Source organism: Nicotiana tabacum, chromosome 3 (genome assembly GCF_000715075.1).
Source record: "Nicotiana tabacum cultivar K326 chromosome 3, ASM71507v2, whole genome shotgun sequence".
Classification (NCBI taxonomy): Eukaryota; Viridiplantae; Streptophyta; class Magnoliopsida; order Solanales; family Solanaceae; genus Nicotiana; species Nicotiana tabacum.
In genome coordinates, this window is record NC_134082.1 from 162,626,489 (window position 1) to 162,698,577 (window position 72,089).

The 72,089-nt window shown below is 37.0% G+C and overlaps 1 protein-coding gene and 1 pseudogene across 1 annotated transcript; both read right to left on the minus strand.

Annotated features, from left to right (window-relative positions):
* Positions 1 to 15,621: 15,621 nt before the first annotated feature.
* LOC107831256 (protein DETOXIFICATION 2-like) lies at positions 15,622 to 19,970 on the minus strand (annotated as a pseudogene).
* A 21,391-nt stretch (positions 19,971 to 41,361) lies between these two features.
* On the minus strand, positions 41,362 to 45,485 carry LOC107831254 (2-hydroxyacyl-CoA lyase-like). Its single transcript, XM_016659008.2, has 2 exons — positions 43,750 to 45,485; positions 41,362 to 42,054 (listed from the first exon to the last, which is right to left on the minus strand). Exons 1-2 carry the CDS (start codon positions 45,157 to 45,159, stop codon positions 41,740 to 41,742), a joined length of 1,725 nt encoding a protein of 574 aa, XP_016514494.2. The 5' UTR covers positions 45,160 to 45,485; the 3' UTR covers positions 41,362 to 41,739.
* Between the last annotated feature and the right edge of the window lie 26,604 nt (positions 45,486 to 72,089).

The following is a 72,089-nucleotide window of genomic DNA, read 5'->3' on the forward strand; positions in this document are numbered from 1 at the left end:
AAAGACGGCCTTCCGGACAAGATATGGGCACTTTGAGTTCTTGGTGATGTCGTTCGGGCTAACAAATGCCCCAGCAGCTTTTATGGATCTCATGAATACTATATTCAGGCCCTATCTTGATGTGTTCGTGATTGTATTCATTGATGACATTCTAGTGTATTCTCGTTCGGAGGCGGAACATGCGGTCCACTTGCGGATAGTATTACAGACGCTTCAGGATCGTAAGTTATATGCTAAGCTCTCCAAATGTGAATTCTGGCTGAACTCAGTAGCATTCCTTGGCCATGTGATATCTGATGAGGGTATTAGTGTCGACACTCAGAAGATCGATGCAGTAAAGAATTGGCCGAGACCTACAACACCATCAGAAGTCCGCAGCTTCCTAGGGCTAGCAGGATATTATAGGCGGTTTGTAGAAGGATTTTCATCTATATCATCACCATTGACTAAGTTAACACAAAAAGCTACCAAATTCCAGTGGTCTGACACTTGTGAACGTAGTTTTCAGGAGTAGAAGAATCGATTGACATCTGCACCAGTGCTCACTCTTCCTAAAGGAACAGAAGGTTATGTGGTACATTGTGATGCCTCAGGTATAGGTTTGGGGTGCGTATTGATGCAGCGTGGGAATGTGATTGCTTATGCATCAAGACAATTGAAGAAGCATGAAAAGAATTATCCAACCCATGATTTGGAATTGGCTGCAGTAATATATGCTTTGAAGATATGGCGGCACTACTTATACGGCGTCCATGTTGACATCTACACAGATCACAAGAGTTTACAATACATCTTCAAGCAGAAAGAGTTGAATTTGCGGCAGCGTAGGTGGCTTGAATTATTGAAAGACTACGACGTCGAGATATTGTATCATCCCGGTAAAGCCAATGTTGTGGCAGATGCTCTCAGCCGTAAATCAATGGGAAGCTTAGTACATATTGAGGCAGGTAGATGGGGGTTGATTAAAGAGCTTCATCAGCTAGCCAATATGAGAATCAGATTGTTAGACTCTGATGATGGAGGTGTTACTGTACAGAATACATCAGAATCATCTTTGGTAGCCGAGGTAAAAGCACGACAATATGAAGATCCTATCTTAGTACGATTAAGAGAAAGCATTCAACAGTGTAAAAGTATGGCTTTTGGGATCAGAAAAAATGGGGCACTGAGATACCAGAGCCGATTGTGTGTGCCTAATGTGGCAGGGTTGCGAGAGAAGATTATGAATGAGATTCATCAATCCCGATATTCCATCCATCCCGGCTCGACAAAGATGTATCATGATGTCAAGGAGCAGTATTGGTGGGATAATATGAAGAAGTCTATTGCAGAATTTGTATCCCAGTGTCCCAATTGTCAACAAGTAAAGATAGAACATCAGAAACCCGGTGGATTGCTTCAAAATATAGAGATTCCGACCTGGAAGTGGGAGGTGATTAATATGGACTTCATTATTGGATTACCTCGCTCTTATCATAAGTTTGACTCCATCTGGGTGATAATTGATCGACTTACAAAATGTGCCCATTTTTTGCCAGTAAAGACAACTTACACGGCTGAAGATTATGCGAAGTTGTATATCAAGGAGATTGTTAGGCTTCATGGTGTGCCCATATCTATTATATCAGACCGAGGAGCTCAATTTATGGCTAACTTTTGGAGGTCTTTCCAGAAGGGTTTAGGCACATAGGTAAATCTCAGCACTGCATTTCATCCGCAGACTGACGGACAGGCTGAACGTACCATTCAGACACTGGAAGATATTCTACGAGCATGTGTTCTAGATTTTAAGGGGAATTGGGATGATCATCTTCCACTCATAGAATTCGCCTATAACAATAGCTACCATTCCAGTATTAAAATGGCCCCATATGAGGCACTATACGGGAGGAGATGTAGATCACCAGTTGGATGGTTCGAAGTCGGTGAAACAGAATTATATGGGCCAGATTTGATTCACCAAGCTATTGAGAAGGTGAAAGTGATACAGGAGCGATTGAGGACGGCACAAAGCAGGCAAAAATCTTATTCTGATGTCCGACGTCGTGATCTAGAGTTTGAGGTTGGTGATTGGGTTTTCCTGAGGATCTCACCAATGAAGGGTATTATGCGTTTTGGGAAGAAAGGTAAGCTGAGTCCAAGGTATATCGGGCTGTATAAAATTCTTCGACGGATTGGACAGGTTGCTTATGAGTTAGAATTGCCATCCGAATTGGAATTTGTTCACCCGGTATTCCATGTATCTATGTTGAGAAAATGTATTGGAGACCCTTCTCGAGTAATCCCTATCAAAGATGTACAAGTTACAGAGGACCTATCATATGAAGAAGTGCCAGTGGCGATATTAGATCGGCAAGTCCGCAAGCTGAGAACAAAAGATGTAGCTTTCGTCAAAGTATCGTGGAGGAACAAAAATATGGAAGAAATGACATGGGAAGCAGAAGAGGAGATGAAGTTTAAATACCCTTACTTATTCTAGAATAAAGATAACAAGGATGCTGGTAGAAGACAGAATACATTGGAAGGTGAAACGGCTCTATGAGGTAAGCAATAATTTGAGAATACTCCTCCTTAATACAAAATGGTGATATGTAGATAATGTAAATACGCATAATGCTTTGTGTAGCCTTGTGAAGCCATATGTTGGGATTAATTACTTGCAAGTTTTGCTAGTGACCATTTTATAGGGGAAAATTGATCGGAAATTTCCATTGGAATCCACGATGATTTAAACTCCCCATAAACCCTTATATTCGAGGACGAATGTTCCTAAGGGGGGGAGGGTGTTACAACCCATATCCACATGTGTTAGTTCATGCCATATATTAGTTAACATAAATCCAAGAATGAATTATCTTTGAGATGATAAGAAGTCAATCCTATTGGTCTTAAGTGATACAAGAGTGTATAAGGGTGATTAACCAGTATTAGAAGTTAAACGAATCAAGGATGTTGTAACTCGAATTTTCAGGTAATCTAGCGGTGCTTAATACACTCAAGAGGTCATTTATGAAGGTATTTTAATCATATAATATCCGTATCATAAGTCTTGAAGTCAAATGAGTTATGAAACAAAAGTCGACAAAAGTTGTCGCAACTTAGGTTCATAATTTTACTTAAACATTAGGTCAAATGTTTCTAATCTTTTCTCATAATTTACAAGGAATTACGGGGTGATCTACCAACAAAATTAAAGATCTATGAGTCTAGTTTCCAACGCATTAAACCGTACATCGATACGATCTCGGAGTAGAGAGATATTTGCATTTTCGCGAGACTGCGCCAAGCACCTCTATGGGGCCCACTAAGTCGGTTTAAGATATTTGGACCTATATAGGATGCCTCCAACCCGTTTTAAGTCATTTCTTTTCACTATTTTCAGACCTTAGAACCCTAGGAACATCCTCTCAAGGTTCTCTCAAGATTCAAGACCCAAAAAAGGGCAAACAACACAAATCAAGTGTCGGGAATTCTGTGGCGCTAGTAAGTCTCTTGTTCTTCTTGTTGTTGCTCATTTTTGTGTCGTTTCAGCTCGTGTGGGAGGTTGTTTTAAAGGGTTTATGTTCTGTAAATACTCTCTCATGTTCTTAATATCAATCCTAGGTGATTTCAAGCCTTCTAAAGTGATTCTAGTGCCGAAAAACACTAATTGATCGCTAGTTTCGCTTTTTTGTTGTTGTGGCAGCATTGGAGGGATATCTCATGGAAATTTAAGGTAAAATTGGAGTTGTTATTTCTGTATAAAGGTAAGGAACCTCTTACTCTATATTTATTTAAGATTATCCAAGTTGCGGCTAAGCCATTGAAGCTAGAACTTGTGAGATATATATCGAAAGGCTTGGTAGTAATGTTATTGTTTTGTGGACTGTTTTGCGTTGTTGTTGGGCTGCGTATTTTACTACTATATTGTGGAGTTTTGGAGGAGGAAGGGTGTGGAGAAACACCATATATATGTAGGGTTATGGGCTGATAGTTATTCGTAACATTTCCAGGTTGTTTGACACGACTACGGTGGTCGTCGTATGTATGGAGTGATTAGGCTATGTGTGGACTATTTTGGGAGGCTCAATATGTTTATTATTGATGTTGTTTGGGCTGTTTGGTGACTGTTTTGAATGGTGTGAGGTCATATATATAGGGGAGGTGCTGTCCGTTTCATCGTAAAATAGGTTGTGGTCGATACATAATAGTTATGACGCTTAAATGATAACGATAGTATCGTTTCTCTTATTGTAGACTAAGGAGTTTTGACAATTGCATAGCTTGAGATTGGGGCAGTATATACAAGGTATGTGAGGCTATCCCTTTCCTTCTTTTGCACGACTCCGATTGTACATAATGTAATGAACGAGCTTCCAAAGATACTCTACTCTTAGAAGCTAACAGTACTTACATTGTTTTCCCTCTTATGAAACGATTGATGTTAATGTTGCTTCTCTTATTCTTATGTTATCAATGTTATTGGTACTTCCTGATTCTTATAAGGTTCATAGTGAAGAGTTAGTCCTAATAACGTGTACAGAGGATACCGACCTTACGTCACTCCGAAAGGTTTAGAATGTGATTCCATGAGTCGAGCATGCATTATATATATATGTATCTATTTTACTCTACCGAGCCACGCTATAGTAGGCCGGGTACGACACCTATTGTGCAACCACTGATCAGTTGGGTTTTACCGAGCTCCACGTGGCCGGGTACGATTCTACCGAGCCTATTATGGCCGGGTACGATATGATGATAATGATGCCCACAGAGGCGAATGCTTTAAAGGTTTATGTATTTATACATATGTATCATGCATTTCATGTAAGTAGCCCTCAGAGGTACTAAAATGTTACAGGTTGTATATTCTCTATCCTTGCTTACATTACTGATCGTATTTATGGTTCCTTGCCTTACATACTCAGTACTTTATTCGTACTGACGTCCTTTTATTTGTGGACGCTGCATGTAGTGCTGCAGGTCCTGATAGACAGGCAGGTGCAGCTCCCCCACCACAGTAGACTGTCCAGTTCAGCGGTGATTGGCGAGATCCCTTCTCCGGACTTGCCTTGGTCTTGGTATGCAATTTTTGTTATAGACATTATGGGTATGTCGGGGCCCTGTTCCGGCTATGTTGCAACACTTATGTTCTTTTAGAGGCTCATAGACAGGTGTCGGCTCATGTATAGTTTGGTATGCCTTGTCGGCTAGTTTTTGTTGTATAGTCTTTCATAGTAGCGTGGTAGCTCATACCTTATACGTAGTTTCTTGATTGTCTGGTCATCCCCTGCTATGTATGTTCATGTCGTCATATTTTATTGTTGGTTGTCCATGATCTAGGTCTACCATTTATATTGATCTCGTCAGCCTTAAAAGATAATAATGAAGGTTAGATGAAATGTACGTTGGTGCTCGGCAAGTGTGGTCGGGTGCTAGTCATGGCCCTTCAGTTTGGGTCGTGACAAAAATTACTTTATAAGCTCTTCTTTTATCTACTTAGGAAATACTAAATTCCTACTTACACCATCACTATTTGAAACACTTGCCATTGCCTTCTCATCATCATTGTCGCTAATGAGAAGAACAATTAAAGGCACACTTTGCCAGGTACTGTGTCTTAGTTATTCTTGGTGGAAATTCTATTGCATGTCTAATAACGTCATCAACCTCTTCTAATAATCCTCCGGCAATCTAAAATTCCAAAATATAAACTAAAAGTTCAATTCATATCCACAAAAGTTCAAGTCATATCCTAAAGGTTCAACTCATATCCTAAAAAATTCAAGTCATATCGTAAAATTTCAATTTATATCGTACAAGTTCAATTCACAAGAACAAAACCTAAAAACTAAAAGTTCATCAATTCTTATCCTACGAGTTTAAACATAAACTAAAAGTTCAATTTATAGCCTAAAGGTTCAATACATATGCTAAAGGTTCAATTCATATCCACAAAAGTTCAAGTCATATCCTAAAATTGCAATTCATATCCTAAAAGTTCAACTCATATCCTAAAATTTCAATTTATATCCTACAAGTTCAATTCACAAGAACAAAACCTAAAAACTAAAAGTTCATCAATTCTTATCCTACGAGTTTAAACATAAACTAAAAGTTCAAGTCATATCCTAAAGGTTCAATACATATGCTAAAGGTTCAATTTATTTCCTAAAAGTTCAACTCATATCCTAAAAGTTTCAATTCATATCCTAAAAATTCAACTCATATCCTAAAATTTCAATTTATATCCTACAAGTTCAATTCACAAGAACAAAACCTAAAAACTAAAAGTTATATTCATATCCTACGAGTTTAAACATAATAAAAGTTCAAGTCATATCCTAAAGGTTCAATACATATGCTAAAGGTTCAATTTATTTCCTAAAAGTTCAACTCATATCCTAAAAATTTCAATTCATATCCTAAAAATTCAACTCATATCCTAAAATTTCAATTTATATCCTACAAGTTCAATTCACAAGGACAAAACCTAAAAACTAAAAGTTATATTCATATCCTACGAGTTTAAACATAAACTAAAAGTTCAAGTCATATCCTAAAGATTCAATACATATGCTAAAGGTTCAATTTATTTCCTAAAAGTTCAACTCATATCCTAAAAGTTTCAATTCATATCCTAAAATTTCAATTTATATCCTACAAGTTCAATTCACAAGGACAAAACCTAAAAACTAAAAGATATATTCATATCCTACGAGTTTAAACACAAACTAAAAGTTCAAGTCATATCCTAAAGGTTCAATACATATGCTAAAGGTTCAATTTATTTCCTAAAAGTTCAACTCATATCCTAAAAGTTTCAATTCATATCCTAAAAATTCAACTCATATCCTAAAATTTCAATTTATATCCTACAAGTTCAATTCACAAGAACAAAACCTAAAAACTAAAAGTTATATTCATATCTTACGAGTTTAAACATAAACTAAAAGTTCAAGTCATATCCTAAAGGTTCAATACATATGCTAAAGGTTCAATTTATTTCCTAAAAGTTCAACTCATATCCTAAAAGTTTCAATTCATATCCTAAATATTCAACTCATATCCTAAACTTTTCAATTTATATCCTACAAGTTCAATTCACAAGGACAAAACCTAAAAACTAAAAGATATATTCATATCCTACGAGTTTAAACATAAACTAAAAGTTCAAGTCATATCCTAAAGGTTCAATACATATGCTAAAGGTTCAATTTATTTCCTAAAAGTTCAACTCATATCCTAAAAGTTTCAATTCATATCCTAAAAATTCAACTCTTCCTAAAATTTCAATTTATATCCTACAAGTTCAATTCACAAGAACAAAACCTAAAAACTAAAAGTTATATTCATATCCTACGAGTTTAAACATAAACTAAAAGTTCAAGTCATATCCTAAAGGTTCAATACATATGCTAAAGGTTCAATTTATTTCCTAAAAGTTCAACTCATATCCTAAAAGTTTCAATTCATATCCTAAAAATTCAACTCATATCCTAAAATTTCAATTTATGTCCTACAAGTTCAATTCACAAGAACAAAACCTAAAAACTAAAAGTTATATTCATATCCTACGAGTTTAAACATATCCTAAAAGTTCAAGTCATATCCTAAAGGTTCAATACATATGCTAAAGGTTCAATTTATTTCCTAAAAGTTCAACTCATATCCTAAAAGTTTCAATTCATATCCTAAAAATTCAACTCATATACTAAAATTTCAATTTATATCCTACAAGTTCAATTCACAAGAACAAACCCTAAAAAATAAAAGTTATATTCATATCCTACGAGTTTAAACATAAACTAAAAGTTCAAGTCATATCCTAAAGGTTCAATACATATGCTAAAGGTTCAATTTATTTCCTAAAAGTTCAACTCATATCCTAAAAGTTTCAATTCATATCCTAAAAATTCAACTCATATCCTAAAATTTCAATTTATATCCTACAAGTTCAATTCACAAGAACAAAACCTAAAAATTAAAAGTTATATTCATATCTTACGAGTTTAAACATAAACTAAAAGTTCAAGTCATATCCTAAAGGTTCAATACATATGCTAAAGGTTCAATTTATTTCCTAAAAGTTCAACTTATATCGTAAAAGTTTCAATTCATATCCTAAAAATTCAACTCATATACTAAAATTTCAATTTATATCCTACAAGTTCAATTCACAAGAACAAACCCTAAAAAATAAAAGTTATATTCATATCCTACGAGTTTAAACATAAACTAAAAGTTCAAGTCATATCCTAAAGGTTCAATACATATGCTAAAGGTTCAATTTATTTCCTAAAAGTTCAACTCATATCCTAAAAGTTTCAATTCATATCCTAAAAATTCAACTCATATCCTAAAATTTCAATTTATATCCTACAAGTTCAATTCACAAGAACAAAACCTAAAAACTAAAAGTTATATTCATATCCTACGAGTTTAAACATAAACTAAAAGTTATGATTATATCCTAAAATTCAACCCATACCCTAAACCCTAGATTTCTATAAAATGTTAAATAAAGTTAAATACAATGTTAAATAAAATGTTAACATTTCTATAAACCCTAGATTTCTATAAAATGTTAAATAATGATAAATACAACCTAAACCCTAGGTTTCTATAAAATACAATGTTAAATAATCAATTGAAACACTAGTCATTTGAATCTAATTCATAGCTAATAAACAAAACATTATAAGCTTACACAAAAGATATAAATTGTAATTCTAACCTAGAATTTTTAGGAGGTGGAGAAGGAGAGAGACGCAGCAGAGGTGACGGCGACGGGGCGGCGGTAGCTGGGCGGTGGTCGTTGGTGGCGTGGGTGGGGCCTCTGGTGCTTGAAGTTGGAGGGGGGGGTTTGAGTGTGAGAGAAAAAAGAGAGATTTTGGGAAATTTTTAGAGAGAATGCGAGGGGCACCCAGTTTTGACAGTCTGGAATTAAAAATAGCGACCACAGTTGGTCGCAATTTTGGTAGGTAAATCAGTTTTGAATTTTTAAAAATAGCGACCAAAGTTGGTCGCTATTTCTAAAAAAAATTATATTACTCTTAATTCAATTTAAAATTATATATATATGTAGTATAAATTTAGGATTTTAATTCAATTTATATATATATATATATATATATATATGTATGTATATATATATATATATATATATATATGTATATGTATATATATATATATATGTATATGTATATATATAATACAATTTAAAATTATGTACATATGTAGTATAAATTTAGGATTTTAATTCTATTTAAGCTATATATATATATATATTCGATATAATATATATATGTATATATATATATATAATACAATTTAAAATTATGTACATATGTAGTATAAATTTAGGATTTTAATTCTATTTAAGCTATATATATATATATATTCGATATAATACTACCTAATACACTTATAGATACAGTATGACCTAATACACTTATACTCAGTGCATAGTATAGCGTAAGTATATATATTATATATATAAGCTATATTCGATATAATACTACCTAATACACTTATACTTAGTGCATAGTATAACGTAAGTATATATATATATTATATATATATATATAAGCTATATTCGATACAGTATTACCTAATACACTTATACTTAGTGCATAGTATAGCGTAAGTATATATATAAGCTATATTCGATACAGTATGACCTAATACACTTATACTCAGTGCATAGTATAGCGTAAGTATATATATATATATAAGCTATATTCGATATAATACTACCTAATACACTTATACTTAGTGCATAGTATAGCGTAAGTATATATATATATATATATATATATATATATATATATATATATATATATATATATATATATATATATTCGATACAGTATTACCTAATACACTTATACTTAGTGCATAGTATAGCGTAAGTATATATATTATATATATATATATAAGCTATATTCGATACAGTATTACCTAATACACTTATACTTAGTGCATAGTATAGCGTAAGTATATATATATATATATATAAGCTATATTCGATACAGTATTATCTAATACACTTATACTTAGTGCATAGTATAGCGTAAGTATGTATATATATATATATATATATATATATATATATATATATATATAAGCTATATTCGATACAATATTATCTAATACACTTATACTTAGTGCATAGTATAGCGTAAGTATATATGATATATATATATATATAAGCTATATTCGATACAGTATGACCTAATACACTTATACTCAGTGCATAGTATAGCGTAAGTATATATATTATATATATATAAGCTATATTCGATATAATATATATATATAAGCTATATTCGATACAGTATTATCTAATACACTTATACTTAGTGCATAGTATAGCGTAAGTATATATGATATATATATATATAAGCTATATTCGATACAGTATGACCTAATACACTTATACTCAGTGCATAGTATAGCGTAAGTATATATATTATATATATATAAGCTATATTCGATATAATACTACCTAATACACTTATACTTAGTGCATAGTATAGCGTAAGTATATATAGTATATATATAAGCGTAAGTATATTATATATATATATATATATATATATATATATATATATATAAGCTATATTCGATATAATATTACCTAATAGACTTATACTCAGTGCATAATATAGCGTAAGTATATATATATATAATATATATAAGTTATATTCGATATAATATTAGCTAATAGACTTATACTCAGTGCATAATATAGCGTAAGTATATATATATATTTACCTAACCTGTAAGTATATATTATATATATATAAGCTATATATATTTACCTAACCTGTCCAGGACGTACCTGCAGTCAATTAGCATAGTACTAGCACATACAGGTACTTTCAAGACTTCTTCAGGAAGTTTTTGTAAATCCCAAGACTACTTTTAAATAAAAGACAACACATTAATTTTGAAAAGAAAAGGCTACAGATTGAATACACACACACACACACACACACACACACACACACATATATATATATATATATATATATATATATATATATATATATATATATATATATATATATATATATATAGAGAGAGAGAGGCACGATTCGTAGTACTATTCATCCCTTGTATTACAAAAGTATTAACGACTTACATTTATATTATTTAGATAGTAAATACAAAAGTGATTTTTAATTTTGACCATTGTTGACCTGAATAGAGACCAACTTTGGTCGCCATTTATTCAAGAATTTAGTTTAGCGACCAAAGTTGGTCGCTATATTTAAATCAGATTTAATTATATTTCATATAATATTTAAATTAATAATATAATTATTAAAATTGTATAACTGGGTCCCATTTAAGCGACCAAAGTTGGACGGTATCTTCCTACCCTTTAAGTTGCGACCAACGTTGGTCGCAATTTTTATATTATATATATTTATATTTTATAATTTTTTTAAAATAATAATATAATTATTAAAATTTTGTAGGTGGGTCCCACTTTAGCGACCAACATTGGTCACTAATCTCAGTAAATGTTTGACCAAGAAAGTCTGACCAGTCCAGTCAACATTTTGACTAATATAGCGACCAAGTAACGACCAACCTTGATCGCTATTTTGTTTCTTTTATTTATTTTATTATTTTCGCTAGTTTAGCGACCAACTTTGGTCGCTTTTTCTCACAGACCAACTTTGGTCACTAAATTTTGGTCGGTTTTTTCCGAATTTCTAGTAGTGTGAATGGTTTACTTATTGAACATTTCTCTTGTCTGAATATTGATTGTCGAATTATGAACATTGGAACAAGCTTTTTGATGAATTAGGTAGGGTGTCGAACTAGAATGAAAAGAAATCTAGAAGAAAATAAGCAGGCAAGGAAAGAGATTGTGGCGCTTTAAAATTGCCATTTTAGACAATATAAATAATGGCTTAATGAATAATTCTGGCGGCTATTAACTGCCGCAATTTGCAAGAATGAACCGACATTCTATCACTTTTACAATTATGGCGGTTCATAGAAAACCGCCGCTTTGGCGAATGTAATTGTGGCGTAGTCGGAAACCGCTGTTAATATGCATAGTGGCAGTTCTAAACCGCCGCAATATATAGGTTTTTTTGTAGTATAGACATTGCTCCTGAATAAGCTTTTAAAGTTTGATGGTATGAAATTTTCATCATTATTTTGCCGCAACTATCTGATTTCGATATTTCAAACTTGAGATCACAAGAAAATACAAATAATTTTTCAGACAGTAAGAAAAATGATGAATTAGAAACTTTGAAAGGATGGCAAATACTAAGATTAGCAAAGCTAAAACCTGAAATTGGTTGGATATAGAACAAGAGTCAAATTAAATTCTTTCATAAACTCTAATTAATCAAATAATTAAGCTTGCCCAAACCTACAAACCAGACCAAAAAAGTGTCCAACAAGAGAGTCAAGAATGAAAAGGAGGAAAATAAAGAGCATAGTCTCTGTGGAGTTCGGAAGGAAGACGATCTGGGGGCAAGGGCCTTTGGAGTTGGTTTGGGCAAGAGTTGAGGGGGAAGGGGGAGAAAGGATTGGCGGGGAGGGGGAGAGGTTCCATAAATAATTTTAAAGTTTTGTTTCTTTTATTTTCCATGTGTCACAATTTGATTCGTTTTCCTTGCCATGTAGGAAGCGTTTGATAACACACACTTATATTGTTACAAAGACAAAGCAATTTGTGTTTAATAGAAATAAAGCTTTGTTCAGGAATCTAAATGAAAAAAATGGACAAGTTTAAGGGGTCACTTATGTATTCAACCTTGTTAGTCCATTTCATATAGAATGACATCTTCTTATATAAGGAAAGAATTTTAATTGAACTTCTAATTTTATCCTCAATAAGCAGCTTTTATAGCCATACAGACACTCTAATATGTTTAATACAATAAGTTTCAAAAGAAGTATAGTTATACTCCCTCTGTTCCAAAATATTTCACGCAAGACAATTTTAAATTTTTTGCTCCATAACTAAAAGAAAATACTTTTTATTTGGTTGAAAAAGAAAATATTCTTTCTACAATATGAAAAAAAGTACATATTTTGTTGAAATGAAAGAAAATACTTTTTCTACATCATGAAAAAAAATATTTATTTTGTTAAAATAAAATAAAATACTTTTTCTGCATCATTTTGTTGAAATGAAAAAAAAATATTTTTACATCATGAAAAGAAAGTACTATTTTTTAAAAGAAAGAAAATACTTTTTTTTTAAATTATGAAAAGAAAATATTCATTTTGTTAAAATAAAATAAAATATTTTTTCTGCATTATTTTGTTGAAATGAAAGAAAATATTTTTCTATATCATAAAAAGAAAGTACTTTAAAAAAAAATTACATCATGAAAAGAAAATATTCGTTTTGTTAAAATGAAAAAGAAAGTTATCTATCTACAACATGAAAAGAAAGTACTCTTAATAATATTTCTATTTAAGGTGGGGGGTTTGGTGGGGATGGGGGGGGTGTGGGGTGTGGAAAACTATACAAATTTGCTTCTACTTCTTAAACTATTTTTGGTATTCAAATATGCATCTAGAAAGAAAACAACAACAACTACTACAACAACCTAGTATAATCCCACTTAGTGGGGTCTGGGGAGGTAGTGTGTACGCAGACCTTACCCCTACCTGGGATAGAGATGTTGTTTCCAAATAGACCTTCCACATCCTTCCCTCCAAGAACTTCTCACCTTGCTCTTGGGGAGACTCAAACTCACAACCTCTTGATTGGAAGTGGAGGTTGCTTACCATCAGAGCAACCCATCTTGTCTATGTTTAGAAGGAAAAAAATATACTCACACAACTATAGTGAGAAGAAAAAGAACGCAAAACAATAGTAAACAATACTTTCAATGTTTAGAAGGAAAAAAAAATACTCTCACACAACTATAGTGAGAAGAAACTTACAAAAGAAGAGGAGTTGGAATATCTTTATAGCATTTTCAATTTAAAAATATTATGTATTTTGAGTGAGCAAAAGTTGGAAGATAATCCACTAGGCTAACCCATATTTTTTCCCACATTTTACCCATAAATACATATATTTCTATGGGTTGAAGCCCAAATTTTACCCAACTTCAGTAACACTCATCCAACCCACTAAAATATGGGTGGATTGGGCGGGTTGACAAAATATTAGGGGTGGCAAATGGGCGAGTTGGGCTGAACTTGGGCGGCTCAAAATGGGTTAGGTCAATAAATGAGTCATTGCTCAACCCAGGCAAAATGTACTTGGGCTAAGATGGACTGGGCCAAGATGAGCTAAACAATGGGTCATAATCCAACCCGCCCAACTTGACTCATGTTTTAAAATCATGCTCATCTTGCATAAAAAAGTCTTTTACCTTAAAATGTGTAAGTTAAAAAATATTTTGTGGGAGGAGGGAGGGGGTTGGGGTGGGTGGTGTGGTGCAGAAAAACGAAAAAAATAAAAAACAGAAAATGAAATACAAAAAAAAAATTAAGGGGATTTGTGTGTAGGGGGTAGGGGTAGGGTGGGGTGGTGTAAAAAAACAAAAAAAATAGAAAATTGAAAATACAAAAAAAAAAATAAGTAAAAAAATTTGAGGGGGTTAGCGCGGCGGGGAGGGGGGGGGGAGGGTAAGGATACAAAAAAAAAAGTAAGTAAAAAAAATTTGAGAGGGTTAGGAGCAGGGTGGGTGGGTAGTGCAAAAATAAATAAATAAACAAAAAATAGAAAATAGAAAAAAAAAAAAAGAATTTTTTTTGAGGGGGTTTGCGCGCGGTAGGGGGTAAGTGATACAGAAAAACAAAAAAAAATAGAAAATTTAAAAAAAAAAAAAAAAAAGTAAAATTGGGCAACTAAATAAATTTCTAGGTAAGTTGGGTTGAGATCGATTTGTTTTAAGTGAGTTTCATGGGTTGTATTTGGGTTGCTTAATGGGTCAGAATGAGTTATAAAAAATAATTGATTAACTTGGATTCAGCCCAAATAGGCCCATGAGCTAAAATGTTTGTTGCTCAATCCATAAATTTCTGGACGGGTTGGACGGATTGAATGAGTTTGAACTCAAATTGCACCCCTACAAAATATGAGCTCATTTTACCGGCACTATAAGTAGTCAAACTTGAAAACAGATCCAAAGGCTCTTATTTTATCCTTTTGCCGGTGCACCCTCGTACATTAATTACTTTCTGAAATTGGAAAAATATATTAAGTATGGGATTGGTAATGGTAGCTAATCAGATTTGATTTTGTAGCCGATAGCAATACATAGAACCTAAACCTGTTGTCAACCAAGTGAACATCAATTTTCAGCCTATGTGGCCCTCTATTTTTTAATTTCTTCTTTGAATTAGCCTCCTCTATTCATTCTCTTCTGATGATCTCCTTTCTGATATCCTCTTCTTAGCCTTTGTTGCATGCAAAATTTCATCACAATAGTTGAAACAAGAAAAAAAAAAAAAAAAACAGTCCGGTACACTAAGTTTCCACTATGTGCAAGGTCCCAGGAAGGGCCGGACCATAAAGGTCTATTGTATACAGTCTTATCCTGCATTTCTGCAAGAGACTATTTCCGCGGCTCGATTCGTGACTTCTTGATCAAATGGCAACAACTTTACCCGTCGCCAAGGCTCCCCTTTAATAAGTAGTTAAAAAATAAGGATGAAAATGAAATTTAGGAGAAACAAGGAAAAGGGCACCTGCTTTTGCCAATCAATGAAACCTAATATGAAGGAAAGAGTAGTTGCTTGTATTGCAGAACCAACCAAAAAAGGCCCTTTGCTCTCAAATGTATAAGAAAACATAATATGGCATAAACTGGGATTCCAACCAAATAGAATGCTCCAAGATTCACATATGCCCCAATAATCTGCCATCCACTTCCCCTTGCTATTCCTGTTTATTTCCAACATAGCCAAAAAAATCACACCATTAACAGTAATATTTCATTGTTAGAATACTTTTTTCCAACTTCAAATAAATATTGTCCAAACGCCTATTTAACGATCATCGAAAGATATATTGGCCTGTTAGAAGACTTGCCAGAGATGACTGCTTGTAAGCTATCTGTGATGATAGACAGACACAGAAAAGGAGTAATTGCAGCAACATAATCCACCACTTGCAGATCATTGCTATAGGCTTTACCCAGAACTCCGCGGCACAAGAATACTACTGTGCCCACCACTACTGTCTCTGCAACTGCAAGAAACATTGCAACTCTAACTGCCACTAGAGCCTTCGGAGGATTCCCGGATCCCAATTCATTCGACACCCTCGTGCTATAGCCAGAAATTTTTGTTACAAAGATATGGCATTGATGCACATATGTGATGTTTTAAAGTTTTACCAAAGGCATGAATATTGAACTGACCTCGCGCCAGCTCCCAATCCAAATGGTATAGAAAAATGCAATGCTGAGATCGTTAAGCTGATTGCAGAAAATATGAGGGATGAGTACTATTATAAACTAGGAATCTATCATAATAGAGGTTATAATGAAATGGTGCACACGTACCATATTGATAGTACTGAAGTTTCAAGTTTTGGATTTGGTAAAAGGCCAGATAGCAAAATAAGCACCTCAAGTGACCACCATTTGAGGCTATGATAATTGCCATTGCCACAACAACAGTTAAAAGTAATCAACAAATGTGATAAAGACTACTTAAGATTCTTCCATAGCAAAAGCAGTACTATTACTTACCAAACCATTAAAGCAGATGGAGTTGCATAGCAGAAGAATTTCCCAATAGCAAGGAAAGCATCTTTATTCAGAGCGAGTTCGAGTCCTCTCACAAGAGCTCGATCGTTTGATGTAAGACACAAGCAATGCTACAAAAGTCCAGATAGAAAAACTAAAGGCTATAGCTGCACCTGATTTTCCTACTCCCAACTTAAATATGAAAAGATAGCACAGAGATATGTGGAGACATAAAACCACAAAGGCACTGAGGAGCATTGGGAGAATCAAACTCTGAATCTGCAAATATCTGAATATGGGCCTAAGAATTGCACCACCAAAGAGTGCAGGGATAAGCCACATAGAGCACTTTGAAGCTTCAACTGAAATTACAGGGTCTTGTCCCATTAAAATAAGCAGCTTGTCCATGAAAAGCCACATGATACTGATTGGTAGGCACACAAGAAGTAAAGATATTACTGCACTGTAAGTATAAGTACCGACTTTTTGCCATTCTTGTGCTCCGTAAGCTTGCCCACACAGAGTCTCCAAGCCTCCAACCAACCCTGACTAACATATTTGCAGATTCAACCCCTCAAACAGCATAAGAATTTACTACAACATTTCATGAGTCATGACCAATAAATTACTATTAATTTACATTGAGGATAAAATGGTAGAAGATCGTTTGAGAAGGTTCGGTCATATTCCATGTCAACCGCCAAAAGAATCCATCAATAGGTGTGAAACTACAGTGAGTAGGGTTGTTCATCAATTGGTACGGTACGTTATTTAGTTATTTAGTTTGGTATTTTCGGTATTCAATTTCTTAAAATGGTATACCAATAATATACCTAATCAAATATGGTATGGTTCGTGTTTTCTCCTTTCAATTTCATTTTATTCGGTATAGTAACTTTGCTTTGTTCGGCTTGAATATTAACTAATGCATAGAGCCGTAGACTGTAATATTTTCATAATTAAAATACTCACAAATACAAAAACGTTCTACGTTCACCTGACTATTGACAAAATCTTCGTCCAACACTAGCAAGTGTCAACACATAGAGAGCAAAAAGATACATAACGATTAAATTTTGATCATTAGAAATGTCTTATTATTTGCTTAGATTTAATTGTTGAACTTAGAGAATACAACAAGGAAGGTCAACCTCAACATGAATGTCAACGAAGAGCATTGTGTAATTGAGTATGTTATAATCAATAATATGTATATTGTGTAACTTAATATATATTTCGGTACGGTATTTCGGTATTGTTTTTTGAAGGCAGAGTAGTCTAAATGACATTTATACTTGTGCCAATTTGTCATGCCGGTCCTCAAACTTATCATTTTGCCAATTGAACACTTACACTCGTTCAAATCGTGTATAATAAACGCTTATGCCAAAAAGCTACCGGCGCGTGTAATACAATCTCTTACACGTCGGACGCCTGTGCCACATAGAAAAATAAACTATTGAAAAATAGGACTGGCCACCCAAGCCTAATATTTTCTGTCATTTTACATTTTATCGATTATTCCACCTCAAAACAACCTCTCTCTTTATCTGACCACCGTGAACCATTCCTTAACCACCAGCAAAGATAGTCCTTTCAAAATCCCACCCATCAAAGATCGTCCTTTCATTCCCAACAAAGATCGTCCTTTCATTGACATTTAATGCCCCTGATAAGGTGAAATATCCATCCATGGAGCTAGCTTACGCTGCTGGTCGCACTGGAGGGACCATGACTGGAGTTCTAAGTGCAGCAAACAAAAAGGCAGTGGAATTTTTTATTAGTGAGAGGGTTTTAATTAAACAGAACAGTGTCGTCAGAATCAAAATAGATTTGTTCGTCAACCTAAAGAGTCAGTCGGAATCGGTGACGCTACTACCACAGGTAGGACACTAGAGCAGCGTCATAGGAGGAACGAAACTTGCCGGAACCCTAATCAATTGGGTTTTGATTAAACAAAAAAAAAGAAATAAGAAATGTAAAAGATTCTTTTGTTAAAGAAATAGAGAAAATTAGTATATTTCTACCTGATTTTGTGATTTTGAAGGCCATCCATTATTTTACAGTAGTGTGGAGGGGAAAAGATGGAGGGGGAAGAGGGATTGGGGGCGAGGAGAAAGGTAAGAGAAACTGAGAAAGAAAAGAAAATTGGGAGGGGGAGGGTGGTAATTTCGATTAACGTATTAACTTTATTTTTTTATTTTAATTTATTTTAATCAAAATCACTAGTATCACTCTCTTTACATGCATGTGTTGCACATAATTTGTCCACCTCAGCTATGTCAATGCCACATAAGCTCGATTAGTGGTTAGAGGAATTTAGAAAATTAGTTTTGAACGAGTGTAAGTATTTAATTTGCAAAATGATAAGTTTGAGAACCGGCATGATAAAGTGTCACAAGTATAAGTGTCTTTTAGGCTATTTCGCCTTTTTAAAAATATCAAATACAATACCTAATACCAATTTATTTAAAAACTTAAACCAATTATCAATATTTTCAAATTCAGTATGTTAATTCGGTATTTACCATATTATACGCAGCCCTAACCGCGAGTGAAGATGCTAAAGGAATAAGCTAGATCTTAAATCACATGGATGAAAGTTGTCTTAGGAGATCTACAATTTCTTGGGGATACATGCAAATTTAGCAAAAAATATAGCACAATGAAAGAAAAAGATATATATATAGGTGATACCAATTAGTTAGGAATATCTCTTACTCATATAAGTACATTTACTTTAAGTCTTATGTTTTCGGGAGTCTCTAATCCTGTATGATATTCAGTAAAACCCTAAGTTACTCGGGATTGAGACTTAGTTGTTATTGTTCTTGTATCATGACCAATTAGGAAGTTAAGGAGATTACTGATTTGATGACCATGTGTTAGGTTGAAATCGAAAATTAGTAAATGACATTGATTAGGTACGTTCATGAAACTGGACAAATAGTCCAGAAATCAGTTTGATAAATCAAGAAACAGAACAGCAAACTGTAACTGGTGAGCCAAGAGATTTGACAATCACAATGAAAGAGGACTTACAAGAAGAGAGAAACCGGTAACATTGGTTATAGAAGTAGCAATAGCAACGCTTGACAGGGAAATGATCTGGTCAAGTTGTCCCACCATCATCACCGATACAACTTGCAACAGATACTGCAATACAGAAACTGCCACCATTGGTGCTGCTATACGAGTCAACTTCTTCAGTTCTTCATAATAAGTATCCCATTCCCTTGTTATTATCCATCTGTAGTTGTTCTCTCCATTTTCCAGTAACTGTTCTTCCATGGATTCAGCCTTGTTTAAATTTATAAAAATTAGCTGCAGATATATGCTGCAGCTGTGATTTCAATTGGACTGTAAATACCAACTTATAAGTTCATCGTATTAGGTGCTTCCATGTCTTCTATCCATAGACCATTTCATTTGCTTAAAATTTGATTGTACACATAACTATATAGTAATAGTTTAATGTATTAGTTAAACAATCAATTAGTGCTCCAGAAGCATGGAATTATTTAATCCAAGTCTGCTATTTGATGACTCAACCGTGCTTAAAAAACCTTTTTGTGTTAACAGAAACTTTTCAAGTCGTTAGTAGTTTAAGAAGATCCTTAAATCACGTCCCTAGATTTTCAATGTTTAATGGTACACTAAGTGTTTGGCACAACATAGGAAAGAAATAACAGGATCGCACTTTATGAAAAGATTTACTCACAGCCAAACCAATAATACGTTTTATGTTTCTTTAAATGAACGGCTATCACTTACCCATCTTTAATTAATATGCATGCATTTCCTAAACCCAGCAAAAATATATTTGGAGAACACTGCAACGTGGGTGTGTGATCATCATGATTTACCCTGACTCGGTCTTCTTGTTTTTGTTTTTCTTTTTTCTCTTTTTAAAATGGAGGGATTTGCAACCTCCTATCGGTAGTCCTACTTTGGGGTTAAAGTGTCCAAACCCCTTTAGCAGCTAACCGAAATTAAATTACTTAAAATATCCTTCTAAATAAACTAATTTTCCTACTCATAAAGGGAAAAAAAAAACTAACGTTGATTCACTTATTCTCAACAAGAGAAACCGACACGACTGTGCACATCTGATTTTGACATTGAATCGACGTATCCCTTCGGCAGCACTTATACTGAGGACTTATCCTAACATCAGGGAGGGACGGTCTCACTAATTTTGTTGTCTAAAGTCAAACTTTATGAGGGACCTAATTTTTTTTAAAAATTATTATTTATTTGAAGTCTTTTTTTTAATAGCTTCTCTTAGATACAAAGTTTTTAATAATTTTCTTATAATCAATAACTCTTAATAAGTATTTCTCAGTTAATAATATAGCTATTCCATTTAATTTTTCTTGTGACATTGTTGATCTTAGGTATGATTTTATCTATTTTAATTTTGAAAACTTCTTTGCGCTGAAACAACTGTAACATGAATTATTAACATTATTCCATAAGCAATTTAGGCATTTGAAAAAGAATTATATCTTTTATTTGATTAAGTATATCAATTAAACTGTTATCTTCTAATTGTACTATTTCTCTTAATATTTTTAATTCAGAAAAAAAAAATCTAAAATATCTATATCGAATTGATTATTATGCTTTAAGGAATATTCAAGATTAAGGCAATATTTTTTAAATTTTCAACATCTAGTAATCTTAGTTTTTACTGCCAAATAAAAAACCAAAAATATTTTCATATTCTTCGAATTGTTCAAATCTATTTTGAAGTGAAAAAATATCCTTGTTTATTATATATAAAAGTAATCAACTCTAAAGGACTCTTCGAAAGATTTTGAGATTTTATTATTAACATTCACATCAAATTATTGCTTCCTATATATCATATATTTTATACGAAATTCGGGTTCGATATTTATTTTCCTTGGTAGAAATCATAGCAGTTGCAAATCCTTCTTCTCTATATTTATTATAAATAAAGAAATCAAACATTTTCAATTTACACAACTATTTTTAAAACGTATACATAGTCTATTAGGTAAAACAAAAAATGATACCCCTATATAAATATGGGGCCTAAAGCGGTTGCTTTATTTGTAAGGGCAAGGGCCGCTCCTCCCTAACATCATTAACAATACTGCCAAAACACGTGAGAGGTTCGCAAAAGTTGCACATCACTTTATAAAAGCCCACCTATACCCTTTATTAATTTCTACCAGTAGTATTAAAATGAATTCAACAACAATGCTACTTTACTTGCCTTAACATTATCTTTTGCTAAGTAGTAATATGAATTCAGTGTTGTTATTAATTAGCTGTGTAAGTTTTAGTCGAGTTAGTGTTGAGTAGGTAACAAAAGATATACCGTCATGTCTTATTCTACATGAGCCTTGGAAATATTGTTGAATTATTTTTTTATAATGCGACATGTCACCATGAGACTTGCAAAATTCGTAGTTTAATATATTGACAAGAATATGATTAAAAAAAAAAAGCCACATTAGTTGCTTGCAACAATTTGAAGGGATTTTGACGGATTTCAAGGGGAGATCTCTATATTTTCCTTGTAAATGGTTACTGTATTCCGTTGTGCATCTTAGCATTGTGTACCAGTTTGGAATCCAAGAAGAGGAGTAGAAGACATGTACACTTTGGTCCACGGAACCAAAGATCTTATGGGCAAAGAAATTTAGAAAGAATCAAGTGATGATGAATTAAGGACAAAGTGGCAATACTTATTATTTATTTATTTCTATCTTTATTATGTTTTAGATGAAACACAATCGATATAATATAGGTTAGATCACTTATTTTATGATGATATTAAAATACATGTTTGTTGTGTTTAAGAACGGATTAGTTGATGTTAAAATTAACTTTATTATTTCATTGCTAGATTAAAACTCATAAATTGATATATATTATGGTTACATGTGTAAGTGTACATGTAAGTTTATTTTCCAGTTAGGATAGGATCTTGTCTCTGAAAGTTGTTGTATATATATTTATATTTAGATATTATTTGGAAATTGACAGACCCTTTTGTGAATTTGGTGTCTTTTACTAAAGGCATACTCTACAAATATATTGCATTATGCTTCAACTATGTTTTACGTAAAAGACACTAGAAATATTCAAAATGAGGTGTGTTTTGACTTATCTTAAAAAACCTATGTTAGACTTACGGTCTAAGTAATTATTTAAGAACAATTCGAAATATTAAACTTTATTTAAATGTTGTATTTCTTGGTGTGATATTGACTTTTTTTCTCTTTGCATAATTTGAAATATATTATGATCACATGCATAAGATATGTTGATAATATGGTGGTAATTCATGCATATGCTATTAACTGTGATTAACATTGTTCATGGAAGTTGAGATAATAAAAATTACTGTACAGACATATGAGAGAAGATGAACCCAAAAAATAGCGAAAGATTATAAACGAAGTATTGGATTGGACAATGTATATAGCAGTTTCCAGTTAAGGAACCACAATGTTCAATATTTAAGACTGCGATTTAATTATAAAGTTTACTTAATGTTTATGTTATTTAAATTGAAAAGAAAATTTAGTATAATATCAACAATATGTGTACAAAATCTAACAAGTTTACTGTGCAAAATAAGCTAACAAACATAGACCTAAAAGAAATATTTAAACACTGAGTGGTATAAAATTCAAGAATGGTTACAAATTACCTGTTAACAATCTGTATCTTAGAAAATATTTTTTTGAATACTTCCAGTCTTCCACCATGAACATAAAAACCTCTGTCAAACTATATTAACATTACTTGACATATTCAAGTTCCTTCGATATTAAATAACCTATGAAATTGTTCTAAATGATAAAATTTGGAGAATAAATAATTTTTATATAAAAAGAAAGAAACTCCATACTTGTGCATAACTGATGCATAGTAATTACTATTGTAATGTCAAAAGAAAAGAAAAAAGACATTGTCAAAACAATCTCAAAATTACATATTTGAATTAATTACTACTAGATAAACTACTCTAAATTAGGTATTCTATCAATTAACCTTGCAATTTTTTTATGAAATATTAAATTGCTAACATATCGGTTTTAATTTGTTTCATATATTTAGGGGTGGGCCCATTATCCACCGAGTTTTGAAGGCTGCTATTGGTCTAAAGGATCGATCTAGACGGATTTCTCGGTCATAAAAAAAATAATGAGCTTATGTTTAGCCTGTTTTGCCACTGCACCACATTCATATATTATGTTGTTTGGCTTAAGTTAATCCTCTGCTTAGAAAATCGGATGTTTGTTTGGAACAGACTTTCAAACTTAAGTATTATATTGGAACAAGCACAAATATCTAATTAAGTTTTGATGTTTCATCTTCGAAGTTAAGATGATATCCAGAAATTCAAACTCGACAAACAAGTCATCATACGAAAATTCATATTTCATTCACATAAACTCGCACTTCATTCTTCTATAAATAATTATTTATTCAGATTTTTGATTTAAATTTAATATTACTTTACAAAAATACACGTGCGTTGTGCCGAGAAATTAGTTTACTAAAATATTGATTTGAAGGTGTATTTTAAGTGAAGTACTGATTTCACTGACAGATCTTAATCTTCACAAAGTTTTTACCTTTTTAATGTGCGCTAGTCTCAAGGTTTTTTTGATGCTCGAATACTATGTTTAAATAATGATATTATTTTCTCTGCATCTTGGGCCTTATAATGGTGCAAGTTTTTACGGGAGAAATTCAAAAATAGCCAGATTTATAACTGGTCGTTCAAAAATAGCCCAATTTCAAAAGTAATCGAAATTTAGCTACTTTTCATGTAAAGATAAATCTGAGCGAAAACACTGTTCAAAACCCGAAAAGTACGCCAGTATATTATACTGGAGTTCCAGCATAAGTATGCTTGAACTCCAGCATATTATACTGGAGTTCCAGGATAAGTATGCTGGAACTCCATCCTAGAACTCCAGCATAATAAGATGGAGTTCCAGCATAAGTACACTAGAACTCCATCATAATATACTAGAGTTCCAGCAAGTATAATTGTCCAGTATAATATACTGGAGTCAGCAAAGTATACCGGTCCAGCATAATATGCTGGAGTTCATACAGAGGTGCATCGAACTCCAGTATATTATGCTGGATCGGTCTCTGTTGCAGCAAAATAGTGGCTATTTTTCATTAACTTCGTAAACACTGGCTATTTTTGAATGACCAGTCCGAAAACTGGCTATACCGTGCTATTTATACAGTTTTTACTCATGAGTCATGATCTCTTGGATTTGTGAAAAAATGTCTACTAGCCTACAACACTATAAAATACTAAAGAAACTACTTGTTTACCTAGAAAATATAAGTAACAATTAAATTTGATTTGTGGTTTTAAAGATATGTACTCTAGTTCAATACCAATTAATAATCAAGAAATATGAAGTAGAAATAGTGAATCAAACCAGTGTTACCCAACAGCTGTGACCTCGAACTTAGTGACCTCGAGGTGGGCTTAGAACAATAAGAACAATTGAGCAAGAAAAGTAGAGTAAGAACAGCAAAGCTAAAGAATATTCTCATAAACAGTAATCGAAAAAGTAGAGAGTATATTCTTTTCTCAATGATTGGATGATGTTACAAATGATTGGGGTCTTTTTTATATAATAAGGGAACCCTAAATAAGGAATATTTCTATTTATAGTAAGGAATATTCTTGGTACAACTGTCTAACTGCCTAGTACGGAATCGTACAACCATATTCCGGGATTTGCGCCATGACTTTGGGGACGTGGCAGGAATCTAGCTCATTCTGGTACAAATCCATAACGGTACTATTTCGGGGGCCATGGCATTGCACTCTATCTTCGAGCTCGAGTACGGTCTACCGGTCTCGAACTCGACCCTGCCCCGGGCTTGGACTTAAGACGGACCCTCGAGCCTATAAATCAGAGACATACAATTTTGACCGTATACAGATAGTCCTCGCGTTTCTTAGAATAAGATGATAAGAAACGATTTGAACCTCGATCCTCTGGAGTCTATAATGATGATGTCGTTCCCGTGACGTATGCGCTCGAAGTGATTGAAACGTCCCGTCGGTTTGCTTCCCCAAAATATTAAATGCACGCCAGTATTGGTCGGCCACTAGCGTCTTTGAACCGTCGCCGCCCCTCTATAAATATAAGGTCTTACCTTTGAGGAAGATTTACTTCAATTTTCAAACATCTCTGAACCTCCTCTTTACTTCTCTCTCTTGAGTTGTTCCCTTTTATTATCTGCTTCTACCGTCTTCTTAGTGCCGGAAACAACCAGGCCCCGTCGTCTTTTGTAATTCTAAATCATGGAGAAAACTTCTAAAATGGTCCCTCAAAAGGAAAAAGCATCATCTTCTTCCACTTCCCGATCGGTCGGCGATAAAGCACCGACCCTCCATGAGATTGTTCTAGTCACCTGCGTTTTAAAGAAGGACTTCGATGTCGAGAACCCACCTGTAGTACCTGCCCGATGTGAACATGCATCGAGGTACATCTGTTCTATAAAGGAGAAGCATCTCGAGGTTCTGAGGAAGGAATGTGGATGCGGGGACGAGGTGACCATACAGATCCCGGCTCCCGATGAGACCATCACAACTCATGTGGAGGGGTTTTTAAGTGTTTACACTTATCCCTTCACACTGGACCCCCTCGATCCAGTGGTGATTGATTTCTATAAAAGGTACGAGGTCACCATAAGATAGATACACCCTTCCTTTTGGTGCATCGTGATTTTGTTGTGCTATTTTTCTAGCAAGGCCGAGGGGCTAGAGTTTACCCTCCATCACCTCATCAGATTGCATCGGCCTCAGCTTTTCCGCGGACTGATCAAGCTCCAATGTCGGTCCAAGAAAGCTTTTTTTGTCAATAATGACGAGACCAAAAACCGAGGCTGGATGAGTAGATTCATCCGAGTGAAGACCTCAGACATCATTCCCGAGGAAAAAATATCATTTCCTGAGAGATGGAACTTCCGACGTAAGTAAAAAATTCTTTTTTCGGTATTCCCTTGTGTTTTGTTCTCGCATTGTGTGATTCCTTCACCCTTTCATGCAGCCAATGCTTGGATGCCACATGCAATCCCTAACCTCGAGGACTGGGTCAGGAAGTTGGCCGCAACCTCCTCGTTTGACGAGCGCAAATGGTGTGACTTGTCGGGGGGCAAATGGGAGGCCAAACATCATGGTAAGTTTTCCTTCCAGATTTTGATATATTTTCTCCTATTAGTGATGCCTTCTAACTCAAGCTTATTTGTGCAGGCATAGGAGATATCTCTAAAATGAGGCCAGCCCCGTCCAGGGAAGAGACCGAGTCCCCTATCCCGAAATTGAGGAAAGACAACATAAGAAAGAGGGTTTCGAAGCACGAGGACCCTCAAGATAAGAAAGCACCTTCTCGAAGGATGCGAAAGAGATTTGCTCATGTGGATGCAGATTCAGCCCACGATTCCCTGGACGATGAAGAAAATTATGGTGAAGTGTCGGTTCTAGTGCCTCAAACCAGGAAACCAATTGATACCGGCAAGCCCTCGGAACTAGAGACCTCATCCCTAGGTGAGGAAAACCCAAAGAAAGACTCGGCCAAGGCCCTCGCGTCCCCGGAGGTTGAGATCGTTCCTCCGCCTTCAACAAATATACCGGAGGGGGTGAGTGAAGAAGCTCTCGAAGCTAATGAGAACGCCCCGAGTGAAGAGCTCGGGGCCATGACAACAGGTCACTCCCTTTCCTTGCCAACTTATTCCGAAGAGGCAATCGAAGAAGCTAACGCTTTGCGCATGCCCGATCCGAGCAAGGTCCTCGAGGAAGATCTCTTTTAGAGTTTCTTTGTTGGGGTTGATGATACCGCCGACCTTAACGATGCATCCACCCTCTTCGAAGAGGCTCAACATCTCCTTTCTCGAGTAAATACTAACTTTCATTGTTGCATTTTTTCTTTATTTCTTTTCCTTTGTCTGACATATCTTCATTTCATGCATAGGCCATCGTCAAGTTTAGAGCCAAGCTGAGCCAATGTGAGGCCTAGCTTAGCAAGGTCTCAGGTGAAGAGAAGGCTCTGAGGCCCCTCTGTGACCAAAAGGAGGAAGAGCTTAAGGACCTTCGGGTTGAATTATCCAAAGCTCGAAAAAATGAGACAGAGCTAGATGAGTAGGTAACTATGATTTTAACAGAGTATGGACTTCTTGGCCTTACTTCAGAGGCTAATACTTCGATGTCTCAGCTGCAACAGAAGTTGGAGATGATCGGGTAGCTTTGGGGCGAGGTTGATCAAGTTAGGGCTAACTGCCACAAGTGGAAAGAGAACATGGATCAGTTTGCTGCTGATAAGGAAGCTGTCACAGCCCAACTGACCTCGGCTGAAACTCAACTCCGGGGCCTTAAAGCAAAAGGCCTGGCTCAGGCCAAGAAAATCGAGGAGTTAGAGGCAGAGCTTGCTAGAGCTTAGGCCAAAACTGTACAGGCCAAGGCTGAAGCTGAGAAGTCGAAGGCTGCGGCAGATAAATCCATCACCGTATATTTAAGGGATGTTGCATCCGCTCAAGATGAGCTGAGGGAGGCCTTCATCCGGTAAAATGGAGCAATGATTTTGGCCAAGTGCCAGGCCCGGAGGGAGACTCTCAAAGAAATCCATGCCCAAGGGTTCAACCTTGCTGAAGAGATAGACGAAGCAAAGGTGCGGGAAATTGATGCCAGGTTTCTCGTCTCTTCCGATGACGAGGATACTGCGAGTGGCTCTGGGGACGGGGAAGGTGAAGAAGATGTTCCTGAGGGAGAGGAGGCTCCCGAAGATAGAGTTTCCGAAGGTGCAGTTTCTGAGGATGGCGCTCCCGGGGATGTGACCCGAAAAATAATTTAGGTTCTATTTTTCTTTTCTATACAAGGGCCCCTTGTGGGCGTTGTAAATATATTTTGTAAAACACCCCTCATGAATATAAAGTATCTTTTCGCTATATCCTCAACTTGTGTTGAATTTTATTTTATTTTCATTTGCGGAAGATTTCGATAATTCAAACAATCAGTCCGAGTATTAATTCGGACTCAGAACATAATAAACCCTTAGGTTTTTATTGATCAATATAATACCCCTTAAGGTTTTGTTAATCCTTAAGCTAAGCTTAAATCAATTCGATGCGAGCTCGGAATAATGTAACTTTTGAGTCCGAGTTGAGTGAGAGCAAGGTCTCGAACTCTATATATTTTGACCCTTAAGCTCTTTTAAGTTAGCCCTTAGGCTCTTATATATCGTCCCTTAGGCTCTTTAGGTTGGGCTGATTCGGCCTTTAAAGTGGCTATACTTTTTCCCTCTTTTCGGCTAAAAGACTTAGTAAAAATTTTATATGCCTTAGCATGTATTTTTTGTACCCGTTGGGTTTTTCGAGGGTTCGACGTATCGGAACCTTATTAGTAACTTATTTGTGTAATAATAATCGAATACCTCTTGAGGTTTTTCTGAAGGCTAATGTTTATCGAAGCCTTTAAATTATTCAAGGGCTGAATTTATCGAAGCCCTTTAAATTATTCAAGGGCTGAATTTATTGAAGCCCTTTATATTTTGCTTTTGTCGAGGGTAGCCTGATTTAACCAGTTTTTTCAAAGTGTTTGAAGGCCTTTAATTTATGGCGGAATTCGTATGTCTCCAAGCCGTATTATTTTGGTCGTAGCCTTTATATGACCGTAGTCTTTAATATGGTCGTAGCCTTTGGATATGTCACTTGGACTTGTTTCCCGATAACTTTTCAAACTTGTCCAAAAGGTTAGTCCCCGAGTATATTGGCCTTGGCCTTTGTTTCAAGGGGGTGCCTCTTTGAGGTCTTATGCGTTCGAGTTTTCGATGACTCGGATGTACTGATTGTCGATAATAGTCCCCGAGTATTTCGGGGTGCATTTGTGTTTTGGCTCTTGAGCCTTTTCCTGTAGGATTGTAAGTGTAGAGCTCGTATGATGGTAAATGTCTTTGAGATACAAAGTTTTTTTGATATAACTAGAATGCTTCTTCAAATAATTGATACATGTGTACATGTCTTGCCGTCGAGGCTCGACTATTCTATATGGACACAGTTCATTTGACCGTTTGGCCCATTACAAAGTTGTCCTATCGAGGCCCCCTTAGGCGTGAAGTATTTTCCTCAAAATATAACCTCCGAGGGTGATGCCCCCCCCCAGTATTCGAGGTTGATTGAAAAGAGCCTTGGATACTGTTGAGTTTTCCTTAGGTAGAACATAGTTGTTGCTTCGTTAAAAACCTTGCTGGTAAAAACCATTTAGGACAAAATCCGATATAAGGGAAAAAAGTGCAGCGCATGCTTTAAAACCTAAGGTCTTCGTGTAAAAAAGGGGGTCTTCGAGTATTGAGGGTGACTTTCCGTAGGACTAAGTCCTCGATTCCAAAGTGCCGAATGTTGGTCCTTCTATTATAGTATCTTTCGATCCTTTGCTTCTGCGCGGCCATCCAAACAAGAACTGCTTCTCGCTTTTCATCTAATAACTCAAGACTAATATTCATGGCCTCGTGATTTGTCTCCTCTGATGCATGTCGAAACCTGACGCTGGGTTCTCCAACCTCGACGAGGATGAGGGCCTCGAAGCCATATACTAGAGAAAATGGAGTGGCCCCCGTGCTAGTCTTCGATGTTGTCCGATATGCCCAAAGGACTTCGGGTAAAACTTCCCTCAATTTCCCCTTTGCGTCGTCTAACCTTTTCTTCAGGTTTTGAATGATAGTTTTGTTTGTTGACTCGGCCTGCCCATTTCCAGTTGGGTGGTATGGTGTCGACAAAAACCTCTTTATTTTATGTTCCTAGAGGAACTTTGTCACCTTGCTGCCAATGAACTGTTTTCCATTGTCACATACAATCTTGATAGGTATCCCGAATCGGCATATGATGTGGTCCCAGATGAAGTCAATCACTTCCTTTTCTCGGACCTTCTCAAAGGCCTATGCTTCCACCCACTTAGAAAAATAATCAATCATAAACAAAATAAATTTAGTTTTACCTGGGGCCGTTGGTAGAGGGCCGACTATATCCATTCCTCATTTCATGAAAGGCCACGGGGATAGGAGCGAATGGGTTTGTTCCCCGGGCTGATGGATCATCGGTGTAAATCGTTGACATTTATCACATTTTTTGACAAATTCGTTAGTATTTTTTTCCATGCTATCTCAGTAGTAACCTGCCCTGATAATTTTGCGGACCAAAGATTCAGTACTAGAATGGTTCCCACATGTGCTTTTGTGGATTTCTCGTAGAACATAATCGGTGTCCCCTGGCCTCAAGCATACCACCAACGGTCCATTGAATGTTCTTCGGTACAATGTTCCATCTTCATCTAACGCAAACCTAGCATCCTTGGCTCGTAGCTGTCGCACCTTCTTTTTACTACACCCCCGTAAAGGAGTATATAAGAGAGTTTTTTTCAACTTAAAGTGACAATCGAAATGGGATCATTATTTATTAAAATTCAGAGTCACCACTTGGGATAATTATGGTGTCCCTAGTCACCGGTTCAAATCCCGAGTCAAGGAAAAGATTGACTCTGTATTACAGTCCGCAAACACAGAAATCCGGATAAGGAATTCTGTTAAACCGGGAGAAGGTGTTAGGCATTCCCGAGTTCCGTGGTTCTAGCACGGTCGCTCAACTGTTATAATTAGCTCAATTATCCGATTTAAAACATTTTAAAACCTATGTGCAATTTTAACTTTATAACCGCTTTGTTCAATTAATTTTTTAAGAAAAATTCAACGTTATCAAAAATACATCTTGAACCACGTCACATAAATGCACCCGTGGTCCGCAATATATTTTATCTAACATTGTTGAGATTTGAATTTGGGTCATATAAATGTGCATCCGAGTTTAGGAAGATAAATTATTAAAATAACGCGCCTAAAGCAACTACGTGTTTGCAACTTTGCTAGGGCCATGGAAATTTAACTAGGTGGCACGCCTCGAATTCTAAGGATCAAAACAAGATTAATTAAATGAGGGCCATGCAATTGTCATTTTTGTTTGGCACAGTGCACCTCAATTCCAATTTAAAGAGGGAATTCAAACTAAATTTCGAAGGGCCAAAACTATATGTGTCATCTAATATGGATCACCTCCATTAATCAAAGGCCCAATCCATTAATTAAAGAAAGCTTACGGAGTTTTAGTGACCATGAGCTCATAGTTCGACCATACTAATTAACTGAAATTCGTCACATGAACCAATTGCATAAGGAAAACTAAATTGACGAAATAATTGAAGAAGAAAAGTGCCTGAGTTTGATTAATTCTCAGCTGGGCTTGCATTAGGCCCAGCTCTTATGCCCCACATTATTCAAGCCACTCAACTAATGCTAATTACTAATGCTACCATGGAATGAGTTTGACTTAGCAAATTAAAGCTCTGATTTTAAACGTCAAACACCAATTAATCATCAAGCTTTCATGATTTTAAAATTACGCACACGTTTGGGCTAATTTGGCTATTGAAACGAACCAGCAATCAACGAGTGAGCCACTGGGTTCGAAGAACGAGCCAAAAGCAAAACGCCGGCCACTTTTAGTTGTGGATCCTCTCAAGACCCTACACTCAATGAGCCCAAACCATGCAGGACCAGGGATGAGGATCATAGACTCAGCATCGAGTCTCTACCAAAGTAAATGACTCTTTCACACTTAGTCGCAAACCAACAGATCTCACTATCACTTAGTAACTAGTACACCAGGCTATTTTTAACACCATCAGGAACAATTGTTTGATTTCAAATTCATCAGATGTCTATGTTTGGATTCGAATACAAGCTGAGCTTACAAATTCCTCATGGAATTTCAAACCAAAAACCTTTCAATACTAACACCAATCAATCCACAAAAGACAACATGCTAATTATTTGGATAAAAACCCCAAACTGTACTCATTCTTTTAAATATGTGAGTACCAGAATCAAAGATTGAAATAACATGTGACTAATAATCAGATCTCTTCACCATCCAAAACACATGTAACACGATATAATCCATCTAAACTAAACTCCGAATTAGAACACATTTTTACTAATCACAAAACTTAAAGAGCAAAACACGCAAGCACCCAAAGTCTGACATTATGCCAAGTTCTCAAGAATACACACTTATCTTTGCCATACTTGAATAATAAAAAAACTTTAGTGGCAAATATATTTTTTAAAAAAACTATAGAATGTTGAAGGAAAGTAGGAAACAAAAGAGATAACAGCCAACAACAACTTGGATTCAATCCAATTTCCTTCAAAACACATGTTTGCAATCAAATTGTTGTACACATTTTGAGATGTTACCTGGTATTGAACAACAAAGCCAAACGAAAGTGAGATCAGCAAACAACAGCAGAAGTTAGCCCAAATTCAACACTCGAACAGTGAAATTATCTCAGAAAAAACTCAATGGAACTGTAAATAGTAGAAGAACTTGAACCAGCACTTTCAAAAATCACAACTCAGTCCATTTTTAACCCCAAAAAGAGAATCATTGGTCTTTCAGAAATTGAAACTCCAAAAATCACAGAAGAAGCTCAATGAAACCGTGATTTCTATTGGAATTTTTAGCCTTTTTTTTTGTTTTTTCTCCCTTCCAAAATCTGCCTTGCCTATCAAGTTTAAGTGCCTTTATAGGCAAGGCATTAGGGCAGCCTAAAAGTATTCAGTCTTTGCATTTTTACCCATTTTGGAATTTTCATTATAGCTTAGATATCCCTAGTTAAAACCAGAAATCCAGAAATGTTCCCCTCCTCAGCTTCCTAATAAGTTACTCAAAGATTCTCCTACCTAGACTTCTCAAATTAACCCCTGAAATTTCCCTTCAAAACCCAATGGGTATGGGTCCAAGCCGACCCAAGTTGGCATGGGTCTGCAGCCCAAATTGAATTCCCTCTTGGGCCCTCTGACTCCAATTCAAGTCTTGAGCCCCAACTTTAAATGGGTCTGATGTAAGGCTTCAAGAGGGGGCCCGAAATTTCTTTACTTTTTTTTTTTATTACTGGAAAAACAGAACACAAATGAAATAACAACAAAAAGAAAACTTCAATTACTTAACTAAATCACAGCATGCAAGCGGGAAAGATTCGAAAAATGAAAGACACGTAAGCCAGAAGAGATGAGGTGAGAAGATGAAGGCCGATACCTAAAATGAAACAAAAGAAAAAGAAAAATGAAAGAAGGAAAAAGAAAGGTAAAAGTACCTAAAAATCAGCCGGAACACGTCTTGAATTTAAGCCTCGAACCTTCGATTTTGGCCGAAATGAGCCTTAATCGTATGTTCTCAAGTGAGAACACACGAATAAAGCCGATTTCAACCTTGAATCTTCAAAAAACTCGACGATTTGGCTTTTGGGATTTTAGGGTTCGTCTCTTCTAATCCAGATTCGAGAAGTTCCGGGGGTATTCGAAGGAAACTAAGTGGGAATTTGAAATAAGGGGGGTTTGGGGGTTCTGGGGTGTGGTTTTGGTGGTGTTTGGAGGTGGTGCCTCCACCGGAAGTGATGAGAATTTAGGGGCGGCTCTAGGGTTTCCAGGGGTTGTCTCTGAGGAGACGAGATGAAGGTTGTGAGTTTTTTTTTTTGGGGGGGGGGGGGGGCTAGATTCAGACATTTAAATTCTTAAGGGGGTTCAGTTCTGATCCGTTGGATCAATGAGATCCAACGGGTGAGATGAGGCAACGCTAGAACGGCGTCGTTTGGATTAAAAAGGGAGGGCGGACCAGGTAATGAAGACGGGTCTGGGCCTGGAACGGGCGGGTATGAGGGAATTTGATTTTGGGCCTAGAGAAATTGTTTGAATTGGCCCAAAAAATCAGAGTTCTTTCTTTCTTTTCTTTTGCTTTTCATTTTTTCCAATTTTCTTTCTTTTCTCTTTTTCTCAAATTAAAATAATTCTGAAACTAACTTTTAAAAATTAGCCTACCAAATTATATTAAAAACTCAAAATAACATTTACCCTAACTAATTAAGTACTAAATTTAAAAGAAAACTACCAAATTTCAAAACTAAAATTAAAGTGTGAAAATAAATTATTTTTTGTGATTTTCCCATTTTTATAAAACAACTAATTACTAATTAATTATTAAAATGCAAAGTTAAATCCTAAATGCAAATGCAACATATTTTTTTTTTTTGTATTTTTCATTAATTAAGCAAAACTAACATGCACAGACAAATGCAAGCAATTAATAAAAAATGCTACAAAAATCTACAAAATTGTAAACAATGGAAAAATTATTTTGTTTTGAATTTGTGGGAGTAATTCATATAAGGCAAAAATCACGTGCTCGCAGTAGGGCCCTCGATTCTTTATGGTCCTATGGGAGTTTTCCACTTTTCAAATAGTCGATATACTTATTCCTCCAGTCCCATGTTAAACTAGTTGAATTTATCTCGGCATGACCCTCTTCGACCACAGACCTTGATAATTGGACGACAGTCCCCGGGACGATGTCATCTTCTTCGACCGAGGATCCCAGATTAGCAAGTGCATCCGCCTCGCTATTTTGTTCTCGAGGCATATGATCCAGAGTCTACTCCTTAAGTGGTGCAAAGTCACTTGTAGCTTATCCAAGTACCGTTGCATGCTATCCTCTCGAACCTCGAAACTTTTACTTACTTGGTTTGCCACTAACAGAGAATCACACTTGGCCTCGATGAATTCTGCTCCCAAGCTTTTAGCTAGCTCGAGACCTGCCATTATGGCCTCATACTCGGCCTCATTGTTAGTTAATAGTGGAGTTTTGATAGATTGCCTAATGGTATCACCCGTGGGTGGCTTTAAGACGATGCCGAGCTCGGACACCTTCACATTCGAGGCACCGTCCGTGAAAAGAGTCCATACCCCTGATGTTGTACCCGAGCTTAGCAGGAGTTCTTTCTCCACTTAGGGTACGAGGTTCGACGTAAAATCGGCCACAAAGTCAGCTATGATTTGAGATTTGATGGCCATTTGGGGTTGATATTCGATATCGTACCCGCTAAGTTCGATGGCCCATTTGGCCAATCGGCCCGATAGCTCGGGATTATGCAAAACATTTCGAAGGGGATAAGCGGTTAATACACATATAGGATGACATTGAAAATATGGTTTTAACTTTCGAGATGAACTTATCAATGCAAGTGTAATTTTTCTAAGTGAGGGTACCTAGTTTCAGCATCTCCTAGAGTTCGGCTTACGTAATAAACAAGAAATTGTGTACCTTGCTCTTCTCGAACTAGTACCCTACTTACCGTTATCTCGGACACTACTAAATATAGGTAAAGTTTTTCATCTACCTTCGGGGTGTGAAGCAAAGGCGGGCTCGACAGATATCGCTTTAATTCTTCTAAGGTTTGCTGACATTCCGGGGTCCATGAGAAATCCTTTTTCTTTTTTAGCAAGGAAAAGAAGTGGTGACTCCGATCCGACGACCTCGAAATGAATCGACCCAAGGCAGCTATTCGCCTTGTTAGCCTTTGCACGGCCTTCCCACTATCCACGATCGTGATGTCCTTGATAGCCTTGATCTTATCAGGATTGATTTTGATACCCCGATTTGACACCATGAAGCCGAGGAACTTACCCAAGATAACTCCAAAGGCACATTTCTCTGGGTTAAACTTCATGTTGTATTGCCTCAAAATTTTGAATGTTTCCTGCAAATGAGTCAAATGGTTATTTGCGCGCAGGGACTTAACCAACATATCATCAATGTAAACTTCCATTGTCTAACCTATTTTTTCTTCAAACAAGTTGTTAACTAGGCGTTAGTATGTAGCTCCTGTATTTCTTAGCCCGAAGGGCATTACATTGTAACAATAAGTCTCAAATTTAGTAATAAACGAAGTCTTTTCCTAGTCCTCGGGGTTCATCTGAATCTGATTGTACCCGGAGTAGGCATCGAGAAAAGTTAGGGTCTCATGGCCAGCCATGGCATCGATCATACGATCAATGTTTGGCAAAGGGAAAGAATCCTTTGGACATGCTTTGTTCAAGTCCTTATAATCTACGCACATTCTAAGTTTGTTTCCTTTTTTAGGAACCACAACTACGTTAGCTAACCACTCGAGGTACTTTACCTCCTGAATAGACCCTATTTTAAGGAGTTTGGTTACCTCGTCTTTTATGAAAGCATGCTTTACCTCGGACTGAGGCCTCCTTTTCTGCTTTACCGATTTGAACCTGGGGTCGGTGCTTAGCCGATTTGTGGTGATCTCCGATGGAATCCTTATCATATCTAAATGGGACCAAACAAAGAAATCCATATTATCAATAAGAAATTGAATGAGTTTTTTCCTGAGTTCGGGGGTCAATCCCGTTCCCAGGTATACCTTTTTCTCGGGCATGCATTCGATTAGTATGACTTGCTCCAGTTCCTCGTTCGTTGACTGAGTTGCATCGGACTCTTCGGGAATGACGAAGGTTCGAGGAGTAAAGAGATCCTCATCCTCGTCTTCAATTACATGTTGCTATGATTTTATCGAGGCTAGAGGCTAGGGGTGGGCATCGGTTGATTTAGTTCGGTTTTGTAGAATTTCGGTTTGGTTAATTCGATTTTCAATTTGTGATTTTAATAACCAAAACCTAACCATAATAACTTCGGTTCGGTTCGAATTATTCATGTTCGGTTCGGTTTAATCAGTTCGATTTTTTGTTTCAAGCAATGGTAAAAATAGTACGAAACAACGAAAATAGATTACTTTTTGCAGCCGATGCAAGTACTTCTACTGTCAATAGCGAAAAATATAGCTAGAAAAATTGGGTAGAACAACAAACTGCCCGTTCACTCTATTTCAAATAGAGAAAGAAAAACTGCCTAATAAAAAAAGGATGTGTCTTTGAGATCACATGCATGAAACTAAAAGATGAACAAAAATCATATCAGAGAAATAAGGACAATGTAACAAGTAGGTAGACTGATGGTTCTATTATTAAAATTAATTCTGATGCGAATATTTTTGCAATGGGATTCCCAGAGATCTTCCCCACGTTAAGGTCAAGTGCATCTTGTGATGTTTATCAAGGATTCCCTACCTCTACTAAAATTCAGTTTTTTGGTTTAACCGAAAATCGAACTATTAAAACCGACCACGAACCGAACACCGAACTTTTTAAAACTATAAAACGAAAACCGACCGAATAAACCAAAAAATCGAAACCGAATAAACCGAAATTTTCGGTTCGGCCGATTTTTCGATTTGGTCGGTATTATGCCCACCCCTACTAGAGGCGGTGATTACTATTTGGCCGCATGTTTACCTCCGATGCTCGACTTCTCTGAGGTCGAAGACTCTGGTATTGGTACCTCTTCCTCGATCGCGAACATCTCTTTCGCAGCATGTTGCTCTCCGTAGATTGTTTTCACTCCTTCTTCTGTTGGGAATTTCATCATCTGGTGAAGAGTTGAAGGCACTGCCCTCATGTTGTGTATCCATGGCCTCCCAAAGAGTGCGTTATACCTTATGTCACCTTCGATGACATGGAATCTAGTGTCTTGTATAGTCCCGGCTACATTTACTGGCAAGATAATCTCTCCCTTTGTTGTTTTACTTGCCATGTTGAAGCCATTCAGGACCCGGGACGCAGGTACAATCTGATCTTGTAGGCCGAGTTGCTCCACGACCCTCGATTTTATTATGTTTGCTGAGCTACCTGGATCCACTAAAACACGTTTAACTTGAATTTTATTTAAAAGGATAGAGATTACCAGGGCGTCGTTGTGGGGCTGAGATATGCCTTCTGCTTCCTCGTCAAAGAATGATAAGACTTCCTCGGGCACATAGCTCCAAGTCCATATTTCTCTGGTGATTGATACTTTGGTGCATTTGAATACAGGTCGTTGAGGGACATCGACTACGCCAATGATCATGTGGATTACATGTTGTGGTTCTTCTTGCTCATTGTTCCTTGCATCTCTCTCCCTGGAGTGATTCTTAGCCTGATCACTTAGGAATTCATGAAGGTGGCCCTCGTTGAACAAGTGAGCCACTTCTTCCCTTAGTTTCCTGCAATCTTCTGTTCTATGACCGTGTGTGCCATAATACTTGCATCAAGTTCGGGTTTCTTTGAGAAGGATCGGTCTGTATAGGCCTTGGCCACTTGGTGTCTTTGATTTTTCCAATGGCTAAGACGATCCCCGACGCATCTATGTTGAAGTTGTACTTTGATAATCGAGGGGCCTCGGCGGGATCGGTATGCTTATCGAATCCTCTCTTACTCATGAGTCCCCGAGAACTTTGACTTCGATCGTTCCTCCGATCGTTCTGAGGAGCGTTACGACCTGAACCGTTGTTTCTCTGATCGACATATGGCTGATACCGTTCTTTGTTGAACCTCGATTCCTGGTATGTGTCCCTCGGGGGCTTGACTGCGAATCTGTTTGGATGAACTGAACCCGAGGGGGCTCCCAACTGGTCGTCCTCGACCCTGATTTTTGACTGGATTCGATCAAGTTCTGCTTTAGCTGTCGAGATGCAATCGAGCTCCTTTCATTTAAACATTGCATAAATGCTTGTACTGCCCAGTAATCCGAGACCAGAGGTAATTCTATTTTTTCCATTTGAAACCTAGACACGAAATCACTTAACATCTCGTTGTTCCTTTGTTTTATTTTGAAGACGTCTGATTTTCTCGTGGCCACCTTTATGTCCCCGGTGTGTGCTTTCACGAAGGCATATGCTAACATAGCAAACAAGTCAAATAGAATTAGGAGCTAAGTTGTGATACCAAATCATAGCTCCTTTCGACAACGTTTCTCCAATCTTTTTTAACAAGAACGATTCGATCTCATCGTCATTCAAATAATTTCCTTTGATCCTGCAAGTGTATGAAGTAATATGCTCGTTAGAGTCGGTTGTCCCATTATATTTTGGTATATCAGGGATGCAGAACTTCTTAGGAATGGGCATCGGAGCCACACTTGGGGGGAATGGTTTTTGTATGATTTGTTTTGGCATCTAAACCTTTTAAAACTGGAGGTGCCCCTGATATTTGGTCCACACGGGAGTTGTAAGTTTCCACCTTTTTGTCATTGTCTTCAATCTTCTTTTCTCCGGACTCGATCCTCTTTGTGAGCTCTTCGAGCATCCTCATAATGGTGGGTCAGTCCCCGAGTCATTTCCGTTCGATCTTTCTGGTGCTGGTTTAGCACGTTGAGTCTTTTCATGTTCCGCTATGCTGTCTTATTCTGACTTTGAAGTTGAGCGATGGCAATCTGCTGAGCTTGCAGCATCTCGAATATCACTTGGAGGCTGATTCCCCCATCTCCCATTCCTCGTGCTCCTTGGCCACCAGATCGGGCTTCCCTGCGTGCATTCCTTCCGGGGTCTGTGCCTGAATCCGCGTTTAGAGCATTATGTGAACTAATATCAACTGGCTCCATATTTGGCACTTCCTTAGGGTTTATTGGTGGTACACCGACCCCTATACTGTTGTTTCTCCAAGACCTTCGCTGTCATGAACAGGTGTGTTTTGTGTGCTAGACATGTTTCAGCCTGAGAATCAAAAAATCTTGACAAGAAAAAGTGTAAAAACAACGTGTGTATTGAGAATCAGTAAAGAAATAATCACTATTATCTTTAGCCCCACCGTGGGCGCCAAACTGTTTACCTCGAAAATACGAGTAACAGTTAAGATTTGATTTGTGATTTTAAAAATATGTGATTTAGTTCAATACCAATTAATAATCAAGAAATATGAAGTAGAAATAAAAGAAACAAGTTAATCAAACCAGTGTTACCCAACAACGGTGACCTCGAGCTTAGTGGCCTCGAGGTGGGCTTAGAACAATAAGAACAATTAAGCAAGAAAAGTAGAGTAAGAACAGTAAAGCTAAGGACAATTCTGATGAACAGTAAGCGAAAAAGTAGAGAGTATATTCTTTTCTCAATGATTGGATGATGTTACAAATGATTGGGGTCCCCTTTATATAATAAGGGAACCTTAGATAAGGAATATTTCTATTTACAGTAAGGAATATTCTTGGTACAGCTATCTAACCGCCTAGTACGGAATCGTACAACCCTATTCCGGAATTTGCTTGATGACTTTAGGGCCGTGGCAGGAATCTAGCTCATTCTGGTACAAATCCATAACGGAACTATTTCGAGGTCGAGCATACTTGGTCCCGGTATTCCTCGTACTCCTACCTCCGGGCATTGCACTCTATCTTCGAGCTCGAGTCTGGTCCACCGGTCTCGAACTCGACCCTGCCCGGGCTTGGACCTAGGATGGACGCTCGAGCCTATAAATCGGAGACATACGATTTTGACCGTATACACTACTGTTTCGTTTAACTTCCTCATTTATCTTTCTGAAAATTATAAACCAGCACCATAATTCTTACTCCTATTTAGTAGTGCCTACGGAGTGGCACGACATAACAATGTAGAGTGAAGCAGGACTTGGCAATAGGACCATGCCTTAAAGCAGACTGTCATTTAAGAGTTGCACAGATCAGTGTGATTCTATTCAAACTGCATTTGGACTGTGCAATGATAATTCTGCTTAAGATACAAGAGCCATAAATCTGTTACCTTAGTTTCTTATCAAACACAAGAAAACGCCTGAGATACTAAGACAATAATTTGAAGCAGCTTGAGAAAGTCCAGTACTGACGGATGACAAGTCTGAGACTTCAGAAAAACCATATGAATCATCTTAAAAGTAACCTTCGTCGGTAGCAAGGGTGAATACTTATTGCAAATCCATTATACTTATCAACTCAATCTACAACATAAGAGTTTTCCGTTCCTTAACGCCATAGTATATGAAAAATCATAGTTAACTGTAACTGAAGACCAAGCCCTATCAGTGACTACACTAACAAAACATGAAAAAATAACCTTCATAAAATCATTAAGAAGATGGTATTCATCGAGTTGAGACATTCACTTAGCCTATTTCCGTAGTTATTCCTTTTCCAATAGAGGTTCATTCCAAGTCATAAGAGCAATCTCTCTTCTTTTTCTTTTTTTCCCCCTGTTTGTACCAGTGGTAGACAAAAACTGAACTTCGGCAAGCATATCTTAGACACAAATAATCACAGACCCTGAACCTCAGTTTTTGTGCTGAAGCCTACCACTTTCAGCACCAGCATAAGGATCAATTGTTACGTTTATAACAGCAGGCTTCCTAGCCGAAAATGATTCAGAAAGTGCAGATCTAAGTTCATCAGGTGTCCCAACAAGGTATCCTTTTCCTCCGAAGGCTTCAATTAGAAGATGATACGATGCGCCAGGAACAAAAGAGGTGGGTGCTGGATCTTCTTTGTAAGGCCCTGTGATTTCTTCAGGGTTCCTCCTATCACCACCATAAACTCCGCCATTGTTAAAGACTATAACCACAACGGGGAGCTGGTAGCGAACTAGAGTCTGCAGTACATAAGTTACACTGAATTAGAAGAGTAAACAAAAATTCAAAAGAAAGTAAACCAAGAAATTGATATGGGAGCCAACGGTGTCACACGTAACTCTAACTAATAAGTTTAACTTAGAGTTAGAAGGAACAAGTGCCCTAGCAAATGACAGAGAACAAACTGAGTATGTTAGGTATATTTTGCAGTATAACATTGCATTGCGAAGAGTGTGATCAATGCTATAAAGTTTAAACAGAAAGCAAAAGAGATGGTATCCATAAGAAACTTATAAGTCCTACAAATGTAAGAGGTTACCGCCACAAGCAACAAGGGGGAAAAGCTGAAGGCGTAACATTGCAGGGTTAATAATAAATAGATAAGAAAAATCATGAATCACCCCAGAACTGGTCTAATGGCGTAGCACAAGATGAGTGCAAGTACTGATATGACAGGTTATGGGCACAACATTAAGAACCGCACACCAAGGGAAGGGCCTAGGTTCCAGTCGTAACCGCAAGTTAACTAACTGTTAGTTGATTCAATGTCCCATCGAAATGGAAAGTAAGATGTTCTTAAAATAATTATGTACTTGTAAAGTTTGGTCCATATTTCTACAGACAGAACATTAACCTGATAACTTTGCTAACTCAAATTATAATTTGTGTGCTCATCAATTATACTACGTATTGATTTCAAAATTAGAACAGGTTACAAAAATCCCAATTCAAGAAATTGTACTAACTTATGACATCAAGTTGAATTCTCTGATGTAGTTGCACGACAAGGTTTAAGTAATTGTACTAACTTATGGCATCACCGTGCTATGCCGAGGCACAGCAGATCAAGGCTTCATTCCTAATCCCCTTAACTTCCCTTTTAACTATCTTTTCAACTAGAAAAACGATAAGATCCTTGTACCCTAGAAGATTGCTTCATTGGGCGAACTAGGATGTAAAACAGATTAATGGCTTAGGGACTTAACAAGCTCTGAACCAATTCAAATCCACTTCTGCATTACAAGACTAAAACATGAGTCGTGTTTTACATTAACAAAGTTACAGAAGGGAACCTATAATAGACAAACATGCATGTCTGCCAGATATGGTCCAGTACATATTAAAATTTAGTGGTGCAGAAGTGCCGAACGAGATATTAGTACGTCTCTAATATGGAATGGCATCAAGACGCCATACAAAATCTAATCCAATGTCAAGAAGTCTAAGCTAATCCATTTATTGATATTAATCCTGAAACCCAACGTGCTACTTAGAAAGATAGCAACTGCTGTTGACTATCAAATCTGACTAACCCCTGAAACAGTAAAAAAGCACGTAATGAACCTACAGAAGAATCCTCAATCCTTAACAACCGATAAGGACATTAACTGCCTACAGCTAGTTATTACTAATTAGCAGGAAAAGTTAGCATTTCGAGCTTCATCAGAGCCTAAGATTAGGTACGAACAAGTTCAACTCCATATAAATGAGGAAAATCAATTTTGTGGGGATTAATTATTACTCAACAAAGAACGGTAAATTTACCAAACGAGTTATATATACTAGTAACAAGCAGCAAAAGTAATAAAGAGCTTGTCTGATCACCATGAAAAGAAAGGCATTCTGGGGTAACAATTAAAAGACAGTGAGATGCTATTAAATTACTATTAGTAGAGGATCAAGAGCAAAAGATATAAGAAAGAAAGACAACGAACCTCAACTTCCATGGCACTGAAGCCAAATCCAGAGTCCCCTTCAACAGCTACTACAAGCCTTTCAGGACAAGCAACAGCAGCTGCAATGCAGTACCCTAGACCAACTCCCATTGTCCCCCACGTCCCAGCATCCAACCGGGTCCTTGGCTCCATTTGAACTAATACTGATCGGCCCACATCCATAGTATTTGCGCCTTCAGAGACAACAACAGGAGCAGGACTGCCCACTTGCAATATTGCATCTCTAATAATTCTCATTGGTGTCATAAAATTAAACGGCACAACATCCTTTGCCAGCTGTGCCTCCATTTTCGAAACATTCTCCTTACTCTTCTTTGCCAATGCCTCAACCCAAGGATGAGACTTCCCCAAACAAAAAGGGTCATCCTTAATCTCCTTATGTAACATCTCAACAACCTTAGTAGCATCACCAACCAACCCTAAACATGGTTTCCTAAGCTCTATCTCCTCCTCAGCTACATCAACCAAAATAAACTTCACATCCTTAGACCACTTTGGTGGCTCTCCAAAATGCAAAAGCCAATTAAGCCTCGCGCCAACTACCAACGCCACATCACATTTACCAATTGCCAGTGATCTAGCAGCAGTAGCAGCTAGCTCATGATTATCAGGCAATAAACCTTTTCCCATTGGTGTTGGCAAAAAGGGTATTCCAGTACTTTCAACTAACTTCTTCAAAGCATTTTCAGCTCTAGAAATTGCAGCCCCTTTTCCGAACACAATCAAAGGCCTCTCTGCTTTCCTTAATAAAGCAGCCGCCTTTCCAATTTCAGAATGTTTAACAATGGGTTTAAGATTAACCTCCTTTATCCTACAATTCTCAGCATCATTGATTAATTTCTGGGCTTCAGATTCACTAATAGTTTGATGAAGTACATCAGTAGGAAGATCCAAATAACAACCACCGGGTCGACCCGACATGGCCCAATCCAAAACACTGAAAACACAGCTGGGGATTTTAGTTATATCAGTAGCTTTAGCTGAGTATTTAGAGAAGGGTTTAACAGCTTCAATTTGATCTAATTCTTGAAAATCGCCCCTGCCCAAATCCTTCTGATCACATGACCCGGAAATCAGGACCATGGGCCATGTATTAACGGTTGCATTGGAAAGTCCGGCTAGGCCGTGAACGCAACCGGGACCGGAGACGGTGAGCAGAACACCGGGTCGACCGGTAAGGTAACCGTAAGCTGAAGCAGCATAACCGGCGGATTGCTCGTTATGGAAAGCAATGAACCGGGTCCCGAGAGCGACCGCCCGGTTCGCGAGGGAAGTAACGGGTATCCCGACGACGCCGAACATCCGATCTACGCCGGCACGTGCAAGGCACATGGCAACGAAGGTGTTGCCATCGACAGCAGATGGGTTTTGGTGATCGGAATTAGACATTGGAGGAGTTATACTAAAAGGAGGACTCTACAGTGTGGGTTTTTTACTGATGATTTGATTCTTTGGGAAAGGCGAGAGAATCAATTGGTATATTTAGAAATGGGAACACATGTTTGCTTATATGTAAATTTCCTGTTACTTAGGAATGAATATATTAGATTCAGATATGCCTACACCAGATATTGGAGTGGCGGCTGAGGTTGTCGGAGGCAGTGCTTGGAAAGACGAAATCGGTTTTGCTTTTGCCCGCTGATTCCTTCTTTTGATTCTTTCACCGAACGAGCCAAACAACAAATTTAATTTCAAATGTCAGATGTTGATTTCATAGATTTCTAAAGTAATATTATATATTTAAAAACTATATAAAAATACTAACTATTATAATTCTTATATTTAAAACAACAATTATCGCTTTAATTATAAATAAGTTGGATTGAATATATGAATCCTCACCTATCGGGCAGTCCTTCCATAAAGCAAGTAAAGCGACTGTTTTAGGACTCACATTTATCGGAGCCCTATTTTTGTTACACCTAATAGGTTATGTATAAGTTTAGCAAAAAATTTTGGAAGTGAAAAAATTCGATTTCTTTCTTTAACAAATATAGAGAAGAAGGATTTGCAACTGCTAAGATTTTTACCAAGGAAATTTGCACTTGAAATGAATATCGAACTCAAATTTCGTAAGAAACGTGTGATATATAGGAAGTAACAATTTGATGAGAATGTTGATAATGAAATCTCAGAATCTTTCGAAGAGTTCTTTAGAGGACGGGTTATTCACATTTCATTTGATGGAGCGAATTAAAAGCTAACCAGTGGAAATTTTTAAAATTCCCTGAGAGAAAATAGGATGTCTCCTATGTTACCATAGATTACTTTTATACGTAGTTGACAAGGCTATTTTTTCATTTCAAAATAGATTTGAGCAATTCGAAGCATATGAAAATATTTTTGATTTTTTATTTAGCGGTAAAAGCTAAGATCATTAGATGATGAAAATTTGAAAAAATATTGCCTTAATCTTAACTTAAAGCATAATAATCAATTTGATATTGATGGTCTAGATTTATTTTCTGAATTAAAAGTATTAACGAAAATAGTACAATTAGACGATAACAGTTTAATTGATATACTCAATCAAATAAAAAGATCTGATTCTTTTCCAAAGGCCTATATTGCTTATGGAATAATGTTAATAAGTCATGTTACCAGTGCTTCAGTGGAAAGAAGTTTTTAAAATTAAAATTAATAAAATCTTAACAAAGATTAACAATGTCTCAAGAAAGATTAAGTGGATTAGTTATATTGTCAATTGAGAAATACTTATTAGGAGCTATTGATTATAAGAAAATTATTAATAACTTTGTATCTAAGAAAAACTGGAAAAATAGACTTCAAATAAATAAATAAATAAATAAAAAAATTTTAAAAAAAGTTAAGACTCCTCATAAAGTTTGGCTTTAGGCTACAAAATTCGTCGAGTCACACCTGCTCACCTATTAATTTTATAATTTAAAAAAGTTATATTTATTTGAAAAGATCTATAAAAAACATATTAGCTTTGCTAATTTAATTAATATTGCCGAATAAATTTGGATAAACGGAGCACCAAGCAAAGACCTGCATAATGCAAATTCAGTATCCCGATCTTGACCGACTGTTTGACTCAAAAGATAGTAAAACTTTTTTGAGCAAATCAATCAAAAATGAAGGGATAAATCTTAGTTGAGGATAATAATCTCTAGAAAGATCAATAGACAAAATGAAAAAATCGGTTTCACACCTCCTTTTTCCGTACCCGAGAGGGTACAAGGGAGTTTTTTCCAATTAAAGGACAATAGAAACGGGATTGGTTTGTTTATTTCAGAGTCGCCACTTGGGAGTTTTAAGGTGTCCCAAGTCACCAATTTTAATCCCGAATCGAGGAAAAGAATGACTCCATATTACAGTCTGCGTACCAGAAATCCGAATAAGGAATTCTGTTACCCGGGAGAAGGTGTTAGGCATTCCCGAATTCCGTGGTTCTAGCACGGTCGCTCAACTGTTATATTCGGCTTGATTATCTGATTTTATACATATTGAACCTATGTGAAAAATTTAACTTTTAGCCGCTTTATTATTATTGTTTTTTAAAAGAAATATGAACATCGCTTAAAACACGTCTTTGGACTGCGTCACATGAAATGCACCCACAATCCGGAACACGTTTTATTTGATGTTTTGGGATTTGGATACGGGTCGTATGAAATGCACACCTAGGCTTAAGAAAGTAAAACATTAAACACGCGCCTAAAGAGACTATCGCGTTATTATTTTGGGAAGACCGTGAAATTCGCTAAACGGTCCTTCCGAATTCTAATTAAACCATACATTTTGTGAGGACCCCGCAATCTATACGTTTTATTTGGCGAGGCTCGTCTCATTTTTATTTTAAAGGATAAACCTACAATGACTATATTTTCTATTAAGTTTGTCTCTAAAATAAAAAGAAAATCTCTTAATTATTTACATGCTAAAAAAACGTAACTTATTAGTTATTAGTTTACGGCTAATGCGAATGGAAAATTGCGATCGAATTTGTACAAAGAAAAACTGCTTTCATTTTATATTCTGTTATTCAATAATACTAGAACATGAGATTGACCATAATATCAAAACAGATTAATTATTCTCCGATTAATTTAAACTAACATTATTAGATGAAGAAAGTATACATATGCAACCTCATTATTCATTAATCATTCAACTACATCTTTATACGAAGAAAGAAAAATTATATTCAACCACAAATCTAAACAGGAAGAATTAACAGGAACAAAGCCTGATTAATATTTCATTTTTGCTTCAAGCCGAGATTGTACAAATGTGTACCTGGAAACAGCAGTACAAGAACAAACGAAGTAGGAGTCAGCAACAATAATACCACAGCAAAGAGCAGATTCAGCAACACCGCAAAACCAGTAACAACCAGTAGAATAACCCAGCAACGGATTAAAAAATCAGCAATGCAAAAGTGCAATCGCAGTCAAAGCAGAAGAGAGAAAAGATACAAGATGCAGTAGTTTCGGATTTTTGAATAACACTCGAAGAAAAGCGAACGAAAATTATTCGAGTGAAAGTTCAAATTGCATTTCTCTTTTACTCTCAAAATGTTTCAAGTCTATCCTCTCTCAAGTGTAAAAATCTCTCAATAATCTAAGTCTTCCAATAATGTTCCCCCTAAAAAAACTCTCCAAAATGAATTCTGCCCCCTGTATATTCAGTGTATCCAGAATGTATATCGGGTGTATACTTCTCACTCCGCCCCCTTTTTTTTCTTCTCTCTATCTAGTTTTTCCTCTTTCTTTTCCACCCTTCTTCCTAAATTTTTTCTTCTATTTATAGCAAATTTTTCGAAATTTTCAGATTTGTTTTTTTATTATTTTTTTAATTAAAAGAAATCCCACTTACAAATTGCTTTTATTTTTTTAGAAAAAGAAATCTCACCTTTATTTACTTTTATTTTTAAAATTCCAACTTTAATTACTTTATCTTATTTAAAATCCCACTTTTTATTTTTTTAAAAGAGAATCTCACTTTATTTAACTTTTCTTTAAAAAACAAACCACTATCTTTTTTTTTTCTTTTAAAAATGCTACTTTCAATTACTTTAAATTTTTTAAATTTTCAGATACCTTTATATTTATTTTTTAATTCCAACCTTCTTTTACTTTTAAATTTTTTTAAAAATTTCCACAAAACTTTTTATTTTTTTTTTAAATTTTCTACATTCTTTTACTTTTTTTTAAAAAAAAAAGAAGAGAATTTCACCTATTTTTACTTTTATATTTTTTTTATTCAATACTTCCATTTTTCTTATTTTTTTTAAATCATTCCCGAAATTATTTTATATTTTTTTAAAAAAATAAAAAATAAAAATAAAAATAAAATAAAATAAAATATTTTCGGATTTTTTATATATAAAAAAAACAAAAAATAAAACTATTAATAGTGATAATTCACCTTTTATTTTTTATTTTTTTGGTTTTGTTTTGTGTTGGACAAAAATGAAGAAGGGGTGTTGGGTTAATGGAGCGGACCGGGTCGACCCGGTTTGAAGTGGACCGGGTCATGGGGAAAGTTGGGCAATTATTTGGGCCTGTGGTTTGAAATTGAAGAAGTGGCCCAATCCGATTTTTCTTTGTATTTTTGTTCTCTTTTCTTCTTTTATTTTTCTAAAACTAAATTATAAAAATACTTAAATTATTATTAAGAACTAAATTAAGTTATAAAAGCGCAAATTAACTTCCAATAACAATTAACGCACAATTAAGTAATAATTAAGCATAAAATTATTCATTTGGACATTAAATGCTAAAAATGCAAAAGATGCCTATTTTTGTAAGTTTTAATTTTTGTAAACAAATTTAATTACTAACAATTGTAGAATTAAATCCTACATGCAAAAATGCGACATATTTTGTATTTTTTATTAATCAAATAAACATGCATAGACAAACATACAAATAGTTACACAAAATATCACAAAATATCACAAAAATTGCACACCAAGAAAAATTATTTTATTTTTGATTTTTTTGGGAGTAATTCGCATATAGGGCAAAAATCACGTGCTTACAGCTGCCCCTCTTTGCCCGAAGACACGAAGGGTTTTCGTGCAAAGATAAAGCGAGCGATTTTTGCCCATCCGAGTACTCCGTGTGAAGCATTTTTTTTGAAAAAGATTTGACCGAACCTTTGCTTCAAAGGTTTCCTACATATCCTGGGCTAAACAGGAATCAGGTCAATGTAGTTCGAGAAGTTTTTGGTAGCTGGGACTACCGTGGGACTGCGATGTTACTGCTGTTGCATGCTGTTATCACTGCTTACCGATCTCCTTGTTACACCGTGCTTAAAAGAAAATAAGAAGCTAGGCTAGACTAAAATTTGTTCTTGTTGCCTTGCTTTCTTGTCGGCTTGTGTTTCCTTCGGTGCTTTTCTTCCTTGAATTTTGGAATGATACTGGCCCTTTGCTTTTCTGAATACCAGTTTTCATCATTTTGCTCGGTCCGCTGGGGACATGGCTTTCTTCATCAAGCTTTTCGGCGGTTCCTCTAGTGGGTACGGCTTTCTTCATCAGACTTGTTATGTTGGGCATGATTTAATATTCACCAGCTGCTTCTTTCAAGACGCGTCCTTTCTTCCTTTTGACTCATGCGCCTGAATTTGTGCTGGGACATCTTGTTGCAACCTTCTGTTTCCCGGTGCTGGGGATTTTTATTGTTTCCTGCTGGGGATTCTTGTTGTAACCCTCTATTTTATTGTTTTCTGACTTGATCTTGAAATGTATGCCTCTATTATATGGGCGGGCTCCCAACTTCAACGCTTGTAATGAAAAAGATTGAATGTATTCCCGCATTATACTGGTGGGCGACCTAGAACATGAATGTATTCCCGCATTTTACTGGTGGGCAACCTAGAACAGAATGTATTCCCGCATTTTACTGGTGGGCGACCTAGAACAGAAAGTATTCCCGCATTTTACTGGTAGGCGACCTAGAACAGAATGAAAAGGACAGAAATGTATGCCTCTGTTATATGGGCGGGCTCCCAACTTCAATACTAACTTAGGAGGAAATGCCTCTCCAAAGGGTAAAACTAAACTTAGAAGGAAATATCTCTCCTATGGATAAAATAAACTTTAGGAGGAAATGCATCTCCTATGGGTAAAACTAAACTTTAGGAGGAAATGTGTCTCCTATAAGTAAAACTAAACTTAGGAGGAAATGCATCTCCTATGGGTAAAACTAAACTTAGGAGGAAATGTGTCTCCTATGGGTAAAAGTAAACTTAGGAGGAAATGCATCTCATATGGGTAAAATGAACTTAGGAGGAAATGCGTCTCCTATTGGTAAAGGCGTGGAATGTATTCCCTTGTTATACAGGTGGGCGCCTAAAATATGAAATGGACAGACAAAAAGTACCCCTCTCGTTATACAGGTGGGCGCCTGGCTTCAACAACAATTTAGAAAATAAAATCCTATTCGAGGGCGGATGAACCCAAAATATCCTATTCGAGGGCGGATGAACCCAAAATATCCTATTCGAGGGCGGGTGAACCCAAAATATCCTATTCGAGGGCGGGTGAACCCAAAATATCCTATTCGAGGGCGGGTGAACCCAAAATATCCTATTCGAGGGCGGATGAACCCAACATATCCTATTCGAGGGCGGATGAACCCAAAATATCCTATTCGAGGGCGGATGAACCCAAAATATCCTATTCGAGGGCGGATGAACCCAAAATATCCTATTCGAGGGCGGATGAACCCAAAATATCCTATTCGAGGGCGGATGAACCCAAAAATATCCTATTCGAGGGCGGATGAACCCAAAATATCCTATTCGAGGGCGGATGAACCCAAAATATCCTATTCGAGGGCGGATGAACCCAAAATATCCTATTCGAGGGCGGATGAACCCAAAATATCCTATTCGAAGGCGGATGAACCCAAAATATCCTATTCGAGGGCGGATGAACCCAAAATATCCTATTCGAGGGCGGATGAACCCAAACATATCCTATTCGAGGGCGGATGAACCCAAAATATCCTATTCGAGGGCGGATGAACCCAAAATATCCTATTCGAGGGCGGATGAACCCAAAATATCCTATTCGAGGGCGGATGAACCCAAAATATCCTATTCGAGGGCGGATGAACCCAAAATATCCTATTCGAGGTCGGATGAACCCAAAATATCCTATTCGAGGGCGGATGAACCCAAAATATCCTATTCGAGGGCGGATGAACCCAAAATATCCTATTCGAGGGCGGATGAACCCAAAATATCCTATTCGAGGGCGGATGAACCCAAAATATCCTATTCGAGGGCGGATGAACCCAAAAATATCCTATTCGAGGGCGGATGAACCCAAAATATCCTATTCGAGGGCGGATGAACCCAAAATATCCTATTCGAGGGCGGATGAACCCAAAATATCCTATTCGAGGGCGGATGAACCCAAAATATCCTATTCGAGGGCGGATGAACCCAAAATATCCTATTCGAGGGCGGATGAACCCATCTTCAAAAACTTGGAATTGTCTTACCTCCGACTGTCTTTCTTAGAATCGTGTTGTCTTGCTATCTCTTAAAACTTGAATTGATTTCCTTGTTCCTTCGAGAAAATTTTCGACAAATGGCAGAAAATTTTCTGCCCCAGTGTTGGTGCTTTTCCTTGTGGCATGTTTTTTCGCCATTAACAAGATTTCCTTTTCCTGCTTCAAATCAAAGAAAATTTGTTAGTTTTAACACATGGTGAGTGGTCGTGCCACTCCTGCTGGGGATGGTTTTTCCCTTTCCCTCTTCCCCGCTCTGTGCTTCATTACGCTATCAAAACTTGCTGGGGATGAATTTTCCTTTTCTTCCTTCCCCACTCTGTGTTTGCGACCAACTTCTTTTCACTTTATCGCCTTATCTTTGGCCTATTGTATTCGCCTTTTGCTTTGCATCATTTTGGCAACTGGTAGTAAACTCTGAAAATCCTTTTAAAAAACAAACTGTTGGGGAGGTAAAATTTTTAAACCAAGAAATGAAAAAGTGAAGAATTTCAAAAATAGAAAAAGAATAAGTCTTTCTGAACAAAATGTTGGGGAAAAGGAAAGAAAAGAACTTATCTGAATGATATAACTAATCCCAACGATCATGTCATGCATTCCGGATTAATCAACCCAGTCTATTTGTATCAATCAACCCTTCGGACGGCCTCATGTTGCTGGGGATAAACAAGCACTCAACTCTTTGCCAAATGTGGATCCTTCCCGCCAATCTTGTCTTGTTGCCTCATAGTGCCCTTCGAGGGGTTTTCACTAATAAGACTCTCTCATTTCTCTTAACTCCCGTCGCCTTATGGTGCCTGTGAAGGTTTCCACCGATAAGACTCTCTCATTTTATTTTATTTTTCAGCTGGGGATTGGAGTGCTGCCGATATGACTCTCTCTGTTGGGGGATTCTTTCGGCTTTCAATTCATTTCCAGCTTATGATCTTCTTCTTTGCTGGGGATCAGAGTGTTATTCCCGACTTCCATTTGCATTGACTTAGCACTTCTCAGTTACTGATCGGGAGGTCTTTTTTGGACATCAATAGGGGTTTTTGTGTATGGTTGAAAGGAGAAAGAGTATCCAAAGTTCAAAAATAATTTTTAGGGGTAAGATAGTACAACTCTTGGAATCAAACTTTCTTGCCAAAATTACAAGCGCCAACTTCTGCCCCAGTTTTTCTTGCTTGGGGATTTTTATTTTGTCACACTATGTTATCTTATGCACACTATGACCAAGCCGTGAGGCGCCTACGTATCCTCTTCGAGGAATCAGGTCAAACGTAGTTCCCAATTCCTTTGTTTTTTTTTGTGTGACTTTTCTTTTGTTCTTATTATCATTACTTTTTTTTCTTTCATTTTCATTACTGATTCCAAAAGAGGGGTATGAAAGAATAAATAAGGCTCAAAAGGGGAAGCAAAGGTTAAAGTGTTTGGATAGAAGAAAGAATTGCCTCCGTCATTTCATTCTCTGATAAATGCTAAATACAAACAAACAACAATTACAATCATACATAATATCTCTTAATTGCGTCAGAATTGATAGCCATGTCGACGCATTTCCCTTAGATATTTGTTGATCACAAAGCGTCATTGGGCTTGCTCTGTTTAGATTGCAATAATCAACACACACCCGGATTTTCCATCTCCTTTTTTTTACACTGGCACCACATTAGCCAACCAATCAGGATATCGAGCAACCCGAATAACCTTAGCGTTCAGCTGTTTGGTTACTTCTTCCTTAATCTTCACACTTACGTCGGTTTTGGACTTCCTCAATTTTGCTTGACGGGGTGAAATGCTGGGTCAGTGGGCAATTTTTGAACCACTAAATTGGTGCTTCAACCCGGCATGTCGTCGTATGACCATGCAAAATGTTTTGAATTCAGTAAGTGCTTTGATTAGTTCTTCCCTGATGCTTGGTTCCATATGGACGTTTATCTTAGCTTCCCTGATGTCATCCGCATCCCCTAGATTGACAGCTTCCGTGTCAGTTGGGCTCTTTTTTCAAATTGGCTCAACTCTCTGTTAATTTCTTCGAAGGCTTCATCCTTATCGTATTCCGACTTATCATCACAATCTTGTACTATAAGTTCGAAATCAAATTGATTTTTTAGACTAGGTTGAAGATCCGTCGTGCATGCCATGTCATTAGAACCAGTATAAAGAGAACTGTTCAGAAGAGAAAAATAAGAAGAAAAATTAAAACAAAATAAGGAATGAGAAAAAAAACTTTCACTTTATTAAAATACGGGATAGCAAGGTTTCACACTTTGGCGAGCACAAGAAAAATCTGGATTACAACCCTGGAATAATTCAGACAACAAAAAAGAAAATCAGAGCCCACTACCAAGACTCCCTTCGTATAGGAAGAGGAGTAGCCGTTCAATTGTTGATTTTTGCTTTCAACCCCACAAACTGCACATCTGCCTCGTTGGACCCTTTTCCAACACCATAACTGGCTTGTCATCCACCTTTTCCAACTATACCACCGCTTTTCCACTGGTTAACATTTCTTTTGAATCGACACGGATCATCATCACTGTTTGTGAGGGTTTCTTTAGCTCCCCTCCTTCGTGCACTAGCTCAATCATGTGGGTTTCAAGGTGTGCCGGCAACGGGTTCTGATTGATGTTGGGCGCCTCTGGTGTCTGAACCTCAATCTTGTTGGTGTCAATAAGATTTTGTACTGCATGTTTCAACTTCCAACACTTCTCGGTATCATGTCCGGGAGCCCCCGAACAATACTCACAGCTTACCGAGTGGTCCATATTTTTGGGAAGGGGATTTGGCAATCTGGGCTCAACAGGACTCAACAAGCCTAACTGCCTTAATTTGTGGAACACGGCAGTATAGGTTTCTCCCAACTCAGTGAATGTTCTTTGTATTCTTTCATTTCTGAAAGCCTGATTTCCCCGGAAACCTGCCCCTTGAGGGTTCCTGTAAGCTCTTGGCGGTGGATAGGTGTTTTGCGATGGTGTATGTGTGTTATGGGGAGCCGGCGCGCGCCATTGCGGGCGAACCGGAGGCTGAGTGTATGTTTGGGCTTGGTGCACGGAGAAGTGTGGTTCTTGAGGTGGATAGTAGTATTGTGGTGGGCTGTATGGGTAGTTTGGCCTGTGGGGTCTGGGTTGGTTGTAGTATGGTTTACCAGACCTGGACCAACTGCTTGCCTCAATCGTGGCAATTTCTTCTTTCTTCCCAGCGCACCTCCCGTGCCGCTCTGAATAGCCTGGGTTGTTGCCTTGAGTGCTGAGTAATTCAGGATTTTGTCAGACCTCAGACCCTCCTCTATCATGACCCCTATCTTTACTACTTCATTGAAGGATTTCCCAACCGTCGTCACCAAGTGACCAAAGTAAGTTGGATCCAGTGTCTGCAAGAAGTAGTCCACCATTTCTCCCTCTCTCATGGGAGGATCAACTCTGGCTGCTTGCTCTCTCCAGCGGAACCCGAACTCGCGAAAACTTTCCCCGGGCTTCTTCCCGGTCCTCAACAATGTGAGACGGTCAGGGACTATCTCGAGATTGTATTGGAAATGACCTGCGAAAGCCTGCGCCAGATCATCCCAAGTGTACCATCTGCTGGAATCCTGCCTGGTATACCATTCGAGTGCCGATCCGCTCAGACTTTGGCCAAAATAGGCTATCAGCAGTTCATCTTTACCGCCTGCCCCTCTCATTTTGCTACAGAAACCCCGCAAATGTGTCATGGGGTCACCGTGCCCTTCATATAAATCAAACTTAGGCATATTGAATCCAACCGGGAGTTGGACGTCCGGGAAAGGGCATAGATCTTTGTAGGCCACACTGACCTGGTTGCCCAATCCGTGCAGGTTCCTGAAGGACTGCTCCAGGCTTTTGAACTTCCTCAATACCTCCTCTTGTTCTGGGACTTTAACCGGCTTTTCAATCTCTGCCGGTACCTCCAAGTGTGGATTGTAGGCATGTGGTTCGGGGGCATGGAATGTGGGCTTAGGGGGATAGTATTGCGTATCGTGAGCCTGAAACAATGGCTCGTTGGAGGATCTTTGCAACGTGGCTGGCGGAGGTGCCCCGACGACGGGGACGATTGGCGGAGGAGGGTTTTGTTTGGGTGGTGGAGCTTGGGGATTATAGGAAGTATCCCCTTGGTAGTATTGGGCAACGGGGAAGCTCGTTGAAGGGCCGGGTAAAGGGTATTTCGGTGTGTGTCCCGATGGGGAAGTAGGAGTGACGAGTGGTTCGGGCCCCTTTTGCGCCTTAGCCATGGCTAGCTGCATTTCATGCATTTCCAATCTCATTTTTTCTATATTGGCCATCGCCTCCTTCAGCATCTGATGTGCCGCCCCTTCCGACTCAACACTATTTTCTGAGCCAGTCATGCTTTCTGTTATAATCCCTTTTGATCTTGTTTGACAATGGTATGGTGCCAGTACGCTTTAACAACTAACTGTTTGGATTTGGACAAACAACAAACTTGTTAGCGTTAAAGTTTTAACAGATATTGCAATTGCATGTTGGGGAACGCAATTTTCTTAGGCAGTTAACCATTTCTAACATGTTTTTTTTCTACCGCGTGCATCCTCCCGCGTGAAACCCTTCATTCCACCCTTTTTTATTTATTCTTTGTGCCTTTTTTATTTATTCACTTTCTTTTTATTTTTTTCTTTTTTTTTGTTGTGGTCGAATCTTATGGAGATTGCCTACGTATTATGCCCCCGCATGAATCAGACCTTGCGTAGTTCGGACCAATAATAGATAAACAATAATGAACATTTTTTTTCAGTTTTCATATTAAAACAAACTGAGTTTCAAAGGTTTGAAGATGACCTACAAACTCGAAAATCAAACAACCCACATATTCTAATCAAAAGATTTACAAACTCAAAAACAAACGGCCAGCTTCCTTTCCCCGTTTGTCAAATGCAACCAAACGGCTATTTTTGCAAATGTTGCCCCTTCCAAATCTCACATGAATTTTGAGGCTGGGGAGGATTATTTTGACACTTTACAAACTTGTCCATTCTTTTACGAAAATAACCTTTCGACAATTGAAAGATACTCTAAGGCTATTTCGGCGAGAACGGTTTAAGACGCGGCCGAAGCTGGCTCGGCTTATTATGACAAAATTCAAACGGTATTCACCTGACCGCTGACTCTTTGTTTTTTTTTCTTTTCAAAATTACGAAAAAAACTGGTGTTGCAAACACGGCCCTTCAGTGCCTCGGGGACGAAGATTTCTAAGGCTGTGTGGGTCCACTAGACAAAAAATCCTAAACATGACCCAAAAGGTGGCTATTTATGCAAAGTCAGCCTTTCGGCGTCCCTTTAGGGAACATTCGGCTATTTATGACAAAACAGCATCACCTGACTTATTTATGACTCTTTTTATCGATTTTCAAATTAGAAAACTCAATATTGCAAGCACGACCTTTCAACGTCTCGGGGACGAAGATTTTTAAGGCTGAGTGGGTCAACTGGATCAAAATCCTAAAATGACCCAAAGGTGGCTGTTTATGCAAAGTCAGCCTTCCGGCGTCCCTTTCGGGAACATTCGGCTATTTATGACAAAACAACATCACCTGACTTATTCATGACTCTTTTTATCGTTTTCAAATTAGCAAACTCAATATTGCAAACACGGCCTTTCAACATCTCGGGGACGAAGATTTTTAAGGCTGAGTGGGTCAACTGGATCAAAATCCTAAAATGACCCAAAGGTGGCTGTTTATGCAAAGTCAGCCTTCCGGCGTCCCTTTCGGGAACATTCGGCTATTTATGACAAAACAACATCACCTGACTTCTTTATGACATATTATTTTTATTATTATTTATTTGTTTTTGGTTATTTTAGCAAAAATGGGGGTTGGACCCGATGAGGGTTGCCTACGTATCTCACATCCGTTGAGAATCAAACCCGCGTAGTTCGGGCCTCGTGAATAAGTAAATGAACTAATATTTTTTTTTTATTGGAACTGTGAAAGAACTGCTCAAAGGAAGTATATATATATTTTTTTGATTGATTTCTTTTTGAAAGAAAAACTTGTAAAAATTCCTTTTCTTTTGATTTGAACTTTGAGGATTTCAAAAGTAAAAGGAAGTTTTTTTTTCGAATTTCCATTTGTTTTTTTTATTCTAAAGAAAAAAAATATTTTTGGAATTTTACTTTTGATAAAAGAAATGCTTCTAAAAAATATTTTTTGAATTTTGAATTTTCTTTTCAATTTTGAAATAAGAATCAAAATATTTTCGGATTTTTTTTTCTTAAAAGAAAACATTTTTATTATTTTTGTTTTATCAACAATGGAAAATAAAGATATTTATATTATTTTTTGCAAGACATATCTTTTTGGAATTTTATTTTGAATTTTCTTGGCAAGATAAATACTCTTTGCAACAAATAAAGATATATATATCTTTTGGAAATAAAAAAACTTTTCGGATTTATATATATATATATATATATATATATATATATATATATATATATATATATATATATATATATATATATTTGCGACAAATAATGAAAGACTTTTTATTTTTTATTTTTTGCTTTTTCATAAGCAAATAAATAATAAAAAAAAGCATTTTAAAAATAAGACTCTTTTTTATTTTCATTTTCATGGCAAGACAAACTATATATTTTTTCTATTTTTTATTTTTGAAAAACAAAAACAGAACAACGACTTTTTTTTTTCTTTTCTTAGCTTTTAATAAAACAAACTAATAAGACATTTTTTTTCATTTTCTTAAAATTTTGGTAGAGTTTTGACAGTATTTGGGCATTTGTTTTCTTTTCAAAAATAAACAATCAATTCCCTAACCGGTATTTCGTTTTTTTTTTCAATTTCAAAATATTATTCTTGATATTCACAAGTCAGTCAGCACACAAGTCCGAATCAAATAAATGCGCAAGTAGTAGAAAGTAAGATGCATCAGGATGGTCATTTTCATTTTTGGTACACCTGTCCTAGACAGACCCAACCCCTGTGTTGGGCCTCCAAAGTCAAATGCACGTGATGCAAACAAACGTTCCTACTAGGGATCCGACATGTGGCTTTGTTATACTAGGTTCAGAACCTGGGTGTTTGTTCTAGACCTGGCTTACCCGAGCGGACAGCTCGAGCCGAGGAGGAGGAGGCAGTCCGGGAATACAGAAGCTTCACCGGCTTTGCGACTTATCCGTACCTCGTTCTAAATTGGGACTTGACACTATACAGAAAAGAAGTCGTACGAAGTACACCCTTCTTCATGATTCAGAAGACTCAGAGAGAAGATGGGTTTCAGCACAATTTATATACAGTTCACATAATATCAAAGCGGTAAAAGCATCATTTAGCACATTAGGCTCAAACGCATGTAAAAATCAGATAAAGCCAAATATAACAATTTATCTAAGCTCGAATTTCTAACCCTGAACCAGTGGTTCTGGGTGTTTTTCCCCAGCAGAGTCGCCAGAGCTGTCACACCTCCTTTTTCCGTACCCGAGAGGGTACAAGGGAGTTTTTTCCAATTAAAGGACAATCGAAACGGGATTGGTTTGTTTATTTCAGAGTCGCCACTTGGGAGTTTTAGGGTGTCCCAAGTCACCAATTTTAATCCCGAATCGAGGAAAAGAATGACTCCATATTACAGTCTGCGTACCAGAAATCCGGATAAGGAATTCTGTTAACCCGGGAGAAGGTGTTAGGCATTCCCGAATTCCGTGGTTCTAGCACGGTCGCTCAACTGTTATATTCGGCTTGATTATCTGATTTTATACATATTGAACCTATGTGAAAAATTTAACTTTTAGCCGCTTTATTATTATTGTTTTTTAAAAGAAATATGAACATCGCTTAAAACACGTCTTTGGACTGCGTCACATGAAATGCACCCACAATCCGGAACACGTTTTATTTGATGTTTTGGGATTTGGATACGGGTCGTATGAAATGCACACCTAGGCTTAAGAAAGTAAAACATTAAACACGCGCCTAAAGAGACTATCGCGTTATTATTTTGGGAAGACCGTGAAATTCGCTAAACGGTCCTTCCGAATTCTAATTAAACCATACATTTTGTGAGGACCCCGCAATCTATACGTTTTATTTGGCGAGGCTCGTCTCATTTTTATTTTAAAGGATAAACCTACAATGACTATATTTTCTATTAAGTTTGTCTCTAAAATAAAAAGAAAATCTCTTAATTATTTACATGCTAAAAAAACGTAACTTATTAGTTATTAGTTTACGGCTAATGCGAATGGAAAATTGCGATCGAATTTGTACAAAGAAAAACTGCTTTCATTTTATATTCTGTTATTCAATAATACTAGAACATGAGATTGACCATAATATCAAAACAGATTAATTATTCTCCGATTAATTTAAACTAACATTATTAGATGAAGAAAGTATACATATGCAACCTCATTATTCATTAATCATTCAACTACATCTTTATACGAAGAAAGAAAAATTATATTCAACCACAAATCTAAACAGGAAGAATTAACAGGAACAAAGCCTGATTAATATTTCATTTTTGCTTCAAGCCGAGATTGTACAAATGTGTACCTGGAAACAGCAGTACAAGAACAAACGAAGTAGGAGTCAGCAACAATAATACCACAGCAAAGAGCAGATTCAGCAACACCGCAAAACCAGTAACAACCAGTAGAATAACCCAGCAACGGATTGAAAAATCAGCAATGCAAAAGTGCAATCGCAGTCAAAGCAGAAGAGAGAAAAGATACAAGATGCAGCAGTTTCGGATTTTTGAATAACACTCGAAGAAAAGCGAACGAAAATTATTCGAGTGAAAGTTCAAATTGCATTTCTCTTTTACTCTCAAAATGTTTCAAGTCTATCCTCTCTCAAGTGTAAAAATCTCTCAATAATAATCTCTAAGTCTTCCAATAATGTTCCCCCTAAAAAAAACTCTCCAAAATGAATTCTGCCCCCTGTATATTCAGTGTATCCAGAATGTATATCGGGTGTATACTTCTCACTCCGCCCCCTTTTTTTTCTTCTCTCTATCTAGTTTTTCCTCTTTTTTTCCCACACTTCTTCCTAAATTTTTTCTTCTATTTATAGCAAATTTTTCGAAATTTTCAGATTTGTTTTTTTTATTATTTTTTTAATTAAAAGAAAACCCACTTACAAATTGCTTTTATTTTTTTAGAAAAAGAAATCTCACCTTTATTTACTTTTATTTTTAAAATTCCAACTTTAATTACTTTATCTTATTTAAAATCCCACTTTTTATTTTTTTAAAAGAGAATCTCACTTTATTTAACTTTTCTTTAAAAAACAAACCACTATCTTTTCTTTTTCTTTTAAAAATGCTACTTTCAATTACTTTAAATTTTTTAAATTTTCAGATACCTTTATATTTATTTTTTAATTCCAACCTTCTTTTACTTTTAAATTTTTTTAAAAATTTCCACAAAACTTTTTATTTTTTTTTAAATTTTCTTCATTCTTTTACTTTTTTTTTTTAAAAAAAAGAAGAGAATTTCACCTATTTTTACTTTTATATTTTTTTTATTCAATACTTCCATTTTTCTTATTTTTTTTAAATCATTCCCGAAATTATTATATATTTTTTTAAAAAATAAAAATAAAATAAAATAAAATATTTTCGGATTTTTATATATAAAAAAAACAAAAAATAAAACTATTAATAGTGATAATTCACCTTTTATTTTTTATTTTTTTGGTTTTGTTTTGTGTTGGACAAAAATGAAGAAGGGGTGTTGGGTTAATGGAGCGGATCGGGTCGACCCGGTTTGAAGTGGACCGGGTCATGGGGAAAGTTGGGCAATTATTTGGGCCTGTGGTTTGAAATTGAAGAAGTGGCCCAATCCGATTTTTCTTTGTATTTTTGTTCTCTTTTCTTCTTTTATTTTTCTAAAACTAAATTATAAAAATACTTAAATTATTATTAAGAACTAAATTAAGTTATAAAAGCGCAAATTAACTTCCAATAACAATTAACGCACAATTAAGTAATAATTAAGCATAAAATTGTTCATTTGGACATTAAATGCTAAAAATGCAAAAGATGCCTATTTTTGTAAGTTTTAATTTTTGTAAACAAATTTAATTACTAACAATTGTAGAATTAAATTGTACATGCAAAAATGCGACATATTTTGTATTTTTTATTAATCAAATAAACATGCATAGACAAACATACAAATAGTTACACAAAATATCACAAAATATCACAAAAATTGCACACCAAGAAAAATTATTTTATTTTTGAATTTTTTGGGAGTAATTCTCATATAGGGCAAAAATCACGTGCTTACAGCTGCCCCTCTTTGCCCGAAGACACGAAGGGTTTTCGTGCAAAGATAAAGCGAGCGATTTTTGCCCATCCGAGTACTCCGTATGAAGCATTTTTTGAAAAAGATAAAATACAAGGAATATTCCCAACGTCCCTTGATGGCCATACACTATCACAAGGGTCGTCCCGTCTCTGGTTTGTCTCAGGGTCGTCTCCCTTATGGCATCAATTCAAGGAGGCTCCGTCAATCGTCATACTCGTCGTTGGTCGTGGTCGGTCAAATTTGGACTCATATAGTTAGTCCCTATGCTTGTCAGGTTCGCAACTGGGTGCGTCTTCGATGAGCAGACACCATGCGTTCCTATGGAGAAATTTGAGCCGTTGTGACGTTAGGAAATGGCCAATGGAGGAAGATTGGCGTGCTTGGCAAGACACCCGGTAATATACTTTACCGAGAAATGATGTCATCTTTACGTGCGTCATTATTACGCATGTTTTCGAGGCAGGAGTTGATGGCTTGATGCTTCGGTTTTAGCGCTACTTTGTGGTTCTCCGCTTCGATTCTGGCGCCACCCAACCCTATAAATAGGGGAAGGGTTTGTTTTTTCGAAAGTTTTTGGCCATTCCATTCTTGATAACCTCCTTTATTCTTCCGAGCTTTCCCTCATACCCTTCTGCTTCTTCTTACGTTCTTCATTCGAAACTTCTTCTTCTTCCTTCTTCTTGTGTTGATACCCCTTTGACCAATATCATGCCAAGGTATTGTCGTTCTCGTGAAGAGGTTCTTGAGGCCACCCCATTGTCCACGGCACCCCCTTCTGACGGTGGAGATACGGTGGGGGAAGAGGGTGACAGCCTTCCTACGGTGGAGGAGCTGCTGCCGAGGCATCCCTTATCTCGAAGTGACTTCCTCTAAGATCCCCTCCTACTCCGGACCCCGTGTTCACTGAGACGGAGCAAGTTTATATTGATGCTCTTTGTGTAAAGTACGGCATTCCCGCTCACGTAGATATGGTTCCGGTGGGGAGAGATTACGTAGATGTTCACAGACCTGGGTATTGCGCTTTCTATGAGTACCCTTTCATGATTGGCTATACTCTTCCTCTCTTCCCCTTAGCGGAAGAATTCTGTAGGTTCTACCAAGTTTGTCCGGTGCAACTTTCGCCGTATACGCTCAAGATACTTCTGCTGATGGCCAAGTATGCAGAGTTGGCGGAATGTAACATCTCTATCCACCACCTTTTGCACTTGTTCACGCCTGGCTTCCACAAGGGTACCATGGTGCATTTGAGGCTCCGTGGTACGAAAGGGCTAGTGGTCGGAACGGATGACCGTGCAAGTCGCAAGTTTTGGCATAAGTATTTCTTTGTCAAAACTGAACATGTCGTTTCTGACTCCGCCAGATTTTCAGAGCGATGGAATGAGACTCGTAAGTGTCGCCACTCGTTTTACTCTACTTTCATCTGTATTCACTATAAAATTTGTTTGCTTCCTATTTACAGCTATGGGACGTTTGCCTCGCCCTATTGCGGATATCAGGGATTAGGTAGCCCGTCTGTTGCCTCATGCAGCAGAGACTCGAGATTAGCCCGCCTTCGTGAAGCGTTACGGCCCTAGAGTCTCTTCTGGTAAATATTTTCCTTACCACTTTGTTGGCCGTATGACCTTGTTTATTAATACGACCCTTTGTGGTGACATGTCGAGGAGTTTCCAGGCGGATGGCGCTAGTCCCTGCGTTTCGACAGGCCGTTGCTGCCGCAGATGCGCAATTTGTTTTGAGTGAGTCTGTTCGAGAGGGTCGTCCTCAACCTATTCAATTAGAACGTCCCTCTCGAGTCGTAGTCGTGAGGGAAGAGGCTTCTTCGGTACTGGCTCCACATCCTTTGGGCGAATCTTCTAACGGGGACGAGTCGTTATCAAGAAAAAGGAGGAGGCTAGAACTTGGGAAGGGTGTGGCCATGGACGCTGATAGAAGCAGGACGTCGTAGATGGCTCCCATGCCCGTATTTATGGCTGACGCCATTTTATCGGGGAGATCTCCCCAAGTGGAAGGGGTTTACCCGGGAGCTAGCTTAGTGCGCTCTGCTGAGGGTGGTGCATCGTCCAACGTTGGAGGACGTCGTGTTGAAGGTGACGGCTCAGGTTCAGATGTCGACCCAGAGGATGTCAATGAATTCGTAGTTCAAGAAAATAACTGCGAAAAATAAAGAAACAAATTTTTGGGAATTTCAATTTTCATTTATAAAACTCCTAAACTTTTCTATTACAAAAGACTCCAACATACTCATTTTCTTGGAATTTTAAAACTACAAACAGACTCAAAACAAATTTTAAACTAAAAACTGAAGTACAGACTCGATAAATGAAAATCATGAGTATATAAGTGCTTCGACTCCTAGGGCTCATGGAACATCATTCGGTCTTGCCACGGGTCTATGTGCAAGATCCCCTTGAAGCCGCTCCAGATCACTCATTATTTGGTAGACAAATATCATTACTGCAGCAAAGCATGTGGTTCGAGTCATGTCCTCACACCCCTCTCCCGGATAATACCATTTTCTTGAAGCAAACGCCCGATTTGCTGATTCCGAGCTTCTAACACTTGGGTGTCATGATGGTTATGATTCTGCAACTGTTGCATATCTTCCTCCATCTGGGCCATTAAAGCATAGCAATGTTCTCTTTCGGTTTTAAAGTTTCTCGCCTGTTTGGTCGCCTCATTTTCAAGGGTAATTAGCTTTCTCTTCAGATTGGTGATTGTCCCCTCATATTTTCTTTTCATCTGTCGCACAAACTCTGCCGCCCTTCTGCATTCTTTGCCAGTTGTGCTTGGACTCTTGCTAGACTAGCCTCAGATTTTTCTAAGTCATCTTGACACTCAATTATTTTCTTTCGAAGACCACTTATAAGTCTTTTATCTGCTCGGCTTCTTTCCTGATTTTTAGCAGCTATTCTCATTTTCTGGATCTGATCTCTAAGGGCTTGGTTTTATTGAACCAACTTCTTCTTTTCCCCCTTCATCGGCAACAGCTTAGACACTATTGTCAAATTTGAGGTTCCTGATTTGTCCCTCCAATTTACTTATCTTGCCCTATAACTTGCTTCTTTCGTCAACCAGTCCCATTGCTCCCGCGAGTCGTTAGTGAATTGCTGGACGTGAGGTCTTTTGGCAAGCCTTTCGGGCTCTCAAGGGATTTGAAACCTTTTACCAAACCAATTCATGTAATTAGGGTCTACCTCACCCTTAGTTAGATCTCGCACCAGAGTCTTAGGTTCTAGAAATCTGCACTCATTCCAAACTTGACGAACTCTTCCTTCTAGAAATACAGCCTTTGGGCCCAATTCGATGACTTGTCAACTCAGATCTTCGTCATGGGGAATAGTTTGAAACCTGCCCAGTTGACGCAAAACCCGGTGAGGAGCATATGGTTGAATGCTCCGAAAACCCATTAGGAGAAGATAGCACACTTCAACTGGCATGTATATGACTTCGGTGACAGGGAGCCATCCAAAAGTCCACTCAATTTTGTCCGAAGTTAAAGAACTCAAGTGTGCAAACCAAGCCTCTGTAGCCTCTGGAAATTCAAAACCCACCACTCGGTTTTCGAACTCTTCGATACAATTCAAACCAGTCATGCTGTTGTTCATATACCCGACACAATGACAAAAATGTTCTTTTATACACAGTTGCAGGAGTAGGTTATAGCCCTGGAAGAATTTTCCCCCTTCTCGGCATATGGTTAAAGCTTGGTAAATTTCGGCTAGGATCATTGGAACAAGGGTGCCATTAGCTTTCTTGATCATAACATCAACCATTCCCATGAGACTCAATTCTTTGTTGCTGTCTATTCTCGAATAGATTATGACACCCAAAAATGCCACTATAAAGACCAAACCCCGTCGTGCCTCCCATTTTTCTTTGTTTCCTGCATGGGTAGACCAGTATTTGGTTCTTCAAAACCTTGGGGATTGCCATAACGATGGTACAAGAACTGGAAAGTGCAAAACCCTTCAGATAAATTCCCATCTTGAACCTCCCGGCTTATACTCAACATATCCAAGAACTTGTGAGGAGACACTATTCTTGGTGACACCGGGTACCAACTTCTAAGATTTCTGCTAAGGCCAGCATAGCCCACAATTTTCTCTAGCGTGAGGGTGAGCTCAAAATCATAAAGCGAAACACATTGTGAGTCAGGTCCCAGAAAGGTATTGAGGCTTCAATCACATCTAATCTTGGCTTGATTTTTAGAAGTCCGACAAGACCACTCAAAACTTTTAACACAGTCCCTCGGCTGACTTTTCCTAAGTCGTTCCACCACATATGGAGTTGTAAAGGGATTTTCTCAAGAGCTGCGAAGGGTTCATTTTCATTTGTGCTCATCCTACACATTTATTAGGGTGATTTAGTTAAAAAAATCATGACTCATTTTGACTCAAGAAAAGTTATCACCATTTTTTTCAAAAATAAATACCCGGCTTTGCAAGTACGGCCTTTCAGCACTTCGGGGAAGAAGATTTTAAGGTTGTGTTTGCTAACCGGCCAAAACTTTAAAAAAGAGACCATAGATGGTTGTTCTTGCAAAAATAGCCTTCCGGCGCCCTTTTGGAGACATTCGGCTATTTTAGACAAGAATGACATCACCTTACTTATTTACAATAAAACAAAAAAAAATTTGTTCTTTTTGGGTTATTTTGCAACAATGAAGTTGGGCCCGATGGGGGTTGCCTACGTATCCCACATCCGGTGAGAATCAAACTGGCGTAGTTCGGGCAGATTTGACATAATAAAAACAATACTAGATATTTTTTAAAACAAAATTTTCTTTTCTCTTTTTTTTTTCAAAATTCCGGTAGAGTTTCGGTATTTTTGGACATTGGTTTTTTCAAAACAAGTAATTATCTTTCTCAGCCCTCACATTGATTTTTCTTTTTTCCAACTTTTCTCCTATTATTCATAAGTCAGTCAACATGCAAATCCGAAGCAAATAAATGCACAAGTAGCAAGTAGAATACATTAGGATGGTCTTTTTATTTCAGGTACACCGGTCCTAGACAGACCCAACCCCTGTGTTGAGTCTCCAAGGTCAAATGCACATGATGCAAACAAACGTTCCTACTAGGGATCCGGCATGAGGCTTGTTATACTAGGTTTAAAAACCTGGGTTTATTGTTCTAGACCTGGCTTACCCGAGCGGACAGCTCGAGCCGAGGGGGGGCAGCGTACCGGGAATACAGAAGCTTCACCGGCTTTGCAACTTGTCCGAACCTCGTTCTAAAATTGGGATAAGACTCTAACAGAAAAGAAGTCACACGAAGTGCACACTTCCCAGATGATTTAGAAGACTCAGAGAGAGGAGGGTTTCGTAGCAATTTATATACAGCCCAAACAATATCAAAGCGGTAAAAAGTGGCAATTAGCACATTAGGCTCAACATGTAAAATCAGATAAAAACAAGCTAACTATAACAGTTATTCTAAGCTTGAAATCTTGACCCTGAACCTAAGTTCTAGGTTTAGGTCCCCAGCAGAGTCGCCAGAGCTGTCACACCTCCTTTTTACACCCCGAAAGGTATATAAGGGAGTTTTTCCTGACATTATTCGAAATGGGATTATTTATTCAATTCAGAGTCGCCACTTGGGATAGTTTATTTGGTGTCCCAAGTCACCGGTTTATTTTTAAATCCCAAATCGAGGAAATTCGACTTTCCTTTTGAAGTCTGCGAACCAGAAATTCTGAATAAGGAATTCTGTTAACCCGGGAGAAGGTGTCAGGCATTCTTGGGTTCTGTGGTTCTAGCACGGTCGCTTAAACTATTACAATTGACCTATTATCCGATTTTATTACATTTTTAGCCTATGGTATATTTTAACTTATTAACCGTTTTTAATTAATTTTAGGAGAAGATTCAACATTATTTAAAACACGCCTTGAACCACGCCACATGAAATGCACCCGCGGTCCACGACACATTTTATTTAACGTTGTTGAGAATTAGAGTTGGGTCACATGAAATGCACACCCGAGTTTAAGGAAATTAATTTAATAGCGCGCCTAAAGCAACTACACACTTTCAAGTTTGCGAGGGCCATGGAAAATTCAACTAAATGACACACCTCGATTTCTAAAGGGTTAAAATTAATTAAGTGAGGGCCATGAGTTTTGAGATTTTATTTGGCATGGCACACCTCGATTCTAATTTTAAAGGAAGTTCGAACTAAGCTTTTAAGGGCCATAAATTATATCTTGCTTAATATGGCTCGCCTCAAATTTAATTGTTTAAATGATTTCTTATTTTAAGTCATGAGAGCCATAAACTATTAGTGTTATTTAATATGACACACCTTAACTTAAGAAAGCTTAATTAATTTAAACAAACACAATTCAGAACCATTGTTTGCACGAACATCCGCTACAGAAAAACGTTGGGCTTCTGGGTTGAATCTAGCCCAAGAGAATGGATGGACAAGGGACAGTCCAGGTTATTGGGTCCTTCCACCAACTGGGCTAGAATTAGGCCCGACTCTTAGAATCAAATAATTTGTACAAAATCATTCAAGCACAAATCAACTAAGGCTACATGAAACATGAAATTGAATTAACATTTTTAACTTCTGAATTTTAACTATTTAAGCACAAATTAACTAGTTGAGTTTCTGAATTTAACTTTCATGCATTTTGGGCTAGGTCTACCGTGGGAAAAATCTAGCGGCAGCAAATAAACGAGCTGCTGGGCTCAAGAAGCAGGACCAAGTAGCAATGGGTATACCATTCTCCCTTGCAAATGACCTCAAAGTCCAAGGCCCAAGGAACCTAAACCTTGCAAAAGCCAAGGCTGAGGAGCAAGGATTCTGGATCGAATCCATACCAAAGCAGAATTAGCATTTTTTTTTGCCCTCAAACTAAAAATATAGCCCAATAGGCTTTCAGCAATACACAATAGCTTGAAACCCAAGGAAAGTTTTACATGCTGTTGATTTACATTACACCCCCAAAGGCAAGGCTATCGAGTGTTCATGATTTAACTCAATTTCAAGCTAAACTCACAAATAAACATATGAAACTTAAACTCAGCTAAATTCTTTCTCAATACCAACAACAACAGAATCTAGGGAATTAACATATTATTCACTTGAATCCAAAATCATACTCGAACTCTCAACAGAATCAAATCGACAAGCAAACATTGATTCACTTTACAACATTTCAATACCATGAGAAAAACTAAATTAACATGCATAGTATTGGATTTACTACAGAATACTAAGGAAATGAAAGAAAACAAGAAATATAGCTCAAATATGACTTGTATTCAATTAGGTTTCAACTCGAAATACATGTTCACATTCCCTTGTTGTGCATAGTTTGAAGAATACCTCGAGTGCAATAGAAAACAAGGAGTTAACAGCAGTAGCAAAATAGCAGCAATGTAACAGTGCTAAATCAGTAAATCAACCAAACTTTGAAACCAGCTCAACCAATCTAAAACCCAGATGCCTGATTTGGAACTTTCAGAAATTCTAATGAACCAAAAGGAAGCAAAGAACCAAAAACCAGAGCCAATTTTTCAGTAAATTTCAGTGTTTCAAAGTTTGAAAGAGACTCAGTCGTTTACTAACTTTTTTGGTGTTTTCAATTCTCCAAAACCTGACTTGAGAGTGAAGCAATTACCCTTTTATAGTGAAAATTTAGGGCAGAAAAAATAAACTTTAGTTTTTGCCCTTTACTCCTTTTTGAATTTTCGTTTTTGCTACTATGTCCTCAATTTTAAAATCAGTTTTTCAAAACAGTCCTAAACCCACCTTCCAGGAGACTTCCCAAGTCAGTTATAAATGATTCCCTAATCTAAATTCCCTAAACTAACCCTTAAACCCCCTGTTTTTACCCCAGCCTAACACATGGGTCAATTCTGACCCAAGACTCAAACCACAATGATCGGGCTTCTCTTAAAAATGGGTCAGAAATGACCCCAAGGCCCAAAACCAATCAGAAATCCATTTGGTAATTCATGAGAATCAGAAGAAGAAACCAATTAAATAATTTCAAAACCAAAATCTAAACTAAATGACTGATTTCCTTTTAAACCAAATAATGAGTTAGAATTAATTACATTATCACGTTGAAACAAAACTAATTAGACTAACTACAAAACTAAAACAAGAAAGGCAAGAACTAGAACTTTAACATAAAAGCTAAGCAGATGAATAAACGAAATCAGTGAAAAGCTTTTGAAGGTTGAAAAGGAAACTGGAAAACAAATGGAATATACCCGACCACGAACCAATCCACAGGGAAAAATCTAGGTTTGAACCTTTATCGACTTTCAGTCAGAGTAAAAACTGACTAAAGAAAGGGAGAAGAAAAGAAGAGGAAAGGAAGTGACATAACACAAACGGATAGAAACGTGCAAGAAAACTTACCTACATAACTTGAAGTTGACACTGGAACTCCGATTTAACCCAAAAAAATGCTAATCGCTTGTTCTTGGTCAAGAACAAATGAACATCATTGCTTTGTGTTAAATCGACCTTGAGAACTTCGGGAAAATCGGGGATTAAACCTTGCATGTCGCAGATTCAAAGTTAAGGCAATTTTGGGCTTAGGGCTTCAAACTTTGATTCAAGATTCGAGCAATTGTGGAGGGATTCGAGGAAAGTTAGTTATGGATTGGGAAAGAGGAGTTCATGGGGGTTTTGTGGTGTTGTTTTGAGGCGGATTAGAAGTGGCAGCGCCACCGGAGATGGTGGGGGATTTGGGGCGGCGCTAGGGTTTGAGTCTGATGAGAGAGATGAAGTGAATGAGAGAGATGAAATGGGGGGTGGGGTAGGGGTCGATCGGACAGTTATATATTTTTAGGGGACTCAGTTTCGGACCGTTTGATCAAACGATATCGACGGTCCTGATTGGGGGTAATTGAAACGGGGCCGTTTGGATCAGGCTAGGTATTTGGACCGGGTAAGGCGTGGGGTTGGGCCGGTTTGAGGTGGTTTTTCCTGACAAAATCGTTTGGCCTGGGGAATTTTAACTAAAATGGCCCAAACCAGACTTCTCTTATTTTAAAATCTTTTCTCTTTCTTTCAATTTCAAATTTTCTTTTTCCAAATAAAAAAAAATCTAAATTATGTTCTAAAAACTAAATTAATCTACCAAAATAAACTAATTGCTCTTCATAGTAGTTACAAAAATTAATTAAGTCCTAAATTAAGAGAAAAACTATAACAATTCGAAAATTTAAGAGTTAAAAATGCAAAATGACTATTTTTGTGAAACAACTAATTAATCTAAAATGTAAAATTAAATCCTAAATGCAAATGTAATGTATTTTTGTATTTTTCATGAATTAAATAAAATAAAACATGCACACAAAATGCAAACAATCAGGAAAATTCTACAATAATTCCTAAAATAACAAATAATTAAAGGAAAAATCTATTTTTTTGGAATTCTGTAGGAGTAATTCATGTGAGGCAAAAATTACGTGCCCACATATATAGAAGCTCATCTTCCAACTCTTAAAGAGTTAAGAAGAAGTGGTGCCTCGCGCCGTCGTCGCTCGCTCGCTCGGCTTCGAATTTATTTCCTTTTCCA

Excerpts from the sequence above, each read along its gene's own strand:
- LOC107831254 (XM_016659008.2), bottom strand. The coding sequence starts at position 45,159 with ATGTCTAATTCCGATCACCAAAACCCATCTGCTGTCGATGGCAACACC. Across the intron at positions 42,055-43,749 it reads TCAGTGCCATGGAAGTTGAG|ACTCTAGTTCGCTACCAGCT; the intron begins GTTCGTTGTCTT and ends TATGTACTGCAG.